Below are 72,089 nucleotides of genomic sequence, written 5' to 3'. Positions count from 1 at the left end.
AGGAAACATTAGGGGTGAGATTATGAAAAAAATACTCAGCAATTTTATCCTGGAGAAATACTGAGAAGGAGGGATCTTCTAGTAATGCCAAATTGAACTGCAATATTTGTTCCTCCTCAGTGGGAGAAGTTTGTGTAATTTGTACAGAAATGGCAGCATGATCGTAAACTAAAATAGGGTGAATGGTAGCAGATTGAATATATGGCACCAGGGACCCCAAAACCAAAAAATAGTCAATACAGGAATAAGTAGAGTGGGGGGAGGAGAAAAAGGTATAATCTTTATCAGTGGGATACAATAACCTCCACAGATCTGCCAGAACAGAATTGTCAATGAAATTGTATAGAACCTTATGGGTCTTGGTATAAGAAATTCTAGTGGTGGATTGTTTATCTAAGAGGGAGTCTAGGGGTTGATTTGAAATTACCACCTCTGGCCATGGTTGCGTGTGTCGGCCCTACAGAGGCCTCTGGCCATGCCCATGCCCCACCCAAGACCACCCAATCCCCGCCCATTTTTTCAAGCCTCGGGACATACGCGCATCCCGGGGCTTGCGCGCGTCGCCAGGCCTATGCAAAATAGGCTCAGCGCGCGTAACCCCCCTGCGCGCGTAAATCCAGCTGGATATATAAGCGCAGGGCTTTTAAAATCTGGCCCATAAAGTGTTGAAATAGTTAAGTAATGATATTACTAGAATATGCAGTTTTAAAGTCAGTCAGATCAAAAAGGGCATAGCCTGCACAAAACCTGGAGCTCATAAAATGCACTCTTAAATACCTTGCTCACTTGTGGACAAAGTGGTAAAATTGTGTCCATGATTACTCCTAAGTTATGCACTTGTCTGGTTTTACTCTAGTCCACTCTTCAGTGAACCCTCAAGAAGGGTATTGAATTTGTTAAGCATTTCTGCATTTTTTTTTGTCATCTTTCAAACATTCCACATTTTCCCCTCTCAGTCACAAATCTCTATTCTAGGGATGTATTTTCCTTTGAAATATATGTGTAAAATGGGACAAACAAGCCCATATTTGTTTCATTTGAAATGAAACACAAATGAGAAAAATGCAAAATGTTTTGTATTTTCAGCAAATAGTGCACATTATTTGAAAACAGCACAAGCTGAAAAAATTGTGGTAGCAGAGTATGATGGCAGATACTCTCTACATCTTTCTGCATCATTCCTTGCATTTCCTTTCAATTTGTTGTCAGCAATTACATTTGGTAAAGAGAAAGGGCCTCCACTCTGGGGCCACTGGAGTACTATACCTGCAGAGGGACTCTACAGCCTGAAGACTCCATGATTTCACGTTCTGAGGGAGTTGCAAGGAATGATTTGCTGCTGCTGCCCCTCATGGTATTGAACCTCACTCAGTCTGGAGGATAGAAGGATACCAGTGGATCTGGCCCGGGAAATTCCTAGAGGTTTGCCCTGAGATCGGTCTCTATCCTTGGCTGATAACCACCTCCCTCAATGAGTCATGGGGAATCGGGATGTAAGGAATACCATCAATAGCATCTGGAAGCCCTGCTGAGCTGAGGGTTGAGACACTGGTGGCTGCCCTTGAGGGAGGATAGAAAGTCAGCCTTAATCAAGGCATGATCTTGCAGCATGTTCTAGTACCATCCATCTGAGAAGCACCTCCTAAAATGAATCCTGGATTTCTCAACTTCTGACTCCTCATATTAGATATTCCAGTCCACAACTGGCAGATTAAGATCTCTTACCAGCAACTCCTCGCTATTCAATGCAATTATGTATATGTCATTAATTATCACTTTCAACTTTCCCAAGGGTTCTGGAGATCTGTAGCTCAATCACTCTAGGACAGATGGAAGTATCATCCCCTTTTTCATGATGACCCCTAGTGTATTTTCCTTTTCCTATAACCCTTATGTTTTATTTTCTTAAAAAAAAATAATATAATGCTCCCCCCCCCCCTCCTTTCTGCTGTCCCAATCCTTCCTGAGCAAATTATAGTTCTACATGACCATCGAAGTCATGGGGCTCATTAATGTTCTCCATGATAACAATATTTATATCTACCTCAACCATCAACATTTGCAAGACTGAAATGTTATCACCCTGACTATAAGCATTTGTGTTCATAGCCTTCCAAATGTCTCTCCTTGTCTCCTCTGTGTAGAATCATACCTCCTGCCCTTGCCTTCCTTGCTCATACAGATAACTTTGTGGGATCTTCACTTTTGTGCTCTCTGCTAACTTTATTTATTTGTCAGAGTGATTGTTGTGCTGGAGGTGGACCCTTGGCCTGGTGCAGGATTGGTATGGCCCTCCGGTCAGACCCAGAGAGCGCCTGCCACCAGGAGGCAGAGCACAGGAGGAGACCAAGGCTAGCTGGAGCTTCACCAATAGCAACCCGGGATTCCCTCAGGTTGAGCCCTTGGTTACCCGGACTGCCTGGTTTTAGGTGGGCCTCGCAGGGTCTCCTAGAGAGGAAGCGCAGGGGAGTGGCCTCTACGAACAAGGGTGTGTGGTCGGTGTTCAGGCACGAGTGTCCAGAGGTCCCAGGAGGCCAGAAGAGAGTGTCCAAGAGGATAGCGAGGATCAAGGCCAGAGTATCAGTCCAGAATGGTCAGCCGAAGCAGAGGTCAGTACCTGTAGTCAGTCTGGGAGTAGTCAGGCCAGGCAGAGGTCAAGTTCCAGGCAGCAATCAGGAGTAGTCAGGCAGAGGTCAGGTCCAGGCAGCATTCAGGAGTAGTCAGAGAACAGGCAGAGGTCAGTACCGTGAGATCAGTCCGAAGGGTTCTACCAGGGATGGAGAGACAAAGGTACAGGAGACGCTGGAACAGGAGACACAGGAACAAGAGACACTGGAACAGGCAAACTAGAGACACCGGAGTATATGACCCGATTGCCAAGGCAAGGAAGTGGTGTCTGACCACTTCCTTATATCTGGGAATCAATCAGGGTGCGCCGTGGAGCTGTGAGCCGCCCTTGGCCCTTTAAAAGGCCGGGCGGTCCACGCGCGCACCTAGGGGTGGGGCCAATGCCACGGAGGACACGAAGCCCTGCCGGGAGGCCTGGTGAGAAATGGAAGGCCCGGTGGAGGCCACCGCGGGATGCAGAGGCCGAGTAGAGCTAGCAGCAGCAGCGGGGGAGGATGACCTGGGACCCGCCAGAGCAGGGACGAAGTGAGCAGGCCCGGGCGTGGGCCGAGCGCGGATGAGACGCGTAACAGTGATAGCCCAATAGAATTTCTTTCCATCTGCTACCCAGCTCAACCAGTTTAAATTGTTGTCTATATACGATTTGAATCTCTCAACTAAGATCTTGGTTCACCTCACAGATATACCAAGGAACATAATACAGTATAGTCTTTGATTGTATCACCAATACATTCAAAACTCATTTTATACTATTTCATGAATAAGTTATTGATGTGACATAAGCTATCTTTACCACTATATCAAACAGGCAGAACTTTAGAAAATACTTCAGTCCTTGCCTGGTGCCTAAGTCCCTCCCCCAATCTCTTGAAATCCTCTTGCACTACACTGATTTCATTTCTAGCCAAATCATTTGTCTCTAGGTAGACTATGACATCAATTTTATATTCACTTCTTACTGCTTCTGTAATATTGATAGTTAGAAAAACATGTTGAAAAGCCTGTGTCCCAAGTCAATAATTCTGTTGAATAAGTCCCACATCAGATGGAGTTGCCTGTGCTTTTGGGATCTTTTGACAGTACATTTGGGTTCCCTTTTAGTTTGGGTGTCTAATAGAATACAAAAGCTGATTAATGAATAGCTTTACTACTATAACATGAAACATCTAAATTAAAAAAAAAGTTAAATTGGGAAATCTTATTTAAAATGTTTACAAAATATGTTTTCCAGATATCTTAAAGTAATGGTTATTTTATAAAAATCATCTGGCCTTAAAGGCAGCATACCAAATATGCTTTCCATAAATATTCAGTTACATTTTTTTTGACTTAACATTTGCAAAATGACTGATCTGCATAAATGATTGTTTATCTCATGATGTTCAGCCCATGGCATTTTTTCTCATGATGTAGAAAAGATATTTGCACTGGCCAGGGGACATTTATTTCTGTACTTTTTTTGCATACCTCAAAACCTATATGAAATCTTTTTAATATGTTAGCACAGAAAAATAAAATATGATTTGCAGGACCATCTTATCTGCCCATTTTTCTCTTCTCACCGTAATACCACAGACCTTAGAGATCCTCTATATTTGTCCCATGCTTCCTTGAATTCTAATATTTTAATCTCAGCCACCTCTCTGGTGGCTGTTCTATGCATTCAGGACCTTTTCTGTGAAGAAATGTTTCTTTATGTTGCTCCTGAGTTCGCTCCTTTCCAGTCACACACCAAGACTCCTTATTCAGGATCTTCCTTTCCACATAATATTTCTGGTAATGCATCATTTATACTGCTGAGATACTTTAATATCTCAGTTATTTCTCCATATTTCTTTTCTCTGCTAGGTACTTAAGTCTCATCATATAGGGCTTATGATACAAGCTGAACACCATTTTGAATCTCTTTCTCTAGATTATCTCTATTCTGTAGAGGAGTAGGCAATTCAGTTCTTCAAAGGCTACATAGATCTAGTTTTCTCAGATAATCAAACTGCATATATTAACCTGGTTAATGGATGAAATGATTCAAATGTGTACAATTAATATTTATTATAAAGATCCTGAAACTTGGTTCAACCCCTAGAGGACTACAATTGTCTATTCAATTCTTTATCCTTCTGGAATTGCAACTTCTAACTAGCAAGCAATCTGGAAAAATATCCTCTAAAGATTTGGAGGCAACATCATCCCTTTCAATTGTTTCTTATCATTTGGTTTCAGAAAACAAATGTGTCCTTTAAGGAGGAACTTGAGTATCAGTGAGACTATGTAAACATGACATTGTAAGTTTTTGGTGATGGTGATACTGAGTTAAGTGCTAGCTCCACACTGTCAAATTGTCTCAAAAGACATTTTCCTCTAATAGCTAGCATGTTTGTTTTGCAATAATGTCTGTTATACACAAAATAACTTTACAGTCTTATCCTACTGACACAGGGACAGTGATTTGTGTCTTTTCTAGAAAGTAATCATTGCGAAAGAAAACTTTCTGAACATAAGAAACCCAAATGCCAATTATATTTCAATTTCATGGTTTTACATTTGCTTCCTAAATCAGTATCAAGTTAGTTGTTCAAAGAGCACCTTTGCCAGCAGGTAGTTGTTTGTCTGCCATGCTAATTAGGAACTGCGTCGTCGGATATCTTTGACTTGCAGCATATGGGGAAATACAGAAGGTTTTTGTTTGCAAATGAGATTAGTTACAGTGAATATGATGGTGAACAATACCGTACATCCTGTGAATGTTTAAAAATGCCTGTAGAATGCTCAGCAGGGTAAACTTTCATACTTCTATCTTGCAGCATAAACTTGAAATATTTAATTGGCTGTAAGACTCTTAAACCTTCTCACAGAAAGAATTAAGGAACCAGCTACTCTTCAGCATCCTGTTTACTTGTGATTAAGTATTCTTAGCACTTCAGAAAATGTTTTTCTTAAACACTAAAAGTATTGAGGGCTCTTTTTAGCAGTTATGCAGTTCAGCTAATTAGTTGGATAACCTTATCCAGCTAACTAGCAGGGTATATTCAGTGACATGGTTGCACTGCTGAATATATTTGACTATCAATGTCATGACCAGAGTTAGCTAGTAGGGATGTGCAGTTGTTAAAAATGAATATTCATTCCAAAATTAATATACTCCTTTTTTTCATTTGTGTCCCCCAAAAATGATTGTGATGCTTCCCATGAATGAAACATATGTTATTCATTTAATTTGTTTTCACTTCCATAGACTTGCATGGCTGCAATGTATAGAATAGAGCCAATATATTCTAATGAAGATGTCTGAGGCTGGTCATGTTGGAGTCTCCATAGCAACAAGCCCTTGACTATGACTCATCTGTGACATCAGAGAATAACTGGGATCTGTTGGCAAGGAAACCAGAATGACAAAGTAAGAAAATATATCAGAGTGAAATATTTTTCTAAATCAGGAAATCACTGCTCTATGTATCCTTACTTCTAGTATGTGCAAACATTTCCAAATTGCATTTGATTTTTTCCTTCGGAAGAGACAGCAAGTGCTTCTTGCTATTGTATTGATCTCTGTGTATCACAGTGTTCATCATCAACAGTGGTCTTCTGGTTTAACCTCAGAAACATTCCATTTCAATCCTTTTGGCTGTTGTGTTCATATGCACAGGGTTTTAAATTTGTATTTTATTTAACATCTCACTGTGTCACTCACACTGACAAAAGTAGGCTTGTGTTTTTGTTTTGTTTTTTATAAAAGCTTGCATCTTGTCCCCTTCGAGGGAGGGACTATAGCTGTAGCTGGCTGCAGTGACTTTGGACTTGTTGCAGTGAACCAGCAGCAGCTGTGCTATGCAATGCCCAAGATAGAGAGGCTTTTTTCTCATTTTGGTCTGTACACGACACCAGTTGTCAGTGCATCTTCAAAGCAGACAGTCACCAGTCACAGGTACATCCACTTTGTGGTTCTTATAGCTGAGTATTAGTGTACTCACACACTAGAGCATTATATATTCATCTGTGCTGTGCGTGTGCAGTGCACTAGTGTGAAGAAGAAATAGTACTGTAGTGCATTGTCTCTGTGTGTTGTTCACCTGCCAATGCAATTAAAACATGCAGAAAGGAGGCGTTGAGTATTCAGCACCTGCTTTCCTAATGCTCCCCCAGGCACCTCTCCTGGGGGCTCCATGTTATATTCTAATTAGGGGTCGTGCTGTCAAAGAGGTGCTAGGGTCAATTGTATGCCCCTAGTATCTCCTTGATAGCATGCGCCCAGGAGAGGCTGGTTGTCCAAGGCCATGCACCAATTAAGAAAATGGATGCTGAATTTATCAGCATCTGTTTTCCTAACCGGCGCAGAGCCACAAATTCTGAAAATGGATGCTGGTTAATTGAGCATCTATTTCTCAAACCTGACCACTGGCACTTTTTTAAAAACTTTTTTTTAAAAGAAAAGGTTTAGGCAGGCATTAATTTCTGAGCGCAAAATTGTGCTTATTGGATGCACATTTTTTTTAAAATTTCAGATAAGTAATTATTAGCCTCATCAATATGCATTTGCATGTGATGAGCACTATTAGTTTCAATGTGCGTTGGACATGCATTGTGGAGGCGCTAATCCCTTTTTGCATAAGGGGATGTCAACGCGCCTACTCAACCAAAATCCAACTGTGGGTTAAACAGTGTGCTTGGCTGAGTGCACTGTATTGTATCTGCCCCAAAGTGTTCACCTCTGTCAGTGTCAGTACTACACAGTATACACATTCACTTCACTGAAAATAATAAAGATTAAAACCTCTATTTTCAGTAAGCAGACACTGCACCTGATAAAATCCCATCATATCTTAGGCAAAGGTAGAAGAGGCTGTGGTAAGCCTGTAGTTTGTAGAGGATTTTTTTATAAGACAACAGTGAGTCCCCCACCAAAATAAAGAGGGATTTTTTTTTTTCAAATCCAAAATGTCAGGAGAGGCAGGCATGTCATATCACAAGATGCTGAAATTTGGGGAGGATATGCCACTACCAACTGTGTCTCTGCTAGACCCTGTTGTGTTAGAGGAGAGGGAAAGGGCAGGTACTAGTAGCAGGACCCCATCACCAGTGCCATTGGAAGTAAAAGAGCAAGTGCTAAAACTTAAAGCATTAGCAGTGCAATCCATTAGTGTAGAAAAGCAGTTTTCCCCTGAATCTGAGTCAGAATAATTAGGGACTCTCAATTCAGCCTTCAGAAATTCATCTCCTCCACCGTCAAGGATTGCTACCATAAACTACATACTCTCAAAAAACTCAAGCCAATCCTACACACTAGCGAATTTAGAACAGTCCTACAAGCCCTCATCCTATCTAAACTAGACTATTCAAATGTGCTCCTCTTAGGTCTACCTAAGAACACCACAGCCCCATTACAGCTGCTACAAAACGCAGCTGCGCACATATTAACAGGCACACGCAGAAAGGAACACATCACACCCATTCTCAAACAACTCCACTGGCTCCCCATCACCTCAAGAATACAATTTAAGACTCTTACACTCATACACAAAGCCATCCACAACCCAAACATGCTCTGGTTCACAGACACCCTACATATCCATCCCACCACTCGCCCCACCAGAACGCCATATCTAGCAACTATTCATACGCCCTCTCCCAAACTCTTTCATCTCACAGCCACCAAGCAACACTCCCTATCATTAGCTGGACCCTCCCTTTGGAACACAATGACTACCCAGCTACGCCTTGAGACTTGCCCAAAGAAATTCAGACAGAAACTTAAAACTTGGCTATTCACACATGCCTACGCATGATACCTACACTGCCCCATATCCTCACCCCTCACCATCTCCCTCCTCTCCCCTCCCCTACTTCCCCCCTCATATTTGTATATAATGCTCTGCCTTTCCCTCACCCTTATATATCCCCCTCCGCTGCCTCCTCTGCCTCTGTTTAATGCCCCCTTCCTCTCCTGACAGCTACCCCTACCCTCCTACCTCTTCAGCCCTTAGCCTCACCGCCCTTCCCCCTACCCCTTTCCACTACTCCTTGTATTTTAATTGTATATAATTTTGCTTTTATGTATCTAATTTTGTTTTGCATTTATTGATTGTTCACCAAAGCCTCTGTTTACCCTCCCCCCTCGCTTCCCTTTGCCTCCCCCTAGTTCTTTTATCAGTTACACTGTAAAGCCTCATTGGCTGATTTCTCGTTGTATGAAACCGATGTGATGTCTTCTTAATGAATGTCAGTATATAAAAAACTTTAAATAAATAAAATAAATGTGCATTCGTTTGCAACAAAATAGGAAATAAAAATTATATTTCCTATTTCATTGCATTTCTGGAAGCTGACAAAATGAAAGGAAAACCCACAAAATGTCATGTGGTTTTCCTATTGTTTTTTTGGGGGAGAGAAAGTGCACATTAAAAAAACCAAACAAACCCCAAACCCACCCCAACCCTTCAAATTATTATCTATAATTCCCCCACTCTCCCGACCACCCCAAGACTTACTGAAAGTCCCTGGTAGGTCCAGCGGGGGTCCCGGGAGGGATCTTCCCCTCTCAGGCCATCGGCTGCCAGTAATCAAAATGGCGCCGGTGGCCCTTTGCCCTTACCATGTGACAGGGGCTACCGGTGCTATCTTAGCATGGTAGCCATCCATTGCTCCTACCATGTGACAGGGGCCAACCAATGGTAGTCCCCTAAGGCATCATGATTGGTCAGTCATGAGACAACCTGTGAAAATCCTGAAGCTGCTTAAGGATACTACAGAGAAGCTGAATGATAGAAGTGCCACCTTGGGAAATGACATTACCATCGTAAATATCCTGTTGAAAAAGTTGGAGGGATTTTAACAGGAAGCGAGAATGAGAACTGAGGTGCTGCACTGACTGGTATCTTGGAAAATCAAGTGACAGAGAGACTAGGACCTCTGATCAGAAACCCCACATACATGCTCACTACATTATGTGATCCATGTATGAAAGGGAGACTCGCCTTGCAGGTCTACAATATGACTCGTATGAAAAGCATGCTGACAGAAGCACTCTGTCAACTAGAGTGCCAGAGGCCAGACCACCAGGGACTTTCGGCAAGGTTTGGGGGGGTCAGGAGGGTGGGGGGTTGTAATTAATTAAATTTGAAGGGTTGGGGCGGGTTTGGGATTTTCGTTTCAGGGCAGCCGGAAAAAAATCAGTCCAAACTGCGGGAAAACAAAATTTCCTCAGCGAAACACAGGAGGAAACAACATCATTATCCAGGTCAGACAGTAGTGCAAATCAGAGCAGCACACTGCCATTGAAACCTAACTCTCCTGCCTCCACCTTTAAACATCAAAGCAAGGTTACCCTGAAACAATCCGCAGTTCTGTACCAGGATATCATGAATGCAGCTGGGAAGAAAGACACCAATCCAACACAAGAAAAGGAAACAGCAGCTAAAATCTCTGTGACACGCTATCTCGCAGAGACTTCTACTCCCTTGGGATTCTGCCAGGTACTTGTAACCTGGATTGGCCACTGTTGGAGACAGATTACTGGGCTTGATGGATCTTTGGTCTGACCCAGTATGGCAAGTCTTATGTTCTTATAAGAACATGGATATTAGAGATGTAATTTGGCTGAACCTTTTGGTTTGGCCTTCGTTATCGGCCCACTGCAGGAAATTTTGTTTTCCCGTGGTTCGGACTGATTTTTTTCCGGCTGCCCTGAAATGAAAATCCCAAACCCACCCCAACCCTTCAAATTTAATTAATTACAACCCCCCCACTCTCCCGACTCCCCAAACCTTGCCGAAAGTCCCTGGTGGTCCCTGGTAGTCCATCTTAAAAAATGGCGTGGACCATCCATTGCTTCTACCATGTGACAGGGGCCGGCCAATGGAACCGGTAGCCCCTGTTACATGGTACAGGCAAAGAGCCATGGCACCATTTTGATTAATGGCAGCCGACGGCCTGAGAGGGTGAGATCGCTCCCGGGACCCCGCTGGACCAGCAGGGACTTTTGGCAAGTCAGGGGGGGGGGGTTCGGGCAAGTCTTGGGGGGTCTGGAGGGTGGGGGGTTGCAATTAATTACATTTGAAGGGTTGGGGTGGGTTTGGTTTTTTTTTATGTGCCCTTTCTCCCCCCCCCCAAAAAAAAACCGATAAGAAAACCAGACAAAATTTTGTGGGTTTTCCTATTGTTTTGTTGGCCCCCGAACTGCAACGAAATTGGAAATATCATCTCTATGTCCTATTTTATTGCAAATGAATGCACATCCCTAATAGATATAGATGTGATAGCAAATTGGTCCCATAAGTCTAGTGTCTGGCAAGACCTAGCGAGAGTAGCTTAGCACTATCTGTCTTTCTCACCAACAGGTATGCCCAGTGAAAGAGTATTTTTGATGACAGGATACATTGTGAGCCCTCATCATTCAAGGCTCTCACCACACTTGATGGAAATGCTAGTGTTCCTGAAAATTAATCTGTCTTTGCTTGGGTTTCTAGATTTGCCATGTGAATGACATGATGCATGAAAGCAATTTAAAGGTCTTGTAGCTGCTCTGCCTGTCTGCCTGCCATTAGGGATGTGAATCGTTTTAGGACGATTAAAATTATCGTCCGATAATTTTAATATTGTCTTAAACCGTTATGGAACACAATACAATAGAGATTCTAACGATTTATCGTTATAAATCGTTAGAATCGTGAGCCGGCACACTAAAACCCCCTAAAACCCACCCCCGACCCTTTAAATTAAATCCCCCACCCTCCCGAACCCCCCCCCCAATGACTTAAATAACCTGCGGGTCCAGCGGCGGTCCGGAACGGCAGCGGTCCGGAACGGGCTCCTGCTCCTGAATCTTGTTGTCTTCAGCCGGCGCCATTTTCCAAAATGGCGCCGAAAAATGGCGGCGGCCATAGACGAACACGATTGGACGGCAGGAGGTCCTTCTGGACCCCCGCTGGACTTTTGGCAAGTCTCGTGGGGGTCAGGAGGCCCCCCACAAGCTGGCCAAAAGTTCCTGGAGGTCCAGCGGGGGTCAGGGAGCGATTTCCCGCCGCGAATCGTTTTCGTACGGAAAATGGCGCCGGCCATACGCGTATGGCTGGCGCCATTTTCCGTATGGAAAATGGCGCCGGCAGGAGATCGACTGCAGGAGGTTGTTCAGCGAGGCGCCGGAACCCTCGCTGAACGATCTCCTGCAGCGTATGGCCGGCGCCATTTTCCGTACGAAAACGATTCGCGGCGGGAAATCGCTCCCTGACCCCCGCTGGACCTCCAGGAACTTTTGGCCAGCTTGTGGGGGGCCTCCTGACCCCCACGAGACTTGCCAAAAGTCCAGCGGGGGTCCGGAAGGACCTCCTGCCGTCCAATCGTGTTCGTCTATGGCCGCCGCCATTTTTCGGCGCCATTTTGGAAAATGGCGCCGGCTGAAGACAACAAGATTGAGGAGCAGGAGCCCGTTCCGGACCGCTGCCGTTCCGGACCGCCGCTGGACCCGCAGGTTATTTAAGTCATTTGGGGGGGGGGTTCGGGAGGGTGGGGGATTTAATTTAAAGGGTCGGGGGTGGGTTTTAGGGGGTTTTAATGTGCCGGTTTTGCGATTTTTAGATTTTTAGATTTTTCACGATTTTTCACGATTTTTCACGATATTTTACCCCCCCAAACGGCAACAATACGATTCCCTCCCCCTCCCAGCCGAAATCGATCGTTAAGATGATCGAGGACACGATTCACATCCCTACCTGCCATGCCTCAAATATCAACAATGGGGTTTACATCCAACATCCAGAAACTGACTGCATCTGACTGCTGTGTTCCCAACACTTATGCTAACACATTGCTGTTGCCTCCCAGGACCCAAATGCCATTGAAAGACTACAACATACCAAATGCTAAGTTCTGTTGTGTCCCCAATACCGCCATTTGGGCCACACTTCCACAGAAACACAGATGCTGCCTCCCATACCTGAGATGACTTTTGAAGGTCCACAACACACTGAATACTGAGTACTGCTGTGTCCCCAACATCGCTAGTTGGCCTAACTGCTGCTGACTTCCAGGCCCAAGATTCCAGTCCAAGAGCCAGTACACACCCAATGCTGAGTCCTTTTGTGTCTCCAACACCATCATTTGGGCCACACTTCTGCAAACATATTGCTGCTGCCTCCCAGGCTCCAGTTGCCAATCTGAGGGCCACTACACACTGAATGATAAAGCCTGATGTGTCTGCAACAATACCAGTTGTGCCATGTTTCTGCTAACACACTGATTCTGTCTCACAGGTCCCAGATGCCATTTGGAGGGCCAGAACACCTCCCATGCTGAATCCTGCAGCGTCCCCAATAATACCAATTGAGCCACACTTCCTCTAACACACTGCTGCTGCCTCCCAGGCCCCAGATCCCATTCCATGGGCCACAGCATATCAAATGCTGAGTCATTCTGTGTCCCCTAGCACCATCAGTTGGGCCACACTGTTGCTGCCTCCTAGGCCCAATATGCCAGTCAAAGGACCAGAACACTTACCAATGCATCTGGGTCCTGCCTCTGCTACCCTGCGCTGCCCTCCATCAACCCAAGTGTGGGACTGGTCTCCTCTGCCAAGGACACCTGGACTGCTCCTACTGAGTTACCTTCACTGCTGTCCAACCCGGGCAGTACCATCAAGCTGTATAATAAATACATATTCTCTGTGTCCGTGTGTAAAGAGTCTAGCCTAGTACTGCGGTTCCTCACAGGGCTCCTCCCCGTGGGAGTGGCCATCACCGCAGTACCCAAGAATCCACTTCAACACCTCAAAGCAATAACACCTCCTGCTTCCTCCTGACACATCAACAGCAACACTGGAGATTGACCCTACAGGGTCTGACAGTACATCCAGAAGCAGCCTTCTACTGCCATACCCCTATGCCAACAGCACAGGGATCTGAATGTAATCCAGCAGCAGCATCCTGCCACACCCCAACACTAACAGCACAGGGGTCTGCCAGCATATCCAGCAGCAACTTGCCATTGCCACTGCCATATCCCAATGCCTACACCACAGGGATCTGAAAGCACATCCAGCAGCAGCCTTCTACTGCCATACCCCAACACCAATAGCACAGAGGTCTAACAGCACATCCAGCAGCAGTCTGCCACTGCCATTCTCCAACACCATCAGCACAGGGGTCTGACAGCATATCTGGTCGTAGCCTGCCACTGCCATGACCCTAACACTACCACAGAGATCTGACACATCCTGATTCTACCTGCCATGTTCCAAGCACCACAATGGGGCATAACTCTATTGATTTCCTCTGCCTCCTTTTCCCCAAACATCACTGCAGGGTAATCACTACACTGAGTTCCTCTGCCTGCTTAGCCTCAAGCACCATTGCAAGGTCATGATCCTCTGCCTGTCTTTCCACACTTACCACTGCAGGGTCATGACTCCACTTTCATCTGCCTACTTAGCCCCAACACCATGCCGCTGCAGGGTCATGACTCCCCCAAAATCCTCTGCTTGCCTTTCCACAAACAGTACAGCAGGATCATGATGAAATTGACTTCCTCTGCCTGCTTAGCCCCAATTACACCACTATTGACTGGGTAAGTGTAACATCAGGACATGCTAGAAAGATAAAGTTCCTGGATGGAATAAAAGACAATTTTATGGAGTAAATGGTTCAGTAACCAGTGAGAGAGGGAGCAATTTTAGATCTAATTCTCAGAGGAGCACAGGATTGGTGAGAGAGGTAACAGTGGTGGGGCCACTTAGCAATAGTGATCATAATATAATAAAATTTGAATTAATGACTGGAAGGGGCAGTGAGTAAATCCACAGCTCTAGCAAAAGGGAAACGTTGATAAAATGAGAAACATAGTAAAAACAAAAAAACCTGAAAGGTGCTGCTACAAAGATAAAGAGTATGCAAAAGGCATGGGCATTGTTAAAAAAATACCATCTTAGAAGCACAGTCCAGATGTATTCCATACATTAAAAAAAGGTGGAAGGTGGCTAAAATGTGGCTAAATGTGGCTAAAATGTGAAGTGAAAGAGGCTATTTAGCCAAAAGATCTTCATTCAAAAATTGGAAGAAGGATCCATCAGAAGAAAATAAGGTAAGCATAAGACAGGCTAAGAGAGAATTTGGAAAGACGTTGTCTGTGGAGGCAGAAACTCACAATAAAAGATTAAACAACTAAATTCTTTGCTTTGGTGTTTATTGAAGAGGATGTTGGGGAGATACCCATTTTGGAGAAGGTTTTCAAGGGTGATTATTCAGATGAACTAAACCAAATCACAGTGAACCTGGAAGATGTGCTAGGCCAGACTGACAAACTGAAATATCATCCATTGTACCAGAAGACTGGAGGGTGGCTAATGTAACCCCAATATTTAAAAAGGGCTCTGGGAACGATTTGGGAAACTATAGACCAGTGAGCCTGACTTGCAGTGCTGGGAAAAATAGTGGAAACTATTGTAAAGATCAAAATCAGGGCATACAGAAAGACATGGTTTAATGGGACACAGCCAACTTGGATTTACCCAAGGGAAGTCTTGCCTCACAAATCAGCATCATTTTTTTAAGGGGTTAATAAACACGTGGATAAAGGTGAACCGGTAGATGTAGTGTATTTGGATTTTCAGAAGGCGTTTGACAAAGTCCCTCATGAGAGGCTTCTAAGAAAACTAAAAAGTCATGGGATAGGAGGCAATGTCCTTTCGTGGATTACAAACTCGTTAAAAGACAGGAAAAAGAGAGTAGGATTAAATGGTCAATTTTCTCAGTGGAAAAGGATAAACAGTGGAGTGCCTCAGGGATCTGGCTTGGACCGGTGCTTTTCAATATATTTATAAATGACCTGGAAAGGAATACGACGAGTAAGTATGCAGATGATACAAAATTATTCAGAGTAGTTAAATAACAAGTGAATTGTGATACATTACAGGAGGACCTTGCGAGACTGAAAGATTGGGCATCCAAATGGCAGATGAAATTTAATGTGGAAAAGTGCAAGGTGTTATATATAGGGAAAAATAACCCTTGCTGTAGTTACTTGATGTTAGGTTCCATATTAGGAGCTACCACCCAGGAAAAAGATCTTGGCATCATAGTGGATATTACATTGAAATCATCAGCTCAGTGTGCTGCAGCAGTCAAAAAAGCAAACAGAATTTTAGAAATTATTAGGTAGGGAATGGTTAATAAAACGGAAAATGTCATATTGCTTCTATATCGCTCCATGGTAAGACCACATCTTGAGTACTGTGTACAGTTCTGGTCACCAAATCTCAAAAAAGAAATAGTTGCACTGGAGAAGATGCAGAGAAGGGTGACCAAAATGATAAAGGGGATGGAACAGCACCCCCTATGATGAAAGTCTTAAGAGGTTAGGGCTGTTCAGCTTGGAGAAGAGAAGGCTGAGGGGGGATATGATAGAGGTCTTTAAAATCATGAGAGGTCTTGAATGAGTAGATGTGAATCAGTTATTTACACTTTTGGATAATAGAAGCACTAGGGGGCACTCCATGAAGTTTGCAAGTAGCACATTTAAGACTAATCGTAGAAAATTCTTTCACTCAACACACAATTAAGCTCTGGAATTTGTTGCCAGAGGATGTGGTTAGTGCAGTTAGTGTAGCTGTGTTTAAAAAAAGGTTTGATAAGGAGAAGTCCATTAACTGCTATTAATCAAGTTGACTTAGGGAATGGCCTCTGCTATTACTGGCATCAGTAGCATGGAATCTTTTTAGTGTTTGGGTACTTGCCAGGTTCTTGTAGTCTGGTTTGGCTTCTGTTGGAAACAGGATGTCTGACTCAGTATGGCATATCTTATGTTCTTATTTTCTTTTACATTTGCAGGGTGAGATTCTCAGCCTACTTTTCCTCAATCGCCACCACTGGGCATGAATCAAATGAGTTCCTTTGCCTCTTTTTGCCCAAATACCACCACTGAGGCAAAACTCTGACATCCCCTGCCTGCTTCACCTTAACTACTGTTTGGAATAAAGAAAGCAGGGAAAGTCCGTGGAATCATGCCTCAGTGGCAGTGTCAGTTTTTGTGGCAAAGCAGGCAAAGGAAGTCATTACAATCATGCCTCAAATATCAGAGTGAGCCAGATAACATATTCAGCTAATTCTGCTCCTCCTCAGAAATCCTCATGCCTGACTCCAGAATGCCTCCGACTTATCTTTCCAAAGTACTTAACCAGCTAGAATTTAGCTGGAGAAGTGCCTGAAGATGCAGTTTTTGCCATTTAGATGGTAACTTTTAAAATCCATGGCTTTTGAATATGGATCTCACCTTGTCTTAAGCCTCTACTATTTTGTTCTCTTGGGAAAGGACTCATACAAACCACCAATAGTATGTGTACTACATATTAATATCTAAAGTCGCAACTGAGAATTGGATTGATAGGTAGGATAAAATGATTTTGGTAAAAGGAAATTTGGGAGACAATTTTCAGCAGGCTGTGGAAATCCAAGATCTATTGTACTTCTCTACCTGTGGACCTTGTTGTTAATAATACTACCCAAGTAGTTGCCTCTTGAAAATTGCCTACATGGTACTTAGGTACCTGAGCAGTTTGCAGCTGATATTTCTGTGAGTGGCAGATTGGGGGACAAAATAATCACCGATTTGAATATCAAATATTTGTATATTTTTTTCCCTAACCTAAATACATTTCTGGGAAAACCATTTTTTACTGTGGCTAAAGGTCTATGTGTTGTGAAACCTGCAGTGAGGGTGACAATATTCACATAGAGCAATATAAGAACATAAGAACATAAGACAATGCCATACTGGGTCAGACCAAGGGTCCATCAAGCCCAGCATCCTGTTTCCAACAGTGGCCAATCCAGGCCATAAGAACCTGGCAAGTACCCAAACACTAAGTCTATTCTATGTTACCATTGTTAATGGCAGTGGCTATTCTCTAAGTGAACTTAATAGCAGGTAATGGACTTCTCCTCCAAGAACTTATCCAATCCTTTTTTAAACACAGCTGTACTAACTGCACAAACCACATCCTCTGGCAACAAATTCCAGAGTTTAATTGTGTGTTGAGTAAAGAAGAACTTTCTCCGATTAGTTTTAAATGTGCCCCATGCTAACTTCATGGAGTGCCCCTAGTCCTTCTACTATCCGAAAGAGTAAATAACCGATTCACATCTACCCGTTCTAGACCTGTCATGATTTTAAACACCTCTATCATATCCCCCCTGCATAGATACCTTTTTACCTGGTATGTCACTATGAAAATTGTCTTTTTGGGGGGCAATTTTCAAACTGTCCACCTAGTTCAAAATCTGTGGGTGCAAAGTATCCAAGGACCTTGTACCTAATTTTCAAAGTGAAAATACATATGTTCTTTCTCTTTAAAAATTGACATAAAAACATAAGAAATGCCATACTGGGTTTGACCAAGGGTCCATTAAGCCCAGTATCCTGTTTCCAGCAGAGGCCATTCTAAGTCACAAGAACCTGGCAAGTACCCAAACATTAGATAGATTACAAGCTACTATTGCTTATTAATTACTAGGGATGTGCATTTCTTTGCGACAAAATAGGAAATAGAGACGAAATTTCCTATTTTGTCGCATTTCAGGAGGGCAACAAAATGATAAGAAAACCCACAAAATTTCAGTGGGGGGGGGGGGAGAAAGGGCACATAAAAAAAAAAAACTAAACCCACCCCAACCCTTCAAATTTAATTGCAACCCACCACCCTCCCGACCCTCCCGACTCCCCAAGACTTGCCCAACCCCCCCAAGACTTACTGAAAGTCCCTGGTGGTCCAGCGGGGTCTCGGGAGCGATTTCCCCGTCTCAGGCCGTCGGCTGCCACTAATCAAAATGGTGCAGATGGCCCTTTCCCCTACCATGTGACGGGCTATCGTGCCATTGGTCGGCCCCTGTCACATGGTAGGAGCAATGGATGGCCCGGCGCGCAGAAATGTACGCCCAATTTTATAACATGCGTGCATAGCCGCATGCATGTTATAAAATCAGGGGTCGGCACGCGCAAGGGGGTGCACACTAGTGCACCTTGCACGAGCCGAGCCCTCGGAGAGACCAGCTGCTTTCCCCATTCCCTCCAAAGGCACTCCAAAATCGGAGCGGCCTCAGAACTTTCCTTCCCTCCACCTTCCCCTCTTTTCCCTTACCTGTCCCGTCCCCCCCCCCCCCCCCCCCCCCCCCCCGTTCCTTTATCTCACAAGTACCTGACATGTACCCAACTGCCAGCGCACAATCCCCTGGCACAGAGGCCATGTGGAGGCCTCTGGCCACGCCCCCTCCCCACCCATGCCCCGGCCCCTTTTTGCAAGCCCCGGGCCTTACACACGTCCCGGGGCTTTATGCGCATCGACGGGCCTTTTGACCTGAATTTACACAAGTAAGCCTTTTAAAATCTGCCCCTTTATGAATATTAGTGTTGCGTTCGTGCCTGTTCTTGCCCTTGCTCCACCCTCTCTACCTCTGAGGCGGCTTTCTTTGGGTCTGATGGACAGATGCTGTCATGGCTTCTCCTCGCCGTTTCTTCCCGGAGTCCCCAGGCTGGCCTGACGCTGCAGATCCTCTATGTTCCAGATAACGTAGGGCGCACGCGCGCGCTCCGAAGTTTGTACCAGCAAGGGGGCGAACCACGGGGGCATCCCCCCCGTAGTGACGTCATCTACTTCCAACATAAAAGGTCTTTGCTTATGCTTACGTAGCGAGTTAGCAAGGGGTTTGATTGCGGGGATCTTTCCGACCCGCTTCATCTTCCGCTGCTCTGCCTCTTCGAACTTACCAGGGGTACCCGCTCCTCGGGGACCCCATTCTTTCCTCTGTTTTCAGATTGCTAAGAAGGGATCCGGTACTCACGCCTCGAGGGCCTACGTCCCTGAATGCTCAGAAGACTCCCTACTGCCTGGAAGTGATCGCAGACATGAACATTGTGAGTTTCCTTTCCAGTCGCATATAGGAACTGGTACTCGCTCCTCGAGGGTCCATGTTCCTAGAACTGAAGACTCTCTTCTGTCTAAGACGCTATCATTGGTACGGAGATTGTGAGCTATTACAGATTGCAGATAGGAACTGGTACTCGCTCCTCGAGGGCCTATATTCCTAAAACCTTACGAAGACTCACTTCTATTTCAGAAGCTATTTCATATACAGATATTGTGAGTTCTTATTACAGTCTGTCTAGAAACCATTACAGAGATAATTAACTGTGAGTTACCATCGCTCTCTCAGAGCTGTTCCTGGAACCAGGTACTCGCTCCTAGGGATGTGCAGAGCAAAAGTTTAAGTTCATATGTCCATAAGTCGAAAGGGGGTCCCATTTGCGGTCAATATGGACATATGGAGAATTCCATAAGTTGAGTCTATGTCCATATGTGCAAATAAAAATTTAAACCCCTCACCCTCCTTAATCCCCCCCCCCCCCAAGACTTACCAAAACTCCCTGGTGGTCCAGTGGGGTCAGGACACCATTTCTGACCAACTTTGCAAGGAGCACGTGACGTCGGCGTCACGTGATTCCCCGCGGGGTCGCTTCCGAGATCCTCGTTCGGCCCAAAAGGAACTTTTGGCCAGCTTGGGGGTGTCAGGAGGCTTGGGGGTGTCAGATCAGCACAGAATTGTAACATGTGTGGATTTGGTGGGGCAGAAGGAAAGCCCCATGAAAGGACACCTTCCTCAACCTGGCTGATTGTGTGGTTGGGCAGATTGATAATGTTGGTGCAGTTTGGGGTATCCATTGTGAGTCAAATTTGCATAGTTGAATTAAATAAGAGATGCTTACATGAAGTAGGGCTACCTACTGTTATGAGTGATTCCCCGCGGGGAATCACGTGACGTCGGCGCCACGTCGGAGTGATGCGGCGTCACGTGATTCCCCGCGGGTTCCCTCCGGCACCCTCGCTCGACCCAAAAGGAACTTTTGGCCAGCTTGGGGGGGCCTCCTGACACCCCCAAGCTGGCCAAAAGTTCCTTTTGGGCCGAACGAGGATCCCGGAAGCGACCCCGCGGGGAATCACGTGACGTCGGCGCCACGTCGGAGTGACGCGGCGTCACGTGATTCCCCGCGGGTTCCCTCCGGTACCCTCGTTCGGCCCAAAAGGAACTTTTGGCCAGCTTGGGGGTGTCAGGAGGCCCCCCCAAGCTGGCCAAAAGTTTCTTTTGGGCCGAACGAGGATCCCGGAAGTGACCCCGTGGGGAATCACGTGACGTCGGCGCCACGTCGGAGTGACGCGGCGTCACGTGATTTCCCGCGGGTTCCCTCCGGCACCCTCGTTCGGCCCAAAAGGAACTTTTGGCCAGCTTGGGGGGGCCTCCTGACACCCCCAAGCTGGCCAAAAGTTCCTTTTGGGCCGAACGAGGGTGCCGGAGGGTACCCTCGGGGAATCACGTGACGCCGCGTCACTCCGACGTGGCGCCGACGTCACGTGCTCCTCGCAAAGGAGTTCGGAAATGGCGTCCTGACTCCTCGCTGGATCACCAGGGAGTTGTGGTAAGTCTTGGGGGGGGGGGATTAAGGAAGGTGAGGGGTTTAAATTTTTATTTTGGATCAACAATCGCGATTTCCAACGTATTCAACATAGCTATGTTGAATAAGTTGGAAATCCGATCGTTTACGCCTCATCACTTTTTTAAGTTAAAAAAAAAAAAGTAGCGTTTTACATTTAAGTTCAAAACGAATGCACACCCCTACTCGCTCCTCGAGGGCCCTACTCTCTCCAGCTACTGAGCTTTATTATAATCTATGTGAAAGTATCATCTACTTCTGGTTATGTATCCAGCATACCCTGTCTACTCACTATCTATGAGTCTCTCTCTACAGCTCAGCTAACCCGGAGATTGCAGTTCCAGGATCTGAGGGACTTCAGCCCTGCCGGGCACATCAGCTCACTACTGCCACCTCTGATGGTTCTACTACCTGTCTAATAAAGAACTATCTGTGTCTGTCTCCATACTCCAGCCTAGTCTGTGGTCCCTCTCTTGATATCCTCTTGAGGGCGCTGTCATCTGCCATCGACCCAAGGATTCACTATTCTACATTAGAGTGCTCATCTCTCATACTTCAAGAGCTGAATACAACAAACTGCTACCTTACAGTCTATCCTCAACTGTGGCTAACATCTTCTTCCTCAGGAACTGTATCATAACCATTTGCTACTTCTTAGCAGGAACCATAAAGAGGGCCTACACCTCCCTCCAGGGAGACTCTCGTATATCAGGTTGCCACTCTGTACGGAGATTCATAACAGATACTATTTCCTCATCTCTGGAAGAACAGATCTTGATGGTTGCTGATATCTCCTCTCTGGGGAGCAACTCCATAGCAGCTCCTATTACAGATTGCTACGCAGCAGTCCTAACCTATAACAGACTGTTAACTCTTAGCAGACACTCTAACAGATTGATCATTCCGCCTCCTGGCTGGGTAAGCCATAATAGACTGCTAACCCCTCTCTTCTACAGGAGTCAGATTACAACAGATTGCTACTCCGCCCTCCTGGCAGGGAAAATCGCTAACAGATTGCTAACTCCGCCCTCCTGGTGGGGTGATCGATAACAATTAGTGTACATAGCTTTACAGATGTTGCCCTTTTTTCTCTATTACTCTATAAGGGGATAATTTTCAAAAGGATTTATATACATAAAATTGGGTTTTAAATATGAAAAATGCAATTTACCCATGTAAGTGGGCTTTTGAAAATTGCTACAAAATGTGCCATTGAGTTGTCCATAGGTTTTATGCATGCAAACACAGTTTATATGCAAAAATGGCTTTTTTTTTTTAATTGCTACAATAGAATGATACATTTACATGTCTAACTCCTTTTAAGAAATGGCCTATATTGTAGCAATTTTCAAATGCCCACATATGGGAAAAGTGCATTTTCCCATGTAAAACCCAATTTTACATGTGTAAATGTCGCTTTAAATTCAGACCCCTAGGGCCTGATTTTCAAAAGTATTTCCACTCTAAAAAATGGGTTTTACAAGTGTAGCTGTGCTTTACTCTAGGCAGCTGGAAACATTGATTGCTGATTGGTATTCTTTAGTGGTAGAGAGTTTGAAAAGTAAGGGGTTCAGAAAGGAGAGATGAGAAGGGATAAATGTCTGTTCTCCTTGGTTTTCAGAAGAATTAGGAAAATATAAAAGAGATTTAAAGAATTCAGAACATCGTTGGAGCAAAGCGGGATTGGGAGATGATTGGATGGCTTGGCATAAAGCAGCTAATGTATTTTTGGTATTGATTGTGAAACCTAAAACGGATTTTTACTGTAGAAAAATTGATAAGTTGGATAATAACCCTAACATACTTTTTAAGGTGGTGAGATTATTGTTGGGGGATGGGTCAGATGAATCTTTGTGTTATGAATATATTCCAGTTTGTGAGACATTGGCATTTTTCTTTCAAGAAAAATTATATAATTTAAGGTAACTAGTTCAAGAAATAGGTGGTGGTGCTGAGGATGGGAAGCTTAGAGAGACTGGCCTTTGTAAGGATGGTTCATCAAAACCTTTGGAATTTGAACAACATTCAATGTTGGAATTTAGGTGGTATTTGGATCAAGTGAAGCCATGATATTATCTGTTTGACCCATGTCCTGCATATCTGATTAAGGGATTATACAATAGAGTATAGCAAGGCCTTTTGAATCCAGTAAATGCTTCACTAAGAGCAGGAATTTTTCTAATTTCAAAAAGGCAGTTATGACTCCAGATCTGAAAAATAAAGTGTTAGATTCAACACTGTGCAATAATTACCACCCAGTTTCCAATTTAGAATTTCTGGCAAAAATATTGGACAAAGTCGGAACTAAACAAGTTGAGGATTTTGTGGAGGATTCTGAAGTATTCAATATAGCACAAGCTGGTTTTCACAGAAATTGTATTTCAAGACAGTGATAGTTTCTATAATAGATGAAGTCTTACCAAGATTGGATAAGAGTTAATCAGTGTTGCTGATGACTTAGGATCTGAATATCGCTTTTAATTTAGCAGATCGTTCTAGACTGATCACTTGTTGTTCAGAATTGGGGCTGGGAGGAGTAGTATTAAAGTAGGTTACTGCGCTTTTGAAAGGTAGACCACAGGTACTAGTGCAACAGGAAAAGGTTTCATCTTGCATGGAAGTAACGCGGGGGGGGGGGGGGGGGGTGTGCTGCAAGGTTCATCTCTATCACTTATCATCTTTAATTTGTTTTTGGTTCCTATTCAGGCTCTAATTAGATCTTTTGGATTCACCCCCATTTCTTTATGTGGATGATATCCAACTTCTTGTTCCATTAGGAAATTAGAGAAGAGGAAAGAGTGGTTAAATTAAATGAGTGTTGTCTGTGGCATTATAGTTACACAGGAATGGGCTAGTTCTTAATTCCAGAAAACTGAATTGTTAAGACTGGGGTTAGGGGAATGATTATTTAATCCTCAGTTACAGGGCATGATGTTGACTCCAGCAGAGGAGGTTAAGTTAGACTCAGGATTATCATTGGAAAAACATGTTACATCAGTGGCGAGAGCAACATTTCAAAGACTGAAATTAGGTCAGACAAGTGAAACAGTTTCTGGATTCAGGGGCATTAAAAAAGGTGACCTCTGTTCTCGTGCTGTCACCTTTGACTTACTGCAATGTCTTATTTTTGGGTTTGCCAGGTAGGAAGAAGCAAATGATCCAGAATGCGGCAGCACAGGTAATAATATGTTGCCCACGGAGTGTTTCACCTGCATGATTGCTTTTGAAATTGCATTGGTTGCCTATAGTTCAATGGTGTAAGTTTAAATGCTTATTATTGGCCTTTAAAATGTTATGTGGAATTGGTTTGTCACAATTAAGAGGCCATATTAAGTGGTATGAAAATAAGTGGGTGTTAAGAACAAATTTGAAACCACAGGTTCAACTGCCTGTAGAAAAATGTTTAAACAAGTTCACTTCAGAACAGAGCCTTTTCTTCAGCAATTCCGAAATTGTGGAATGAACTTCCAAGTTCTTTAAGAAAAGAGAGAGATTTGTTAAAATTTAGGAAAGGGCTGAAAACATGGCTCATGACCATAGAGGTTTAAAGCAGGGCCAGAAGAGGATTGACAAGGAAGGTACAAGAGATGTGCATTTGTTTGCAACAAAATAGGAAATAAAGACAATATTTCCTATTTCGTTGCATTTCGGGAAGGGAAAAAAATGAAAGGAAAACCCACAAAATTTCATGTGGTTTTCTTTGAGTATTTTGTTTTCCAAAAATTGCACACCTAGAAAATAAAAACATATAAAAACCTGCCCCCAACCCTTCAGATTTAATTAAATGCAATGCCCCCCACTCGCCCCTCCCCCCAAAAAAACTAACTGGAAGTCCCTGGTGGTCCAGCGGGGGGCCTGGGAGTGATCTCTTGCTTTCGGCTGGTCAGCTGCCAGTAACCAAAATGGCACAGGCGGCCGTTTGCCCTTACCAAGTGACAGGGGCTACCATTGGTCGGCCTCTGTCACATGATAGGAGCCATGGATGACCCGTGCCATTTTGGTTACTGGCAGCTGACTGACCAAGAGCAGGAGAACACTCCCTGGCCCCCTGCTGGACCACCAGGGACTTTCGGTTAGTCTTTGGGGGGTCACGCGGGTGGGGGGCATTGCATTTAATGAAATCTGAAGGGTTGGGGCGGATTTGTTTGTTGGGTTTTTTTTAATGAAAGTATACACCAAAAAAAACAAATTTTGATTTTGGGGGGGGGGGGGGACGGGGACGGACGACCGAAATGGCCCGCCCACAAAACAAAAAACAAAATGGCATGAAAAAAAACCATATGCACATCCTTAGAAGGTACCAGCGGATCTAAATGTGTTTGTGCATTATGTTGTTTGAAAATAGTGCTTTAATATTGTTTTATTATGATGTTTTATTTTGTATTTATGATTTTATTTGATGATCGTATATTGCTTCAAGTGATTTTTAATCTGGAGGAGTGATTAAGAAATGTGTGTTAAATAAATAAACAAACAAATAAATAAATAGGTTTACCTAATTAGTTTTCCTTACCTGATGGCTTTGTACACCCATCCCTGACAATCCTAGTTTAAAGTCTTTTTATATAGATTTACTGAGCTGTTTTAGAATACACTCTGGCCCTTTTATCAAGCATACTTTTGCTATATGACGCATACCTTTATTAAGTGAGGGCAACTTTTTAGATGAATGAATGAAGGAATGAATTTATTAAATCTCCTCACACTAAAAAGCCAAAGTGATATACAAATTAAAACAAACATAAAATAGTAATTTAGCCCACTAAATCAAAGGACTTTTGCAGCCATATTTCTGGTGAGTATACTCCCAATGCAAGTGGTAGATGCCAAAATAAAGAGCTTGGAATTTTGTCTGTGCTCATGCTTGCTGGTATTTTGAATTTTAAGATGAAAATTTCTAAAATAAAGCATCAAACAGTTCATTTCTAATAAGTTATTTTAATGGTAGATGATTACAGTTTGTGTTATTATGCTGGAAATATATGTATGGAATATGTATGGAAATATATTCACATATATGATACCATTGTATTTAGATTTCTGCATGATATTTAGTTTTTGTTTAATGTTACTAACTGATCGCACTAGTTATATTTGCTTGAACAATAATGGTATGGGACTCTACATGCCTCTCTCCTGTTTGTCTTCAATTTGTGCCAAAATTTCCATATTGAACAAAGAGCAATAGAATTAATATAAAAGTAGCATCTCAAGAATGTGTTTCAAGTCTAATTTTATTGGTGTAACTTTAATATATTTATGACCAACATTTGAGAATCATACTTCATTCCTCAGGTCAGTGCAACTAATGAAGGCAGTATAACTCTCAAAAGCTATTTACAAACGTATTAGGTTTGACCAAAAAAAAAAAAAGACCTGTAATTTGTTGACTTTTTCCTATATATTTAAATGGACTAACCACTTTTGAAATCAGAATAACCAGACACTGCAGAAATCTTTGACAATATCTACTTTATGCAGTAGAATGAGGAAGATGCCATGGTCATATGGAAGCTGTTTTATTACTGCCAAGATGGTTGTACCTGAAGAGGCTGTCGGTGCTTGTACAATTCATTTGCAGATTCAGTAAACTAAGGAAATTCCCTCCAGGCTAAAAACTATTTTACTAAAGTACAAACAGTTCTGTCTAAAGTTCTTAACCACAAAATATTACAGGTTGGGCATGAAAAGAAAATGAAGGTTTGCATTATCGAGAACCCATGCTATTGTTCCAGGGAGAAGGGGAGGGAAGAATAAAGGTTGCACTGAGTCTAAAAATGCAAATTTAGCATTTTTATTTTAACCTTTGATTTAACACTGATTATTCAAAGATACAAATGTAGTAATAATGCATTAACAGAGGGAATGTTAAAGATTTTTTTTTAAACCTCTGAAGAAAATAAAGACTAAAATGAAATTATGTAATGTGCACTTTGATGCAGCTGAAAGCAAAACTTAAAAAATATCATTTTAATGAAGCATTGTATAAAATCAGGTTGGATTTTCATCTGCAATATATTTACCATTGGTTTTCTATTTCAAGGATATCTTCTATCCTTTCCAGGTTTCTTAGGAAAAGATCCATTGTCTAAAATTGATATTGCTTCGAAGCCATAATTACTTTGGACTAAAGCCCAGTTACTACTCAGTGACTCATGTTCCTCAATTTGAAAATCACAATTTGGCAACATTTCAGAGCACTCCTCTGATCACAGAGTTCACAATTGGCAAATCAATAAATATTTGTAAATAGGTTTTGGCTGGCATAATTTTGTGCTGCGGGAGTGAGTAATTTCACTTTATAATATTTTTTGCTACATAGATAGCATTTCCAGGTGCAGCATTTGCTCCTGTAGGAATTTGCAGTTGTACCATTCTCTTAACCTGATGCACAATTGCACATCAGGGAGCTTCATATGAAAGATTGATTATTCTAATTTATAGGAATCGCTGAAAAGCTGGCAAATTCAAACACTGCTCAGAAGGAGCATCTCTATCATTGACGTCTGGTACAGGAGAGAGCTAAATGACTTACCTGGGGATTAAACTAGACCCCTTCCTGCCCTATACTTTGTCAACTGAGTTACTAGGCTGTCCTGACTATCTCAACAACATTCCTTTAAGCAATCAACCTCTCGGTTCCATAAATATTTAGATCATACAGCTCATATTAAAAAAGTCTTTACTATCAAAACTATTTTGTATTTTAATTTTTGACTTTCTATATCCTGTTCTGTGGCCTCTTTTATATATAAATGCACATTGTGCTCCATAAATGACAGAAGAACTTAACCTGTTTTAGTGGCATTTTTACTAGTTATTGGTACAATAAGACAGTTCTTAAGCCAGTCTTTGGGGACTGTCCAGTCAATCCGGTTGTCAGGATATCCACAGTAAACATGCATGAGATATATTTAAATGCATTCCCAACATTGTATACAAACAGATCTCAAACATATTCACATTGTGGATGTCCTAAAATACAAACTGATCATAAGGACTAAGTTGAGAACCATTTATTATTTTATTGTATTACAGTGATACATTACTCATTGTCTTGGGGTAATCAGAATGAGGTATAGTATTACAAAGTGGATTACATCCACAAAGCAGAGAGGATACAGCAGATAATGTGGTACTGTATATAGGGAATGAAGAGAGAGAGGTATGGATAATAAGCCAAATAAACATTACAAAACATAAAATAGATGAGAGGTTTTCATCAGAATGGACAATATAAGTATTTAGGTGGTATAATATAGAGGGGATAGATAAAGGTGTGAGAGGCTTAGTGAAAGGCCCAGGTTTTCTGTATGGCAAAATGACAGAATATTGGTAGCTAGTATGGCTTCTGTTGGGAGAAAGTGCATTTATGGATGTGGGCCAGCCTAGAGAGCCCCTGTCTAGCATCTTAGCTGTCATGGAAGTTTGTAGAGATAGGCAGACTCTCAGATCAGTTGGATCTTGCTCTTTCAATGATCAGAAGACAATGCATAGGTCTTTAAATTGGGCCTGGTAGGGAACTGGTAACCAGTGTAGGTCCATGAGAATTGGGGTGTTGTGCAGCTGCAGCCAGACAACATCCATGCAGTAGCATTCTATACTAGAGATGTGAATCGTGTGCCAGATCATCTTAACGATCAGATTTGGCTTGGGGGGGGGGGGGGGGGGGAAATCTGATCGTTAAGATATGTGAATTGGAATCATTTCCGATTCCAATTCACATCGCTAATTTTTTTTTTCGGGAGGCCCGCACCATTAAAAAAAAAAAAAACCACCGACCCTTTAAATCGACCCCCCCTCCCGACCCCTGCAAACCTTTTAAAATTACCTGGTGGTCCAGGGGGCCTCGGGGGGCCTCGGGGAGAGATCCAGGGGGACCTCGGGGAGAGGAGCGAACCAGGGGGGCCTCGGGGAAAGATGTCCCGTTCCCAGGCATCAGCTGTTCTAAAACAAAAATGGAGCCGATGCCCCTTTGCCCTTACCATGTGACAGGGCATCCATGCCATTGGCCGGCCCCTGTCACATGGTAGGAGTACTGGATGGCCGGCGCCATCTTTAAAGATGGCACCTGCCATCTTTACTCATCAGCCCTATTATACTATACACTATAATAGGAGCTGATGAGTAAAGATGGCCGGCGCCATCTTTAAAGATGGCGCCGGCCATCCAGTGCTCCTACCATGTGACAGGGGCTGGCCAATGGCATGGATACCCTGTCACATGGTAAGGGCACAGGGGTATTGGCGCCATTTTTTTTTTAGAACAGCTGATGCCTGGGAATGGGAAATCTGTCCCCAAGGCCCACCTGGATCTCTCCTCTCCCCGAGGCCCCCCTGGATCTCTCCCCGAGGCCTCCCGAGGCCCCCCTGGACCACCAGGTAATTTTAAAAGGTTTTGGGGGGGTCGGGAGGGGGGGTCGATTTAAAGGGTCGGGTGGGGTTTTTTTTTAGCGGCGCGGGCCTCCCTAAAAAAAAAGGGTCGGGAGGGTGGGGGAGGCTAAGGGGGTTGATTTAAAGGGTCGGGTATGGTTTTTTTTTTTATCGTGCCATCGGTGCCATTTTAATTAGTGGCAGCCAAAATGGCGCCGATGGCCCGAGAGCGGGAGATCGCGCCGGGACCCCCCCACTGGACCACCAGGTAACTTAACATTTTGGGGGGGTTCAGGAGGGTGGGGGAGGGTAAGGAATTGGTTTTAAAGGGTCGGGGTGGGTTTAGGGGTTGTTTTGGTGTGCCGGTTTTCCCGCTCTCCCCCAAATAATTCCCGTGCCCTATTTAACGATACAATACAAATGCCCCTGATGATAAATCGGGGGCATTTGTATTGTATCGTGCACTCTAACGATTTAGGACGATTTTAAAATTATCTGACGATAATTTTAATCGTTCAAAAACGATTCACATCCCTATTCTATACTGGTTGTAGATGGTATAGGAGTTTTTGTAGAAGGCCCTGCAGATACAGTACTCCAACCAGGATAGGAAATATGATCAGGGTAGTCAAGTTGCCTTTCTCTCGATACGTTTTTTTCTGCTTCAGTTGTCTAAGGTGATAGAAGGCATTCTTAGGCCTGGATTTATCAAAATGAACTAAATATCGCATGCGATAGGAAAAGGGGTGCTTCGCATAGGTATTAGCGCAAATTGTGATAACATTTTTGCACTTTGTGATAAGTGCCAGAATTGTATTTCCTACCTACAACCGAGAGAGAGAGAGAGAGCACCTAGCTATAAGGCCCTCATAGTAGTTAGGTATTTATACCTCTATATGAGGCTCACCTAGTTATTTGAGGTGAGGTTTAGGTAGGAGTGAGGGGTTAGGGGCTACTTTGATATTCGAAGTGAGATGTATGAACAGAACAGTGCTCTCTTGTGAAGATTTGATGACCTTCGGAGTGAGGAAACTCAAAGATGAGATTTGTGCAATGTTCTCTCAACCTAGCTTGGTGGACTCTCTACCTGATGAATGATCCTATAAGAGAGAATTTAAAAAGAAGGTGACCGTAGAGTCAAAAACTCGTAATAACATTTTTTAAAAATATATCCAAAGCAGAAAGCCTGCAAGGGAATCGGTTGGACTCTCAGATAATCGAGGGGTTAAAGGGACACTTAGGGAAGATAAGGCCATCGTGGAAAGACTAGGGATGTAAATCATTTTTTGACGATTTAAAATATTGTCCGATATTTTTTAAATCATCATTAATCATTAGAGTGTGATACAATAGAAATTCCACCGATTTATCGTGAAAAAATCGTTAATCGGGTTAGTGCACAGTAACAGGAGTTAGGACACAACCTAAAAACCTACCCTGACCCTTTAAAACCGCTCCCTTAGCCTTCACCACCCTCCCGTTCCCCAAAAAAACATTTAAAAATTACCTGGTGGTCCAGCGGGGGACCCGGGAACATTCTCTCGCACTCAGGCTGTCGGCCAATAAACAAAAAACCCACCATGACCCTTTAAATCTGCTCCCTTAGCCTCCACCACCCTCCTGACCCCCCCAAAAACATTTTAAAATTACCTGGTGGTCCAGTGGGCCCCGGGAGCGATCTCCTGCTCTCGGGCCATCAGCTGCCACTAATAAAAATGGCGCCGATGGCCCTTTGCCCTTACCATGTAACAGGGTAACCATGCCATTGGCTGGCCCCTGTCACATGGTAGGAGCACTGGACGGCCGGCGCCATTTTTAAAGATGGCGCCGGCCGTCCACTGGATGCTGTGTGCAATTCTGTGTGCAATTCTGGTTTCTGCATCTCAAAAAAGATATAGTTGCACTGGAGAAACTGCAGAAAAGGGTGAACAAAATGATAAAGGGCATGGAATGGCTCCCTTATGAGGAAAGGTTAAAGAGGTTAGGGCTTTAGAATGAAGACCACTGGTCATTTTAACTGCCACCCTCTGGACTGACCCCCATCTTGTTTATATCCTTTTGAAGGTGTGGCCTCCAGAACTGTACACATTATTTGTTGTGTCCCGCGGCTGTGGCAGGCCACAACTGCGGTCCCCTACCTCGGCCGCAGTGGTGACCTGCTGCGGCAGCCTCTGGGGAAACCCCTGACCGGGTGCGCGGTGCCCCGGCGCGGGTCCTCGTCCTGACCATCGCGGGGAGAACCGTCCCTGTTCTGCCCCGTGCCGTTCTGCAGTCATTTCCTCTGCGGAGGAAATCAAAGATGGCCGCCGGCATCTTTAGGCGCAAGGCTGCACCCCCTTCATCAATTTAAAGGGACCTGATCCCTTTAACAACCTCACCTGTCCTGGGTCAGCCTGAGCAGAGGAAGTCTTTAAGGGAGCTTCCTCTGCTCATTCTCTGACTTGGCAACGTCCTCCAGCGTTATCTTGTCTGCTTACCTTGGTGAGTTCTTGAGCTTGGATCCCTGTTCCTGTTTTGGCTTGGTCTTCCCGGTTCCTGACTTTGGATTGGCTTCGGTACTTCTCTGGTGTGCGACTCGGATTGGATAGCAGTTATTCTCTGGTGTGACCTCTGACTGGCAAGTGTTGATCCCTCGGTGTGTGACCTCGGCCTGGTAAGCGACGACTCTCTGGCTCCTGATCTTGGACCCCTCCTCGACTCCGTCTCCAAGGGCCGCCTAAGTCCCAGCAGTCTGGGTCCCTACGGGCTCCTCCTGGGGGGATCGCAGACTTCCAGGGTGAAGCTCCAGTCAGCCCTTGCACTGATACAGTGACTCCTCGGGGTCCACCTAAGTCCCAGCGGTCTGGGTCCCTACGGGCTCCTCCTGGGGGGACCGAAGTCTTCCAGGGGTGAAGATTCAGCTCCTCTTCTAGGCTCTTCATCTGTCTACAGTCGTCTCTGCCTCCAGAGCTGAGGGTCAACTGCGCTCCTCTTCTGTTCTGCCTCGCCACCCGACGAGAGAACCTACAGGACCTCCGCAAGGTATTCCATCCTCTCATCAGCCCAAGGGTCCACAAACCTGAGCTTAACATTATTTGAAGTGAGGTCTTACCGGAACCTATATAAGCACGTCTTACCGGAACCTATATAAGCAGTTTTAGCTTCTCGCTCATAGCTTAAGCTGATATCACATTGGAATACGTTCAGTGAGCTTCCTCTGCCCTATTCCAGATTTTGACGACATCAGGAGGATAACTACATTTCAGGAAAGTTATAATGAGGCTTATCCATTTCACAATAAAGATGATATTATATTATTTGATGGAAAGCATGTTATATTATTTGATGGAAAGCATTTTCATATCCCATGTAAAGGGATATGAAAATGAAACATAGTCAAGCACCCAGAATGGCACAGTGTTTATTGGGGAAATACAACTTTAAGTAGATTCTCAGGGTTTGAATCCACCTAACAAAAAACTAGCTCCATCAGAGAACAACCTAATCTTCTTCATGGTCCCTACATACAACTAGGTAGGGGATATCCTTGGAAACAGTAGACAGCAGTCATTTCACCACCTCTGGTTAACCCAGAGATGGGGCAGATATTCTCATCAGCCTGGCCTCAGCTGGCTTACAAAAAGTCCTTTAGGTAGCTTGTTCTTGGTTTATAATTTTTCAGTCTTGCTTGGAATGATATTTCTGCCATCCCCCATCATCAAGGAGTCAAAAGATAGCTATTTTTTTAAATTACTTTTTCATCTTTTCACTGCTTTCTGGAGTATGTGTGGATTGAATCTTGTACCAACTTCATCATAGAATTTGAGGGCTCTTTTCTTTCTTAATTTAGCTTCTCATGTCTTTCTCACTTTCTCCCTTCGGAGTTTCTAAGGTTCAACCCCTGGTGTCCTAGCTGTCTCTCCTCAATTGTTTCATCCTATGTGGAATATAGACTCCAAGATAATGGATTTTATTTAATGTTCCTGAGGCATGTGATCTCTGAGACACAATTTTTAGCTTAGATTGTGACTATTTTATTGTTTGAGATCTACAAGTATTTTTTTTGTTAGAAGTGTTTCCTAAGTCCTGGCTTTGGGTGCATTGAGCTAAAGGTGCCAATTTACAGTATTGTGCCCAGCCCTTGATTTAGTTTAGCTGTCTAGATTTATATAATTTTTCAGCCACCACCTAGTTGCTAGATGGTAGTTAAGAATGTTCCTAAATTAACTTTGCTGGTTATTATGAGGTCCAAATTCAGCTGCTATGCAGCTGAGCTAGTTAGCTACCTCAGTCTGGATATTCAGCAGCTTTGCTGCACCACTGAATATACCCAATTATCTAAAATTTAAGCAGATAGCTCTATCCAGCAAACTTAAGGACAGGTCTATGACCTGACCAGAGTTAGTTGAATCAGGTATTCGGCTAACTCTGGAATTAGCCAGATATCTAGTTAACTTGACTCCTCCCAGTTATGCCTCACCCACCACTTAGCTGGATATTTAGACAGATAAGTAGTTATCCAGCTAAGTGGTAGTCACTGATCCCAGACAGATATCTGGTTCAGTGGTGCTGAATATCTGGACACCCTACTGAAAATTTACTAGGCTCTGGATGTTTAAACATTGATAGAAAACCCAAACACAATGGAGCTGTGATCACTTGAAGGGAGCCCTCCCTGCCTCCCCCTCCCCCCTGCCTTTTCTGGAGAGCTGCAATCACTGAAGTGGTATTCTTTCAGTGATCATAGTTCTAGGGTGGGAGTGGGTGGTTTCTTCAGTGATTGCTATTCTTGTGGTTGGTATTCCTTTTGTGATTGACTTTTGATGGTGGGGGGGGGGGGGGGAGAGGGAGTTATTCCATGTAGGGATGTGCATTTGTTTCATTCATTTAATTCGTTTCATATGTTTCCCATTACATGTCAATTAGATGTGCATTTGTTTCTTTGTTTCATACGTTTCATATTACATGCTTGTATAAGAAACATATGAAAAGTATGAAATGAATGCACATCCCTAAATGCTCATTCAAGTGATCTCCAGATTTAGGAAGAGTTACTCCTCAGTATGGGACTGCATGAGTGGGAGGCTGGTTATTGATAGGTTTGAAGAGAACATTATTTTCCATTATGGGGCTTCCAGAGTGGAAAGATGGACATCATACAGTTTAGAGTAGTGGAGTAGGATTACATAATAACATAGGGGTATATTTACTAAGCTGCAATAAATGTATAATGCGTGAAAAACAGCCTTTATCATATGATATACCTTTATCGTGGCAGTATTTTAGCCAAAAACCTGCCCAGTATTGAAATGCTCTGCATGTATAAAATTTTCAGATACATGCAAAACAACTCATTATTAGCTAATTCTGTGGAAATAAACAACATGGCTTGCCAGAGTCACGTTATTTCCCAGAAAGTTAACTACAATTCAGGAGTCATTGCTACCTTTCTGCAGGAGCACCGGGATGGTAACACATGCCCCAATAATCCCCCCCACCCTGAAAATTAAAGGGCCAGAAGACATCTTTCTCAATGTGTAAAATCCCCCATGGAGATCTAGGTAGTCTACCACCTACCCTCCGCACTGCCTGTAGAGGCAGATCAGCAGGGAAGAAATGTAAATAGTATTCAGAAGTCATGTGTGGTAAACCCAACCCCCTCCCAAACCCCACCCTTGTCAAGAAAAGTTATCACCCATGTCCAACTCCACCATTCATACCCCATGATCCAACCCCATCAAGTAAAAGTATTCCCCCTGATCCTCCCCACCCTAGGTCATCCTCCAGACTCCCCATACCTTATAACATGTCTCTGGTAGTCTAGTAGTCTCTCTGTAAAATATTCAGTGCATGTTTAGAATGGATATGGTAGTGGGCGAGCCAGTCGCCACCATTTTCTAAAATAGCATGACCAGCCTTGCCCTTGTCATGTAATGGGGTGAAGGCCAGTTGGTACCATTTTTCAGGTTGGCAGCAACTAGCCTGCAGCCTAGAGGTGCTGTGGACCCCACTAGAGTGGACGAGTATCCTAATGGTTAGAGCAGTGGGCTACAAACCAGGGAAGCCAAGGCTCAAATCCCACCGCTACTACTTATGTTTATGGGCAAGTCATGTCATCCTCCATTGCTTGTGGTACAAACTAACAGGATCATTTTTAAAATCGCATTAGGGTGATGATGCATGCATTAATTTGTGTGATACGTATGCAAATTTTGAAAAATTTAGTCAAAGGAGAGGAGTTTGAGCAGGGTTTATGAACATGAGGGGTGTTTAATGGGCTTGGGTCCAGGCTGAGGCCCTGGCATAAAAACCAGGCCTCTGGGCCAGGTCATGGTGGTGGGCCTCAGTCCAGGTTCTGCCTAGGCCAAGGCCCAGCCTTACTACCACATACTCAATGGAGCAGGGAAGACCTTTTTTGGGTCCTGGCTGAGGCCTGGCATTGACTGGACCTAGGCTGAGACACCAGCATCATGCTTGGGCCTAGGCCTCCGCCCCTACTATGGCGAGGACCTGGCTTCTGGCCTAGGCTTAGGCCCGGTGCATTTTTTTCAAACAAATGCAACGAATAAGGTTTGTTTCATTCGAGGGGGCCCCTGATTCATTTTGGGCCCCCAAATGAAAAAAAAATTGTCCTTAATTGTCGCATTTTTTAATTTTGTTTGAAACAAATGCACATCCCTTTTAACAGAGCTGGAGAGGAAATTAGAGATTAAAGGATGAAGGAGATAGGCTCAATATTGTAGAATAAAGACTGAGCTAGCAGAGAAGGTGATTGACATAGAAGGGATTGAGCTGATGAGAGAATGAGAGGCAGAAGAAATCAGATGGGCTGCAGATGGGATGAATACAGAGGTTAGAAATGGGGAAATTGGGGGATAGGGACTGAGTAAAAGAGCAAGAAACAGGAGATGTGAAGCTGGGAGAATAGGGAAATGGGGAAGAGGTGACAGAGAGGAGAAAAAAGACTAAGAAGGGATGAGGTTAGGAGATAGAAAGCTGGTAGGCAGGCAAAAGATGAAAATAAGATTATGAGGATTGGGAAGTACAATGGGGTAAGATAGATATGATGGCGAAAAGTAAGGTAGGGTACAAAACAGCAAAATTTGTGGAAACATGCATGGAGAGGCAAAGAGATGGGAAAACTTGAAGGGGGATGATTGGGGATGGTGGGAGATGAGAGATTCAGCTTGGGGATGGTGGGAGATGAGAGATTCAGAAAGGAGGCAGCAGTTGGGAGATAAAGACAGAACCAGATATCTGAAGATTGTTGAGAGGAAGATGGAGGGCTGAGAGGAGGCAATGAAATGAAAAGTCAGTGCAGCAAGAATGAAGGATAAGAAAAGGGTGAAATATAGCTATGAGTGAACAGAAAGGCAGAGAATTTAGATGAAAGGAAAAGATCAATGTTAGAGACTGATGAAGGGGAAGATGTGAAGCAAACAGGAGAAATGGAAAATGAAAAGGAGATTACAGAAAAGGAAAATGGAGAAGAGGAAGGCACTGAAAGCAGGATTAATCTGATTAGAAAAAAAATGCCCAGACAACAAAGGTAATAAACATATTTTTTTAAAGTTTAGTGATTTCAATATGTCAGTGTTGGAAAATGTGAATCTCTGATGTCTTTGCATTTTGCACAGTTCAGGATGAAGTATATTTATTTATTTAAACAATTTATAACCCGCTGATCTACAAATTGCAATGGGCAACTGAGGATACATACATAAATAAAATCAATACAGAAAGCACAAGACTAATACATATATACTAATACATGTTATCCTCTATCCTTCTCTGTCTCCGCCTATCGATATATACATATATTTATATATTTAGTTTTCTCTTAGCCCAGTTACCCCACCCTTGTTTTTTGTAATTTCTACCTGCAGTTTGATGTAAACCGATATGATGTTCACACTAATATTGGTATAGAAAAGTGACTAAATAAATAAAATAAAATAAATATAACATATACTAATAAACTAAAGTAATAGTCAAAACAAAACAGTTTTACTGAAAGGCCTGACTCGGGTATCAGTTAATGACACTTCTTTCTTTTTCTTCGATGTTGCTTTATATGCAAAGTTTGGCTTCTTGGGGTTTCCTGACCAGCTTTTATCTATATTTTTCTATTTCTAATTTGTGGTCCTATGCTGTATATTAGGTGATGGTCTGTTTTTGTTCTGTATGTGTGACAAATTATTTCACTAGTGTTTAGTTTCTACGAAGTGATCTGTAACAGTCTGACTTATTCTGTTTTCCCAGTCAGAACTGAATTGATTTTTCTAAGGCCCTCTTATAATATTTACAGTGCTGCATTTCATAGGTGGGATTTTCAATGCTTGAGTCCTGGGAGTTAGTGCTGATTTGGTATGGCAGATTTGCTATATAGGTATGGAATGTGTTATTTAAAAAGTGCCTGGTAGTAGAGAGTTTTTGTTTTTTTTACTGTTATGACTCTAGAATTTGTAAATGATGTCCATTGAGAGAATGCCTGGAGGGAGGAGAGAGAAGTAAAGACAAGGAGAGTATGTCTGGTGGTTTGGTATGAGAAGGGGGAGAGATTATCGGGAGGGAGGGAGAAAGAGAGAGAATGCTTGGAAGGAAGAGAAACAAGGAGGAAAGAAAGCCTGGAGTTAGGGAGGAAAGAATGCCTAGAAGGAAGGAAAGTTAAGAAAAAAGAGATAAAGTGCCTACAGTGAGGAGCCTCATGGAAAGCATGAATGGAAGGAGAAAGCGAGAAGAATGTAAGAATACCTGAAAGGAAAGAGAATGCTGGGAAGAATGGAGAAAGGGGACATAATGGATGTAGAGAGTGAGACGAGGGGAGAATGCTTGAAAGGAGAGGGAGAAGAGGAAGAATGAATGGAAGCAGGGAGCGAGAAGTGGGGAGAATGCATGGAGGAGGTAGAGGCACCATCAATCGTTTTCAACCAAGGCATTATTTGCCCTAGAGCTGGCTTGGTGGTGCAAATCTAGCTACCCTAGTGAAACTTGATGACTATATTTAGCCATTCAGCAGAGGTACATTTTCACCTCCACCACTCCTTAACTGACCTGATGCTTTTGGATATCAGCCCCAAAGTATTTGAACTACTGTAAGCAACATACTTCCTAGTTCAAAGTTACACTCACATGTTTCTGTCTGCCGGGCCCTGATATATTTAGCCAACTTATTTATAAATGATATGTATTTTACAGTAAGTGCAATGCTAAATTGTTTGTTTCCTACATTATATGGCTAAAGTAGTGTGGTTTCCTACATTCTATGGAAAACAAACACCACATGTGGTTGTATACATGTCAAGTAATCATGATAGGAGTCTGAACAGTAGCAGCCTCAGCAATAATATTCTGAATCATTTCTTCAAAGAAAGAATCTACCCAGGTAAAAATATGGCCTCTTTAACCCTCTAAACTCATGCACTTAAAATTGCAAGCTGCACAAATTTAGCCTGCTAAAAAAAAGAGGCTGGATCAGAGCTGTTCCTGGGTTGGGTTTTTTAATTTAGCTGGCGAAATGTAGCTGTGTAACTTCTGCTGCACAAATAGCAGACCTAAATCTATCCGCCCAAATTTTGACCAGATAGATTTTAGTTGGATGTTCAGCTGCAAGATTAGGTGGGTAAATGTGGCTTAATATGCATTCAGAAATAACCAGGTAAATGTATCCTGTTATCTTACCCACTTTGCGTTTTTCTAAAAATTGGCCCTATGTGGTTACAAGAATTTTCACAAAGCACCATCTCATAATTTTCCATAGTTCTTTCATACTACATGAAAAAAGAAGGTGTATTTTTGGAAGGGGGATGCAAGCAGATAACAGGAACAGTGGATTTGTGGGTAATTGGTCATGATTCTTTTAATTGCTTGCACTATGCATTACATAGGATGTGCTTTTGAATTGTGGAAGAGATATTTTCATCTCTTCTGCCACTCTACACAAGCAGAGGGAAAGAAAAGAAAGTTGTGAACTTCCAGAGCCATCTAGTTATCACAGTATGGTCATGGCAGAGAGAGCAGAATCAACAAGAGACAAATACTCCACTTACAAAAAGTAAAAAAAAAAAAATAAATGTTTGCAACCTCATGTTTCTGTTCCTAGTTTTAGGCTGAGGGCGGAAGATGGGTGTGGAGAACATATTGTGGTTGCTTTGACCATGCCCAGCTGGGGGTGAAATAGTTTGCAGTGTGGCAGTCAGCCAGTGGTGCCTACCCAGTATTTAATTTGGAATGACTAAAGCTTAGCATTTGGAGGGCACATAGCATATAAACAGGCACAGAAAAAAAAATTGCTAAGCTGAACATTTCGCTTTTAAGATTTGAAACTCTGTAAATCACATTCATAAGAAATAGCACATTCGGTTCAAGAGTAGACCATTTAAAAATGAATGCAGTATCCCAGCAGTATAGCTCTTATTCAGAGTACTAAAATGTGAAACATTGATCAGCATGGCTGATAGATTTGCTCAGCAGAACCAAACAAATTACATACCTGATTCTCATGAGGTCAACAGAAATGTTTCTAGAAACGTCATATTTTGAAGAGAAATTAGTTCACATATCAGTCCAAAACAAACTGCCTTATGTTCTGCATTACACAAAACTGATACTTTGGATATCCCTAGCCGAATAGAAGAATTTTAGCGAATCAGAGACTGAAAGGCTACCTCATTTCACTAAAAGTAGGTAAGTGTATCGAAAAGATAAACTGAAGTGTATATTTACAAGCCGTGTTAGGCGTTTATTGCACAGTAATTACTTTGCCGTACCGATAACACACAGTATTTTAATATAATACATTATTTAATGCCAAATATCACAAAAATGATAATGAGCTGCTTTACATGCAAATGTCTTGCAAATGCATGCAAAGGAGATCATTATTAGTACATTTTATGGTAATAAAACCATGCTGCTTGTCTCAAGTAAACCATATTAGTTGCCTGAAAGTTGGCTATAACTCAGAAATTGTAGTTAACTTTCCCAGGGAGCATCGGGGCATAATATGTATTGTGTCCGATGCCATTTTAATTTCAGATGGCACCATGCCTGAAGCCTAGGGTGTGCTGTGGGCCCCCTTAGGCCTGCAGGCCTTAAAGGTATGCCTAGGGGATAGGCTAGTATGTACTGGAGAGGAAGAAGGATTCTAAAGCAGGGGATTGGAGCCAGTATGGGTGAATGAAATGTATTTTATGTAAAAGGGGTGTTGGGAAGGGGTAGCAATAGGGACATTCACCTCGTAAAATTTAACTTTTTAAAATTGTTTTTTACTAGAAGTTCATGCATATTCTTTAGGGATATCCTGAAAACCTGACCTTTTGGTGACCCTCGAGAGCTGAGAGTGAATACCACTTGTTTAGGTTATGATTTTAAGGTTATGTTTACTTTTTCACTTGTACAGTATTTTTATTGAGTTTCATTAATAATGAAATGATTTTAAAAGTTAAATTATGCTTACCTGATAATTTTCTTTCCTTGAGATTGCTAGACCAGTCAATAACAATAGGGAATTCTCTGCTCCTTAGCTGCAGGAGACAGAGAGCACACCCCCTTGAAGATTTCCTTCTTGTTCATAAAAGAGGGAGTGGTTGTAGGCTATGCTAGTAGCCTGCTGTCAAAACGACCAGACAAGAAGCCTACTCTGTGCCCTTCGTATATTGTATTAATGCCATATCTATCCATCTATTGGTCCCTCGAGGACATTCCCCCCTTTGGAGGATAGGATAGAGGAAGGGAAAGATATATAGGGAGAGCATGAGTGCATGAGAGCATCTTCTCACCAATTTCCATTAGCCTCTGTCTTTCTGGGTGGGGTTTGGACTGGTCTACCAGTCTCAAGGAAAGAAAATTATCATGTAAACATAATTTAACCGTCCTTTTTCTCTGCTATATCAGTCCATAACAATAGGGAGATACAAGAGCAATCCCCTAAACAGGATAGGACGAAGACAGGACTGCTTTGAGACCTTATGACCTGAAGGCCATTTCCTTCTTTGCCTGGATATCTAATCTGTACTGCTTAGCAAATGAGGGCAGGGATGACCAGTGGTGGCCCTGCAGATTTTCCCTGGGGAGACCAAAGATTCTTCAGTCCAGGAGTATGCCTGACCTCTCGAGGAGTGAGCACAGATGATTGCCATTGAGAATATATGGTGAATGGATAACCTCCTTAATCCACTTTGCTATCATGGCCTTAAAGGCAATTCTCTCTTTCCAGAGTCCTCCAAAGAGCACAAATAGCCTGTCAAATTTCTTGAAGGTGAAAACTCCTGTCCTTCCCCTTTCATTCCTCCTTCTCAAATGCTGGCAGAATCACTGCACGGTTCACATGGAAAGAGGATGCAACTTTCGGAATAAATGAAGATACTGGTTTAAAAGTAACTGCCTATGGACATATAACTAAGTAGGGCTCTCTACAAGAAAGTGACTGCAACTCGGAGGTGTGTCTAGCAGTGTATATTGCTACCAGAAAGGCAGTTTTAATGAAAAGTTCTTAACCAATGCTTGCTAATTCTTTCAACACCAAGTTAATGTCCTATTTGGGAAAAATCAGCTTGAAAAGTGGATGGATCTTCTTTGCCACTGTAGGAAATCCACATCTAAATGGACAGTCACCTGGACATCTTTGATATGCCCTCTATAGCATGAAATGGCTGCAGCCTGCACCTTTAGGGAACTAAAGGCTAGACCTTAATCTATACCTGCCTGAAGAAATTCTAATATCTGAGGAATCTTTGCTTTTTTACAGGAAAATCCCCTTCTCCTGGCAATAAACCTCAAAGAGTCTCCAAGCCCTGACGCAAGCCACCGAGGTTGACATCTTCTGGGCCTACAGCATTGTGGCACCTACCGCATGTGAGTATCCTCTGCTTTACAGTCACATCCTCTCAAGATCCAAGCTGTAAGACAGAATGGAGTTGGGTACTTCATTGGTACCGGACATTGTCTAAGCAGCCAGACGTCCCATAAGGGAGCTTCTACCAGCAGCCTGATTAGATCCGCATACAGAGGCCTCCTTGGTCAATCCAGAGCTACCAAAATTACCTTAGAGGGCTACTTCTCCACCCTCTTTATCACCTTGTCTATTAGTGCCAAGTAGAAATAAATATAGAAGCCTGTCCTTGGCACAGGGAGGGCCAGGGCATTTATACCCACAGAAACATTTTCCTTGAACAAACTAAAGAAACAACTTGCCTTGGCATTGGCTTGTTTTGCCATTAGATCCAGTGCAGGGCATCCCTAGTGCACCATTATCAAGTGAAATACTTCTAGGCTGAGCTCCCATTCCCCTAGATCCAGCCTGTTCCTGCTGAGAAAATGTGCTTGGAAATTTTCTCTCTCTGCGATGTGTGCTACTACTAGATGGACATGTTTCTTTCTGCCCACCCTCATATCAATCTGAGACTGTGAGTGCCCCACTGTTTGTTCACATAAGTCATCACCATGGCATTGACTATTTGGATTGCTTTCCCTTCCTCCAGCCAGTGGAAGGCCTGCAAATCCATGCTAAGCATTCTTAATTCCAGCCTGTTGATTGACCAGAGAGCATCCTTCTTTGAACAGGTCTCTTGGGCTACCTGTCCCTGGCAGTGAGTTCTCCAACGGTTCAAGCTGGCATCTGGACTCAGTATGACCCAATATGGAGGGTCCAAGTCTACCCCTCTTGTAAGATTGCCTGGGACTGTCTGCAAGTCAGATTCTCTGCTACCTCCAGTAAGTTATAAGTGACCCTCGTGCTCATAAGAGGCCGGACCAGTGGCTCTGAGAGGGTTTCCATTCTTGCTTTTTTTTTCCCCCAGCTGTTCATCACTCTTGTCCACAGCTGTCAGAAACCGATATCTACTGGCATGGCTTATGACCACTCCTCCTTTTATGACCAAAAAGGAAGTTATCAAGGGGGCATGCCCTCTGTCTCTGACAGTTGAGATGTAGGGAACTCTCTATTGTTATAGACTGGTCCAGCAGATGAAAAAGGAAATTGTTTTTATTATATGTGGTTCCTTACTTCAAATACATTGTTACAACAGAATTTGAACCCTCTCTTCCCTGCCTTGTAGTCTACTGATCTAACCACTAGCCTATTCCTCCAATCATTTTCATAATCCCTGAAGCCCTTTAAGGATGCCATAAATGGTCTCAGTTCCTCAAGAGTTACTCTGAATGAGGTAATCCCAATAACAACATGTTTCAGAATATATGAGAGTGTTTCCAGAATGAACAGTTTCTGGCTGGAGATGTGTTTTTTTGTGGACTCCTTGTAGTAGCAGGCTCACGATAAACGTTTCACACAAAAGGATATTTATGTGCTAGCCGCACTCTGTGACCCACAGGTTAAAGAGAGTATCATCCTCCAGCTGACTCTCTAATTCAGTGGAAGAAGATACTTTTGCACGTGCAGGGACAAGAATATAAGAGGTGGAGGGAGAGTGGGGATACAGTAGAAGAAAACTGATAACCCCACACAGCTGTGTCAGCCAGAGAAGCACTCTGTTACTACCACTTCATTCCCCCTTCCACCCTCTCAGCCATGTCAGAACATTCTTTCTTGAAACAGGCCATAGTTACAGTAGCTGGAAGCAGAGATTATCCTCCCCACCAAAGGAGATGCTATACAAATATCACACATTTTTTGCTTGGCAAATTCCGTAGGGGATGAGGCCACAGATTTGTTGGCATATTGGGCACACAAGGCTCTGATCTGACCAGAACTTACCAATGTTGCCCACAATTTTCAGTTCTGACCACCAACCAGTCTGCCTAGTGAATGGGTATTCTCAATGGTGAGAGACATCATGAGGCTACATGGTTCACGACTGGTGCCAAAGATGGTTGAAAAGTTGTTGTCTTTTAAAAATAAACTTTCCTATGTTGGGTTTCCCATAATTTTCATGTGAGTGGCAGTAGAATACAGCATACAGCTACAGAGATCAAATGCCCAAATATTGGCCTCAGCAACTTACTGTATTGTTTCCAGGTTCCTTTCTTTTTGCTGCTGCTATGCTGGCCTGCCCACTACTTATGCTTCTGGACCTTATTGGTTTTCTTATACCACTTTCAGGATCCAGTCTAGTTCTCCCATCCTGCTTCTCTGTTGGTTAAGCTGGGATGTAGTGTCCCCAAAAAGAAAAAAGTAAAAACGTAAACAATTGCATGTTTCCCTTCCCACCTCACCATTTTCCTGATTCTGTGCTTTGCTGTATTAGTAGTATAGCCTGACCTAGCTGTCTCATGATGCCTTGGAGAACTCCTGCCACTTCTGGGGCTGTTTTTTTCCTTTATGGGGGTATTCATGCCAATGTTGGCACCCTTTGCCTCTCTCATGATGCCTTGGAGTTTTGATGCCATTGTGCTGTTTTCCCCTGCCCCACACTTTTCATCTTATAGGTTTTAATGCCACTGTATTGTTTGCCATACCCTGTAATATATGTCTTGTGGGTTCTCATGCCACTGAGCTATTTTCCATATCCCACATTCTAAACCTTTGGGATTTTGATGCCACTGTGCTGTTTGTCATATCTATCACTCTATTCAAAGAAAAGGGAGATAAAACTGAATGAAAGAAAAGGGAAATAAATCTGAGTGACTAAAATACAATAAGGGGCGGATTTTAAAAGCCCTGCTCGCGTAAATCCGCCCGGATTTACGTGAGCAGGGCCATGCGCGCCGGCGCGCCTATTTTCCATAGGCCGCCGGCGCGCGCAGAACCCCGGGACGCACGTAGGTCCCGGGGTTTTTGGAAGGGGGTGTGTCGGGGGCGTATCGGGGCGGGGCCGAACGACGTGGGGTTTTGTGGGTGGGACACGGCGTTTCGGGGGCGGGCCCAGGGGCGTGGTTTCGGGCCGGGGCGTTCTGGGGGCGTGGCCTCGCCCTCCGGAACCGCCCCTGGGTCGGGTCTCGGCGCGCCAGCAGCCCGCTGGCGCGCGTGGATTTACGTCTCCCTCCGGGAGGCGTAAATCCGTGGATAAAGGTAGGGGGGGGATTTAGATAGGGCTGGATGGGGGGGTTAGGTAGGGGAAGGGAGGGGAATGTGAGGGGAGGGCGAAAGAAAGTTCCCTCCGAGGCCTCTCCGATTTCGGAGCGGCCTCGGAGGGAACGGAGGCAGGCTGCGCGGTTCGGCGCGCGCCAGCTGCCCAAAATCAGCAGCCTTGCACGCGCCGATCCAGGATTTTATAAGATACGCGCATATCTTATAAAATCAAGCGTACTTTTGTTGGCGCCTGGTGCGCCAACAAAAGTACGCGATCGCGCTTTCTTTTAAAATTTACCCCTAAATGAGAAAAAGCACTCAGTAACTTATGCTCAACCACACTGGTAATTATTCAGATTGGAGGAAAAAACGTCTGATGCCTGATCTTGGCAATGATTGCTTATAATCAGGAGACTAAGGCACTATCATTAATTAAAAATCCTCCAAAATGATTTTTGCTACTGTTTTTTTTTAAATGATTTTAAACCAAATCAAAAACTTCTTATAAAAAAGCATATTCTTGCTATATCAATACTGTTCCTTCTTAAACATATAGAGCCTCCAATTATATGTGAAAAAATAGTCTATGTCTTTTTATTTGAAACCTCCAATTGTGAAGTAAAGTGAACCTGAATGAGTTCAATGTGATACAGTCTTATTCTAAAAATAAAATTTGAAAACTTAACTTGGTCTTCCTGATGAAATTTCGCAAGACAAACTTCGAGCTACAAGTTGATAAGAACTTCAAAACCAGACAAATGTTACCACATTACGATGCTGACTGTGTTTTGTTTTCCAAGGGCTGCATCAGGGAAACAGTGCAGATTAAGCACAATTTATCTGAAAAAAGAAAAAAAACACAGGGGTAGATTTTTAAAGGTACGCTTCCCAGTGCGCACACATGGTTGTGCCAATTTTTTAACATGTGTGCACTGGGGCACGCATGTTATAAAATCAGGTGGCCGCGTGCACAAGTGGGGTGTACTTTTGCAAGTCCACATGGCGATGCAATAGGCACTTCTCCACGTTCCCTCAAGTCCACTCCAATTAAGGAGCGGACTTGGGGGGAACTTCCCTAATCCCCCTGCCTAACCTTCCTTCCCCTCTCCTCACTGCCCTCTAAATCTACCCTACCTTACCTTTTTTTTTTTTTTTTTAAATTACTGCTCCTCTGGAGCAGTAGCAACTTGCATCTGCCGACCTGGCACAGCGGAAAATGGCTGCTGTACCAGCTACCTCCAACCCCACCTTTCCCTCCCCCCAGACTGCCCCTTTATCTGGGCCCAGCACTTCAGCACATAACAGGGGTTATGCATGGCCGGGCCCCTTTGAAGATGTGCGTGGCGCACGCAAGCCCCGGCCACACGGATAACCCCCGTTTTTAACATGTGCATGGGATTTAAAATTCGGCTATTAGAATTTTCAAAACAATTTTCAAAAGAAAAAAAGATTATGGCCACTTGTCACACAGTGCATACTTACTAAATCAGAGTCTTTAGACTGTGAAGTCTACAGGTTTCAAAGAGATTGGCTGCGGCCAGTACACTTCCTTCTGGCTTTTTTTAAAGATTTTTTTTTTGACCTGTCACAATGATGATTGCAATAAAAGAAATAAAAGCAAAATTTGAATTGATATAGATGAGACATCTGATGAAGACCCTCCACCTTTCTGGTCGCCCTTTTCTGTACCGCTTCCATCTTATCTCTGTCTCTTTGTAGATACGGTCTCCAGAACTGAACACAGTACTCCAGGTGAGGCCTCACCAAGGACCTGTACAAGGGGATAATCACTTCCCTTTTCTTACTCGATATTCCTCTCTCTATGCAGCCCAGCATTCTTCTGGCTTTTGCTATCGCCTTGTCGCATTGTTTTGCAGACTTCATATCATTAGACACTATAACCCCTAGGTCTCTCTCATGCTCCGTGCACATCAGCCTTTTCCCCCCCCATCGAATACAGTTCATTAGGATTTCCACTCCCCATATGCATGACTTTGCACTTCTTGGCATTGAATCTCAGCTGCCATATCTTCGACCACGCTTCCAGTTTCCTTAAATCCCGTCTCATTCTCTCCACTCCTTTCGGCGTGTCCACTCTGTTGCAGATCTTAGTGTCGTCCGCAAAAAGACAAATCTTACCTTCTATCCCATCCACAATGTCGCTCACAAAGATATTGAACAGGACCGGTCCCAACACCGATCCTTGTGGTACACCACTTAAAACCACTCTCTCTTCAGAGAAATTTCCATTTACCATCACACCGATGGTAAATGGTAAATGGAGACCTAGGGGTTATAGTGTCTAGGGATGTGCAGAGCAAAATTTTATGTTCATATTTCTTATGTCCGAAAGGGGGTCCTACTTGCGGTCAATATGGACATAAAAAAAATTCAATGAGTTGGGTATATGTACATATGTCGCCCATTAAAGTCAATGGGGGAAGGATTTCCAGCCTATTTTTGGCTGCAGAATTGTGGTTTTCTTATCAATTGGCCCAGGAGAGAGTTCCCTTTCCTTTGTGCAGGGAAGTACTCCCTGGAAAGGGTCCACCCCTAGAGTTGTGTGTACCCGGTGTTTACATTGGCGTCCAGTGAATATCGTTGGCGTCTAGTGAATTCCGTTGGCGTCTAGTGAATTCAGACGGTACTTACGCACTTCAGCAGATGACAAAGGAATTGGAGGATCTCTCAGAAATAAGAATACGTGTGGGAACACAAGGTCTGGATGAACAGGCAGGCACAACAATGGAGTTAAAACAGCAGTAGGAACACAAGGCCTGGATGAACAGGCACTTCATTCGAGGACAGAGGTCAATCCCAGCTAGGGACACAAGGCCTGCATGAACAGGCACAGGAACTAGGTTAAAACACTGGTAGCTCGCCAGCATCTTTCTGATGCATGCTAGAATATTGGCAGTGGTATGGGCATGGTCCGTCAGGTGGGTGTGCAGTAAAGCCCACCTCCACCCTCATGGTTGTTCAGGGAAGGACTCCCTGGAATGGGTCCACCCCTAGAGTTGTGTGTACCCGGTGTTTACATTGGCGTCCAGTGAATATCGTTGGCGTCTAGTGAATTCCGTTGGCGTCTAGTGAATTCAGACTGTACTTACGCACTTCAGCTGATGACAAACGAATTGGAGCCTAGGATCTCTCACAAATAAGAATACGTGTGGGAACACAAGGCCTGGATGAACAGGTACATCATTCGAGGACAGAGGTCAATTCCAGCTAGGGACACAAGGCCTGCATGAACAGGCACAGCAACCAGGTTAAAACACTTGTGGGAACACAAGGCCTGGATGAACAGGCACAGCCACTGAGTTAAAACACCTGTGGGAACACAAGGCCTGGATGAACAGGCACCGCCACTGAGTTAAAACACCTGTGGGAACACAAGGCCCGGAAGAATGGGCACAGCAACTGAGTTAAAACACCTGTGGGAACACAAGGCCTGGATGAACACGGATACTCGGATAGTAATTATGTGTTTTTTTAATGTATTTATATTCTTATTCGAAAACGTTTCTAGCACTTCATACTTGATTACACTCAGGTACTGTAGGTATTTCCCTATCCCCAGAGGAACACAAGGCCTGGATGAACAGGCACCGCCACTGAGTTAAAACACCTGTGGGAACACAAGGCCTGGATGAACACGGATACTCGGATAGTAATTATTTGTTTTTTTAATGTATTTATATTCTTATTCGAAAACGTTTCTAGCACGTCAGACTTGATTACACTCAGGTACTGTAGGTATTTCCCTATCCCCAGAGGAACACAAGGCCTGGATGAACAGGCACCGCCAATGAGTTAAAACACCTGTGGGAACACAAGGCCTGGATGAACAGGCAGGCACAGCAATGGAGTTAAAACACCAGTAGGAACATGGATGAACACTGATACTCGGATAGTACAATTTTTTTTTTATGGATTTATATTCTTTTTTTAAAAAGTTTATAGCACTTCATTTATTTTTATATTTATTTGTCATTTTTATATACTGACATTCTTGTATTCAATGCAAATCATACTTGCTTACACTCAGTTACTGTATGTATTTCCCTATCCCCAGAGGAACACAAGGCCTGCAGGAACGGGCACAGCAACGGAGTTAAAACACTTGTGGGAACACAAGGCCGGGATGAAGAGGCGCAGCAGTCGAGCACAGAGGTCGATCCCAGCTAGGGACACAAGGCCTGGATGAAGAGGCACATCATTCGAGGACAGAGTTCAATCACAGCTAGGGACACAAGCCGCGGAGGAAAAGACACTAACCAGGATCCTCCAAGCCCTCATTTTCTCCAAATTAGACTACTGCAACTCTACATTTCTTGGACTCCCTTCCTCATACACAAAACCACTCCAAATGGTTCAAAACGCAGCAGCCCGTCTACTAACAAACACTAGGAAAAGAGACCACATTTCCCCAGTCCTAAAAGACCTCCACTGGTTACCAATTCAGTTCAGAGTCATTTACAAATCCATCACCTTGATATACAAAATCTTTCACCAACACACCATAATCGACCTACAAATTCCTCTCCGTTTATACAAATGCACAAGACCGACCAGGGAAGCCTACAGAGGATGCCTCTTTGTTCCACCCTCCAAAACCACTTATCACAGCACCTTTAGAGATTGAGCCCTTTCCACAGCAGGTCCACCGTTATGGAACTCCATCCCCCCAGATCTCAGAAATGAGCCTTGCCTCCTAACCTTTCGGAAAAGACTCAAGACATGGCTTTTCAGGCAAGCCTTCCCGAACTGCACCTAACACACACCATCAATAAATTCTCAGCTCAGAAGCTGTATATATTGGACGCCATATTTGTAATGTACTCTTGTATATTTTTATATTCTACACATGTATATAATTAACCTCCTCTATCCCTCTTTATTTCTTACACTCCCAGTTCATAGCCCCAGTTAATTGTAACTGCATCTCTTCACCACGTGTATTTATGTTATAGGTTGTTTTCTTTGCACCCCTGTTTTCTGTAAAGCGACATCATGTGAACGATTTCATGAATGCCGGTATAAAAAAACCTTAAATAAATAAAATAAATAAGTAAGTACCGCAAGGGAAAGTTGAAAACAACTTTGAAGAGGGAGTTCAAGAGGGCGTGAAATTGTAAAGAGGTAAATGGGTGGGGTCCGTGCAGTCCGCCCGCAGGATTCAACCCGGCGGGTTCGGTCGGACCGGGGTTTCGGCGGATCCCCCACCCCCACCCCTTTCGCGGGGGGTGGGGGAGGGGCGGGGAACGCCTCCCGGACGGCCCCGGCCCCCGCAGGGCGCATTTCCTCCGCGGCGGTGCGCCGCGACCGGCTACGGGTCGGCTGGGAAGGCCCAGGGGGGGCAGGTGGGCCGCTGCTCCGGCGGCGCGTGTTATAGCCCCCCCTCCCGGCGTTTCCTCCTTCCCCTTTGGCAACTGTTAACTTGTCTTAACCTCATTCACTACATCTATGCAGACGATGTTCAGATTCTTATTCCCATAACAGAATCTATTAACAAACTTGGCTATTCTTACAAGCCTTCCCTGATCCTTCAAACTTTCACTAGATAAGTACAGCTACTCAGCTTTGAATATGGAACTTCGCCCCTCCAATATTCTCCTCATTTAGCTACCCTACTTATGCACTTCAGAAAATGACAAAGGAATTGGAAGATCTCTCAGAAATAATAATACGTGTGGGAACACAAGGTCTGGATGAACAGGCAGGCACAGCAATGGACTTAAAACACCAGTAGGAACACTAGGCCTGGATGAAGAGGCACATCATTCTAGGACAGAGGTCAATCCCACCTATGGACACAAGCCGCGGAGGAAAAGAAACTAACCAGGATTCCATCCGTAACGGCGAGTGAAGAGGGAAGAGCCCAGCGCCAAATCCCCACTCGTCCGGCGGGCGTGGGAAATGTGGCGTACGGAAGATCGCCTCTCTGGCGCCGCTCGGGGGCCCAAGTCCTTCTCATCAAGCCTCAGCCCGCGGACGGTGTTAGGCCGGTAGCGGCCCCCGGCGCGCCGGGACCGGGTTTTCTCGTAGTCTGTTTGTTTGGGAATGCAGGCCAAAGTGGGTGGTAAACTCCATCTAAGGGTAAATACCGGCTCCAGCGCGTGTTATTGCCCCCCCCCCCCCGGCAGCAGCTTCGCCGTTTCCCCCGGACAAGGGTCCACCTCCAAGTTCAACAATTTCTTACTCTTTACTTTGTCTGTCGAGGCTTGACGTCTCTAAAAGGGTTTGACCTGGAATGCTGTGCATGTCCATCCAATATCGCATACAATATAAAGTGGCATGTTTAATTCAAAATGTTGTACACGGGGAGATCTCAGAAATGAACCTCGCCTCCTAACCTTTCTGGAAAGACTCAAGACATGGCTTTTCAGGCAAGCCTTCCCGAACTCCACCTAACACGCACCATCAATAAATTCTCTGCTCAGAAGCTGTATATATTGTATATACAGGTGGCCCGCCGCTCCGGCGGCGCGTGTTATAGCCCCCCCTGGCAGCAGCTTTGCCGTTTCCCCCGCCGTTTCCTCCTTCCCCTTTGCCAACTGTTAACTAGTCTTAACCTCATTCACTACATCTATGCAGACGATGTTCAGATTCTTATTCCCATAACAGAATCTATTAACAAAGCCATCGCACTTTGGAACAACAGCTTACAAGCCACCACTAATCTCCTCAACAGTCTAAACCTGGTCCTCAATGCCTCTAAAACTAAACTCCTCTTCATTTCCTACAAGCAAGAAAACTTCCCATCTCAGATCCATCACAAACACCTTCTCACCCACAACCATGTGAGAGACCTGGGAGTAATTATAGACAACCGTCTTCACCTAAAGAATATGATCCAAACCACAACTATAAGATATAATATTATATCTTAATGGGCCTCGACAAAGGAAACTCTTTCCTATTGATCTTGTTAGACCTTTCCGCAGCGTTCGACACGGTCAACCACGCCATCCTCCTAAACCAGCTTTCGTCCATAGGAATCAGCGGCACCGTCCTATCCTGGTTCAAAACGTTTCTCAATTACAGAGGTTACAAAGTTAAACTCCAAAACAAGGAATCCTCAAGATTTGACTCTGTCATAGGAGTCCCTCAAGGTTCTTCATTGTCTCCGACCCTATTTAATATCTATCTTCTTCCTCTCTGCCAACTTCTTACCGACCTCAATCTAAAGTACTTCCTTTACGCAGATGATATTGAAATCATCATCCCTATCAAAGACACATACTGTAAAACTCTTGAGTACTGGGAAACATGCCACCAGAAAATCAAACAAGTAGTAAACAACCTACACCTCATCTTAAACTCATCCAAGACAGAAATCCTACTCATCTCTCCTGAAAACAATATCTCCAACACTACTCTTCCCACCAACCTACCTACCACACAAGTTAGAGACTTAGGAGTGATAATAGACAACCGGCTAAACTTCAAGGCACAAATCAACAAAACAACCAAAGACTGCTTCTATAAACTCCAGGTTCGGAAGAGGATAAGACCTCTTTTCCATGCTCAAGACTTCAGAACGATCATCGAAGCAGTCATTTTTGCGAAATTAGACTACTGCAGTTCCCTATTGCTAGGTCTGCCCTCATCCTATTCCAAACCACTACAGATGGTTCAAAATTCAGCAGCCCGATTACTAACAGGCGCAAGAAAGCGAGACCACATATCTCCCATTCTGAAAGAGTTACATTGGCTACCCGTCCACTTCCGTATCATCTATAAAGCCATATGTGTCATCTTCAAAACTATTCATCAACGCATCTTATGCACTTTAGCTGATGACAAAGGAATCGGAAAATCTCTCAGAAATAAGAATACGCGTGGGAACACAAGGTCTGGATGAACAGGCACATCATTTGAGGACAGAGGTCAATCCCAGCTAGGGACACAAGCCGCGTAGGAAAAGAAACTAACCAGGATTCCCTCAGTAACGGCGAGTGAAGAGGGAAGAGCCCAGCGCCGAATCTCCGCCACTCCGGGTTCGGGGATCTGAACCCGACTCCCTTTCGATCAGCCGAGGACGACGGAGGCCATCGCCCGTCCCTTCCGAACGGCGCTCGCCTATCTCTTAGGACCGGCTGACCCATGTGGAACTGCTGTTCACATGGAACCCTTCTCCACTTCGGCCTTGAAGAAGAATGCTCAGTCTGTTTAAAATAAGAAAATGAACGGACCCACTCTGAAGGACCATGCTCAGTCTGTTTAAAATAGCAATATCAACAGACCCACTCTGAAGGACAATGCTCAGTCTGTTTAAAAGAACAAAATGGAACAGACCCGCTCAAGAAGATTGCTCAGTCTGTTTAAAATAACAAAATGGAACTGCCCAGCTAGGGACACAAGGCCTGGAGGAACAGGCACATCATTGGAGGACAGAGGTCAATCCCGGCTAGGGACACAAGGCCGGGAGGGACAGGCAGGCACAGCAATGGAGTTAAAACACCAGTAGGAACACAATGCCTGGAGGTACAGGCAGGAACAGCAACGGAGTTAAAACACTTGTGGGAACACAAGGGCTGCACAGTAGATGCCGGTCAGGCACAGCGATTCATGTCAAGAACATGTGCTGCAGTGCTTACATTATCTTGAGCATAGGAGGCAATTGGAACTGCTGCAAGGCTCCTTTCAATAGCTTTTATTCATCTTGCCATTCACAAGGAAAATCGGGAAAGCCAAGCAATGGCAGGTTTACTTTCAAAAACACTAGCATTTCCATCAAGACCGGTGACAGCCTTGAGCGGTGAGGGCTCATGATATCCCCTGTCATTGAAAAAACACGTTCACTGGGCACACTGGTTGGTGGACATGACAGATATCCTTCAGCCACTTTGGCTAGGTGTGGCCAGACAGTGGACTTGTGTGCCCAATATGCCAGCGGATCTGTCTGCGTGTTCTCTATCGGCTCTGAGAGATACCGTGTCACTGACAGCTCTGCTGCTGTCTCCTCCTGTGCTTGGGAGGGCTGAGAGTCACTCAATCCAGTTACTTTCTCTCTCGCCCGTTGCACAACTGATGTATCTTTATGGCCAACATGCCTTGGGCGTTCTGACGTTGAGGTGGACGCACTAATAATAGTATCTGTCACTGACACAGTCCTTCTCCTGCCAGGGCTAGCAGCAGCACAACTCTGTGACGTGCCTGCTGTTTCCACCTGTGCTTCAAGCCTAATCTGTCTCCGCCTATGGTGCTCCTGTTCACGGACCTGTGCTAACAACAGCTCCTTCACAAATGACAGACAATTGGTCTGTAGGGCGAGTTTACCTTTCACATGGGGATCACAGACAGAGGCGAGCATGTATGTGCTGTCCTCTGTTAAAGGCCTTAATCTGTCTTTCACCTGCTGCTGCAAAACGTCCACACACTGCAGCACCTCAGCAGTCATTCCCTCTTGCCGTTTAATGCCTTCCAAATGGTCATCCAGGAATTTCACAATAGGGATGATGTCAGCCAAGGTGGAACTTCTGGAACTCAGCTCCTCCGTGACGTCCTTGTAGGGCTGCAGGATTTTTAACAGCTGACTCATGACTAACCAATCGTGATGCCCTAGGGGATTCTGTACACCTATGTCTATTGTACCAGAAAGTTCATGAAGGGGTGTCTGCAGTTCCAATAACCTCTCCAGCATCATAAAGGTGGAATTCCACTGGGTGGGAACGTCTTGAATGAGACGCTTCTCAGGCATATCCAAATCAGTCTGCTTTTCTCGGAGAACCTGCCCCGCCCTGACACTTCTGTGGAAGTGTGCTGCTATGTTCCTGCACTTGTGTATTAACCGACGCAGGTATTCAGTCTCCTTGTCCTTGGACTCCAAGCCCAAACCTGACTTCACTACCAGATGCAGAGTGTGTGCAAAACATCGGATGTTCTTAAACCGCCCATCGCTTATTGCCTTAACCATGTTTGCACCGTTGTCTGTGACAAAAAAGCCTGCCCGCGTTTTCCTGTCTCGCTGGTGTACTTTCCAGCTCGCCAGCATCTTTCTGATGCATGCTAGAATATTGGCAGCGGTATGGGAATGGTCCGTCAGGTGGGTGTTCAGTAAAGCCCACCTCCACCCTGATGCTTGTTCAGTAATAGAGCTGCTGGCTGCCCCTGCCTCTGCCATGTCCCACCAGTGTGCTGTCAGAGAGAGGTAAGAGTGTGCAGCATTCATGGCGGTCCAGATATCGCAGGTGAAATGCACTCTTCCGTCTGCCTTACCTAGCAGTGCTTGCACGCGACTGACACAGTGCTTGTACAGGCTGGGGATGACCTTTCTACTAAATGTGGTTCTGGAGGGGACTTTGTAATTTGGAAGTACGACCTTCAAGAAACGTTTGAAACCCACATTCTCCACTAACTGCAGGGGCTGGTCATCAAGGGCAATCATTTCCCCAATGCTCCTGGTTACTACTTTTGCGGCTGCCTGCCTCCTACCCCGGGATAGCGTTACCGCACTCCACCCCATTTCCTCCATGGTGCATTGTCGCTTCTGCCACATGTCAGTGGGTTTCTGGCCTGCCGCCTGACTGCTAGAAGGGTATGAGGGCATGGGCTGACTCTGCTGCTTTCCTACCACTGCACCCTGGTTGGAAGGGGAAGGGGTCCCCTGACGGAAAATGCTACCATCCCCAGATGGCAGTAATCTTGTTGGGTGTTGCCTCTTAATATGATACTCCATGCCAAAATTTGACAGATGTCCCAGTTGCTTGCCTCTGCTAATATCCCTGGCACAGTAATTACACCGAGCATAACGCGGGTCTTCTGTCACTTTAAAATGTGCCCAGATCGCAGATTTCTTTTGTGATCCTCTTCTCTTTCCCGCCCTGGGGGTGGATGGTGGCACTGGAGTTGAGGTACTACTGGGTGTGGGTGGTGCACCCACTGCACCCGGCGAAGCAATGCCAGCGGGGGCAACAGTCACCCTCTGTCTCCCTTCTGACAGCTCTTCCTCCTCCTCGATATCAGTGGAATGTCTCCCCTGCCGCAGAATTCTGGAGGTGGAGGCTAAAACAGGACTAACTGACAATTCTACCGAAGATTGCTCAGGTATTACATCTTCCGTTTCTGATGAGAATCCCATCCAAGAAGATTCTTCTTCTGAATCAGAAGCTAACAGTGCCAGCGCTACCTTGTCACCGCGAAGTTTTGCAGGACACTTCTGTCCCCTGGCTGCTCTTGGGTGTGTAACTTTTGTCTGGCTAGACTCTGCCTCCTCTTCACTCTCCTCCAAAACTACAGTGCCAGAAACACGTGGTGGCGATTGCAAAGTTTCATGGTCTGATTTCTTTTTTTTTGCCATGGAACTGCCATCCCCTACAAAGACGTTTGATTGCGACAGTTGCCTTTTTACCTGTACTGGTGGTGTTGCGCTGGTGTCTTTTGCGGTGCCTCCGCTGCCATTCCCACTAAGTCGCTTGCATCTCCCTTTCCCTGACATTATGTATTTAATGTCAATGAGTACTAGTGGTAACACTGCCCACTGTCCCACAATAATAATGTTCGGTCAGTTTAAAATAACTAAATTAACAGACCCACTCAAGAAGAATGCTCAGTCTGTTTAAAATAACAAAATGAACGGACCCACTCAAGGACAATGCGGTTAAGTCTGTTTAGAAATAGCAAATTTAACAGACTCGCTGAAGGGCAATCTTCACTCTGTTTACAATGCCCACTGCCTCACTGCCTGCCTGGCAATGCACAGATTGTGTCTGTCTGTGTGTGTGCAGTGAGTGCACAGAGAACCAGCTTCCTTTTCAGTAGATATGAGGCAGAGTACTGCCAGTGCCAGCCCTGGCACTGCCCACCCAGCACTGAACCAGTCAAGGACAATGCGGTTAAGTCTGTTTAGAAATAGCAAATTTAACAGACTCGCTGAAGGCCAATCTTCACTCTGTTTACAATGCCCACTGCCTCACTGCCTGCCTGGCAATGCACGGATTGTGTCTGTCTGTGTGTGTGCAGTGAGTGCACAGAGAACCAGCTTCCTTTTCAGTAGATATGAGGCAGAGTACTGCCAGTGCCAGCCCTGGCACTGCCCACCCAGCACTGAACCAGTCAAGGACAATGCGGTTAAGTCTGTTTAAAAATAGCAGATTGAACAGACTCGCTGAAGGCCAATCTTCACTCTGTTTATGCCCACTGCCTCACTGCCTGCCTGGCAATGCACGGATTGTGTCTGTCTGTGTGTGTGCAGTGAGTGCACAGAGAACCAGCTTCCTTTTCAGTAGATATGAGGCAGAGTACTGCCAGTGCCAGCCCTGGCACTGCCCACCCAGCACTGAACCAGTCAAGGACAATGCGGTTAAGTCTGTTTAGAAATAGCAAATTTAACAGACTCGCTGAAGGGCAATCTTCACTCTGTTTACAATGCCCACTGCCTCACTGCCTGCCTGGCAATGCACGGATTGTGTCTGTCTGTGTGTGTGCAGTGAGTGCACAGAGAACCAGCTTCCTTTTCAGTAGATATGAGGCAGAGTACTGCCAGTGCCAGCCCTGGCACTGCCCACCCAGCACTGAACCAGTCAAGGACAATGCGGTTAAGTCTGTTTAGAAATAGCAAATTTAACAGACTCACTGAAGGGCAATCTTCACTCTGTTTACAATGCCCACTGCCTCACTGCCTGCCTGGCAATGCACGGATTGTGTCTGTCTGTGTGTGTGCAGTGAGTGCACAGAGAACCAGCTTCCTTTTCAGTAGATATGAGGCAGAGTACTGCCAGTGCCAGCCCTGGCACTGCCCACCCAGCACTGAACCAGTCAAGGACAATGCGGTTAAGTCTGTTTAGAAATAGCAAATTTAACAGACTCGCTGAAGGGCAATCTTCACTCTGTTTACAATGCCCACTGCCTCACTGCCTGCCTGCCAATGCACGGAATGTGTCTGTCTGTGTGCACTGCAGTGCACATAGAACTAAAGTAGATATGAGGCAGAGTACTCCCAGCCCTGGAACTGCTGCCCAGTGCCCACCCAGCACTGAACCACTCAAGGAGAATGCTTTTAAGTCTGTTTAAAAATAGCAAATATGAGGCAGAGTACTGCCAGCCCTGCCTGGCACTGCCCAGGATAAAATGTACAGAGTCACTCAATAACAATGTTCTTTTTTTTTTTTTCCCTAACAAAGAATCTGTTCTGTGTTGTCTATCAAATCTGGTTCCGTTCTGTGTTGTCTATCAAATCTGGTTCTGCTATCTTCTCTGCCTCAGCCTGCCTAAGCCCACCCTGCACGATCCCGATCCCACCTCCCCACTGAATCGCTGACAATGTCCGTCAGTCCTCGTGCTGCTGCTGCTTTTATAGTGCTGGCTCGTCAGGAAATCCTCAGAGAAGCACGGAATGACAGCGCGATTCGCTGCATTCAGTGCTTCTCTGAAAAGGTGAACGCAGATTCGCTGCGTTCCGGTATCCATGCCGACCTGTCCCACCCTTTCCTGTAAGTCACTGAGACTCACAGGACAGGGTCAGACAGATTGGCATGGTTACCGCAGGGGCGCCGCCATTTTCAGGTAATCCGGGGCTCCGAGCTCGAGTCGCAGGTAATGGCGGCGAGAAAGCGCGCGCATGGCGATTCGCCGTATCCGACATATCTATGTTCAATATGTCGGAAATCTGCTCGTTTACGCCTCATTTTTTTTTCAAGTTAAAAAAAAAATATGAGTTGCATTTTACATATGCGGTCAATCCGAATGCACATGCCTAATAGTGTCTAATGATATGAAGTCTGCGAAACAATGCGACAAGGCGATACCTAAAGCCAGAAGAATGCTGGGCTGCATAGAGAGAGGAATATTGAGTAAGAAAAGGGAAGTGATTATCCCCTTGTACAGGTCCTTGGTGAGGCCTCACCTGGAGTACTGTGTTCAGTTCTGGAGACTGTATCTATAAAGAGACAGAGACAAGATGGAAGCGGTACAGAGAAGGGCGACCAGAAAGGTGGAGGGTCTTCATCGGATGTCATACGAGGAGAGATTGAAGAATCTAAATATGTACACCCTGGAGGAAAGGAGGAGCAGGGGTGATATGATTCAGACCTTCAGATACTTGAAAAACTTTAACGATCCAAAGACAACAACAACAAACCTTTTCCGTCAGAAAAAAATCAGCAGAACCAGAGGTCACGAGCTGAGGCTCCAGGGAGGAAGACTAAGAACCAATGTCAGGAAATATTTCTTCACGGAGAGAGTGGTGGATGCCTGGAATGCCCTTCCAGAGGAAGTGGTGAAGTCCAAAACTGTGAAGGACTTCAAAGGGGCGTGGGATAAACACTGTGGATTCATCAGGTCTAGAGGACGTGTATAAAGAGGAGGCAGCAAAACACTGCACAGAGCGGCAGTAGCCACAGAGGCATTCACGGAGTGGGATGCCAGTGGCCAGTGGTTGGTGTTCCACCTTCACGGAGTGGAAGGATGGAGGGCTGCCATCTCCAAATTAAAAAAAACAAACAAACAAACAAAAAAAACAGGGGTGGGTAAGAGTATGTAAAATTAACGGAGAGTTCATAGGCTATAGGTATTACCAATTATTAGGCTTATTCAATATTTGTTGATAGTTAATGTGGCTTTCAATGCATACTTCACTTTCAATGCATATCCAGCATAGCTCTCTGCGTCAACAGCAGGGGAGAAGATAAACTAATACTTCACGCATATCCAGCATAGCTCTCTGCTTCAACGGCAAGGGAGAAGAAAAACTGATACTTCACACATATCCAGCATAGCTCTCTGCTTCAACGGCAGGGAAGAAGAAAAACTGATACTTCACGCATATCCAGCATAGCTCTCTGCTTCAACGGCAGGGGAGAAGAAAAACAACCAATAAGGGCTGAACAACATAGTCTGGGTAAACAAATAAGTATGGGTGTAGCTTGCTTGTTGCGGCAGTTACTACCCCTAACTAATCAAGCTTGATATTTCACTTGGATGCAGCTCCATCACTGCTCTCTGCATTAATGGTGGGGGTGAAAGGGAAATAGAACCAAGGGTTGCTAAGAGCCAAGAGAAACAGATAAGTATGAAAGGAAAGAAGTGTGAAGCTTGCTGGACAGACTGGATGGGCCGATTGGTCTTCTTCTGCCGTCATTTCTATGTTTCTATATTTCTATGTTTATCAGTTCAAATTTTGCTTTTATTTCTTTTATTGCAATCATATATATATGGGATGTGCTATTGATGAGATCACAATTGAGACTTGCAAAAAATGTTTTATTCTTGTGATTATGGTCAAATTGAAACGTTCTAACAGAACAACTGTGATACAAAACTCCACAGTTGTTTTTTAAAAAATAAATGCAAAATTGTTACTGCATAAACAGAGAATCGTACCAGTGACATCTTTCTTGCAAAAATCTAGTGTAACCAAAAAGCTCTCCTTTACCTCCTGTACAGATTGCACCGCAGGATAAATTAGGATCAGAACTCACAAAAAAGAATTTTAAATAACATCAATAAATGGGAATTCGTACCCAGTGGTGTCCTTCTGACATAGATCCTATAAAACCAAAAAATCTCCTTTGGCACTTCTGTGGGATACGCCACAGATGAAGTTGAGATTGAGCCTCACAAAGGAGTTTTATACTTACACTTATAGCTCTAATAAATTGGTCTAATGGTATAAATGTAATGCAGAAGTCCACTGTTGTTGTTTCAAAAACTGGCCCGTTCTATGCCCAAATTTAATCCATGCGGAGCAAGACTTCTCAACCTGAATATCCATTTCTGTTCTTGTCGGATTAAAATCTTATCACAATCTCTCCCCGTGGATGTGATACCATGGCATCAATTGCAAAAAGCTTGCATTCTTCAAACTTGTGGGAAGCCTTTAAGGAGCATGCCATGAGTGGTGCTTCAGTACCTCCTGTTTCAAACAATGATTTTGCTCTGAGATACACAGTCTTAAACTTCTTTTAGTTTTACCTACATAAATCATTTGACATGGACACATTGCAACATAAACAATGTAAGTGTATGCACAATTAATAAATTGTCGAATAGGGTATTGCTTTGAAGTGATTAAATACACAAAGCTCTTGGCATTCTCAGTGACCACACAGGATTGGCATAAACTACATTTGTAATGTCCCATTGGTTTATTGACCACCTTCTTGATGTCGACTGGTAAAAAGTCTGGACTCAGCCTCTCCTTCAGATTCTTACCCCTCCCTGGTTTATGCAGTCCTTAAATTACTTTTTGCAAATGCCTGATGTACTATCAGAATATCCCAATTATCTTTAAGAATTTTTGATATCTCCTTGGTATCTGCCATATGTTTTAACATACATGTAAAAATCTCTTCTTGAACAGGTGCATTTGTAGCAACTTGAAGTAATTCTTCTCAGGGATAATATAAGGCTCTTTTAAAAGCTTTGCACACTATGTTAACCAGATATCCTCATGCTAAAACATTCCTAAATATCACCTTTGATTGAAATCTGTATGCCCGAATAGTTGAACAAATTGTTTTAATTCTCAAAAATTGACTATATGGTAAATTGTCATGAAGTGATCTCAGATGAGCACTAGTATAATGTAGAAATGTATTCCACTCTGTACTCTTTTTATATACACTGGTGGTGAACTGATATTTTTCATCTAAGTTGACCAACACATCTAAAAAACAAATTTCAGACCAACTATAATTTAAAGAAAATTGCAACTCATATTCACAAGTGTTCAACCATTTGTGAAAGAGAAGAACGTTTTCTATAGTCCCATCCCACAACACAAAGATATCGTCAATATATCTCTTTCAGGTAATGCTTTTATTTTTAAAAGGAGATTGTTCAATCCAGTGTTTTTCAAATTTGGTCATAAAAAGATTGGCCAAAGAAGGTGCCATGGATGCCCCCATGGCTGTACCACTGATTTGAAGATAAAGTTGACCCTGAAATAGAAAAAAATTATTTTAAAGCTATAGATGCTAGACCCAAAATAAATGAAGATGATGCTTGGTGGGGACAAATATGAGTTTTTAGATAGGAAGAGATGACACGCAAAGCTTTATCTTATGGTATGCTGGTATACAACAAATTAACATCAAGCATCACCATTAACGGCCTATGTGTAAAACTAGTAACATTACACTCCTGCAAAACATTCAGAAAAATGCCTGGTATCTTGAATGAAAGAAGGCATTTGAGAGACAAAGGGTTTCAAAAAATATCCACATAATAAGATAAAGGTTCCAAAATTGAATCATTGGCCGACACAATTGACCTACCAGGAGGATGTTCTAATGATTTATGAATTTTTGGAAGAAAATAGATCATGGCCAAATGGGGATGTGCTGTATTGAGTTAATCATATTCCTTCTTAGTAAGAAAGCATGCTTTTATGGCATAATTAGAAAATCTTTTGATTTTGGATTGTCACGGTTTAGTGGGATCCATGGATAACTTTCTGTAACACTGAGCATCATTCAACTGCCTTCTAGCTTCTTTGATGTAATTGTTATGATTTAATACCATAATGACCCCTACTTCTTAGTCAGCCTGTTTGATGACAATTGTAACATCTCTTTGTAAATCTCTCAGTGCTGTATTTTCATTTTTAGACAAATTTTGCTTAGTATGTGGTAATATCCCTTCAATCAATGCAGTCAAACACAGGTGAAAAAGGTCATCGCCCATGTGGAAAATGATAATGTGTGCTAATATACTGACAACAAGTTTTTGAAATGATCCTGTGTCAGGCACTAGATTCAATCTTTATAGTTCTACTGATTGCACTTCTAAAAATGTAATTTATGCAATTAAATGCCTTTCTAAGCTTTTATATTTAGGGAAAACAAAACAAATGATAAAAACAAGGCGGATTGAGCACAAAAGTTGTTTTGGGACTTGTAAGCAGAACGCACCACTAGTTTCTCATTGTATTGCTTTTTCACATACTTTTTTTGATCTGAAATGGTGGGTTATTGAACAAATTCAGTTATCTCCAAGAGATGAAGATTGACATTACAAACTTATATACCATGAACAATAGTGGATTTTTAAACTGGATACTGTTATTCCAAATGGATTAAATGTGGAGATAGAATGGTATACACTAATCTAAATGAATCCAGTGACCACTTTATGGATACTCATGACATCAGCCTAATGTGATTTTTAAATTGGTGACATTTACTTCTGATGATGATGACAAAATATTTAAATGGATGAAGTTTTTGGCATCTTCCAGTGGTGGGAGTTCATTGGGATGCCAGGATGGACTCTCCTTTGAGTGGTGTGAGTAGCGCTGTTGTTTGAGTTATATGCTGTTTTTCTGTTCTATTCTAATATTATGTTCTTCTTTATAGCAATGAAAATATGAAAAGAAACATAAGAAGGATACCCCTGATGCAGATTGGGGTTCAAAAGATGCGTGTTGGTTTTGTTTAAAACAAAGGAGAAAATGAACTCCCAAACAAGATAAATAATTAATAAGATGTTTTTATTTGCATATTGAAAAATTATACAAAAATATGGACTGATCATAATTCAGTCAAAATGGACTGACCGATGATTAATTAACAAACTATGAAGGTGACATATTATGGTCTGCTAATCTTGGAGCATATCTGATTAATAGAATACTAATTGTTAAATTTCATGGTTAAGCCATAAGTTCTTTGACATCCTTCTCTACATTGATTGTGGTTTTTGATGCCACTGCTCCTGCAACTCCAAGTGTCTCTTGATGCAATCTAGTGCTTTGTGTTTCTGCCTCTGCTCCTTTATACCTTCAAAGTTCTTTTCATATTACCTTTCAATACTTGCTGGTTTATTGGTCTTGCCATTTCAACTTAATGGTTTACACAGACCTTATCCTATTACCTATAACGATTTCAAGCTCTCTTGGGCTTTTTCTTCAAACTTTCTTCCCTTAATGTTCTTACTAACTATTGGTTTCATCCGGTATTTAGCCACAGAAAAGGGTAAGGCCAGCCCCCAGCCCCTTCCCCATATGATGCTATAGGGAAACTGCATCAGGCCTCTTCCAGAGATTTCTTCTGGCTTCTCCCTGCCCAGGGGTAAAGTTCACCATCTTCCAGCTTTTAGATCTTTAGATTAGTCTTTTGTCCTACATTTACACAGGTCTGAGGTCTGATTTGCTTATAAAGTCTACTACAGATCTCTTCCAGAGATTTCCTCTGGCTTCTCTCTGTCCATCTTCTGGCATCGTTCAAATAGGCTTTCACCTATACGTACACACATGGGGCTGAAGTATACTTTGCACTGCTATAAAACTTGTCCAGAGATTTTTCTGGCTTCAGGTTATGGTTTGAAATGATTTTCCCCTCTTATTGTGATTTGGAGGTCCTATCAGGGGAGCACAAGTATTCATATAACTTTGATCAAAGAGAGGCACTTCTTCATAGGAGAGGGTCATTTTTTTTTCATAAGCATACAGCTTCCAGAAACACAAGAATGGATCAATAAGGGAGAAAAATGACTTAGCCCACCCATTCAGACATCCAGTCAGATCAGTTGAATCAATCTTACTGATCAATAGGGAGACAGGAGTCAGAGATAGAATGCTTTCACAACCCTCACAGGATGCCTGTCATGCCTCAGGGAAGTGAGCCCTTGGGACACTATCAGATTGATAGTTTGGCTTAATCATGGACCATACTTTCACAGGTGGCAGCTAAGGTATTGCAGGCTGTGATTGGGGCAGACAGAGACAAGGCTGAGATGAAGAATGGGCCAAGGTTGGGGCTGGTGGAGTTCAGGCAGAGCAATGTCAAAGGTCAGGCTGGTTAAGCCAACGCCCCTGGGCACCAGGCTGTAGGGGGTGCCCAGAGGCCTTTATTTGCCAGCAGAATTGGTAACCCATGGCCATCGGGGACCCTAAGCTGCGCATGTGCACTGCCAGTGCCAGAAACATTATGCCCCCACCCTCTTCAGTTTAATAAGAATGGTGGAGCCATGGTGAAGCTCATCCCACCAAGGTCAAAGGAGAATAGGGACCCGTGGCTGCTGGGGGATCCCATCCTGCCTCATGCCCCAAATGGAGGAGGCCCCATGCTGCCAGGGGTTTGCATCCTGCTGTCAGCCAAAATGGAGGAGGCACTGCAGCTGCCAAAGGATCGCGTCTTGCCCGTCTGCTAGAGAGGGAGTGTGTGTGTGTGTGTGTGTGTGTGTAACTGTAAGCATGTGTGATAGAGAGGGAGCATGTGTGTGGGTGTGTAAATATGTGTGCCTGACAGAGAGGGAGTGTGTGTGTATATGTGTAAGCATGTGTGCCTGACAGGAGGGAGCGTGTGTGTGTGTGTGTGTGTGTGTAAGGAAGTATATCTGCATGAGAGAGTGGGAGTAAGTGTGTGTATGTGCAAGCGTATTGGACTGAGAGAGAAGTGGCATGTGTGTGTGTTTATGATTGAAGAAAACGTTTGCCCTTTCCCCTTCCCCTCCCACTAATCCATGACAATCTTACAGTGACCGGAAGTCTAAAGTTCCCAGGTATGGAGAGTGAGCAATTTTTTTTTATCCTTATTGATTTAATTAATCTGGTATTAATTGATTTGCCTTCTGTTTTGAAATATTTTATTGATGTTTAGGAAATTAAAAAAAATATGTTCAGGAGTTTTTAGTTATTGGAATTTATTCTATTCATCAGCTATGTTTAAATATATATTTTTAGTAGTATAGCTTTACAGTGCAGATTGATTTATATTTCTTGATTGTATTGTTTTGAGGAACAGTGATCTGCTTTTCCTTTGTTGCACAGTACACAGAGTCTGGTTTGTTGTGGTTTCCAGTTCATTTTCTGTCTGCATTTTTACATTTATACGTTATAGTCACTTTATTTGTTTTTGGTGGGGTTCTATCTTTGTTCTTCATGTGTGAGTGAGGTTAAGTATTCTGCTAACATGTTTCTATGTAGGGATCTATAGCAGCTTGATTTGTTCTATTTTCCTAATAAAAGTTGTATTGGAGTTTTAGAGCCTTGTGTAATATTTGCAGTTAGTGCTGTTTTGGAATGGGAGGTTTATTATATTGAAATTGAAATTTAATTTGCTCATTGATTTCTGAGGACCAAGCCCACACCTAACATGCGTTAAAATAAGCCTAATGTGTTCCAAATGTCTTTTTAGCTTTTATGCAGGGTTTTCTGGTTGACACTACACAGTGCATGTTAATTTAATATATTCATACTGTTGTGATATATATACTTTAAAAAAACGTACTTTAAGTGTCCTTTTTCATGTAAAATATTTTAGTATAAATGCAGAATTTTAAATTGTGTGTACAGAAGGCTGTGGTAGGGAGGAAGATCAGGCCCTGATTGGAAAAAGAAAAAAAAAATGAAGCATTAAAAAAAACAAAACAAAACAAAACAGAATGAGGAAGGGCCAGAAGAGTATTTGTTTGTATAGGGAAGCAAAAAAGCTGCGTGTGTGGGTGTGTGTGTCTATGTATGTTTTCCCCACTCCCCCAACCCACGACAATCTCAGGGTGACTGCAAATCAAATGTTCTCAGGTATGGAGAAGGGGAAATTTGTTATCCTTATTATTGTATTGTATTACCTTTTATCCTTATTTCCTGTATTGAAATATTTTATTGATATTTTAGAAATGTTTAAAGTTTATTTTTTGTTATCCTTGTTCTTATTAGATGTTCTATTTGTTACCTGTTTTCAAATACTGCTTTTATTATTATGGTTTACTATTATACAAGTATTTATTTATTTTAAAGCTTTTTTTATACCGACATTTGTTTGCACATCACATCGGTTTGCATAAAACAGGAATAATAACAACATATGAGATTTACATGGAACTGGTAGAACAATAACAATTAGAGATGTGAATCGTGTGATCGATCGTCTTAACGATGTGCATGGGGAGTTGGTTTAAGAGGACTGCATCTGTTTCTTTTAGCCATGTTTTGGTTATAGCACAGATGTCGGAATTGCAATCCAGTATGGAAGACTTTTTAACAATGGATTGTGAGTTGAAGAGTATGAGGAAGAAAGCTGTGAGGCCAAGAAACTGTGTGAGAGGGGATAACATGATTAGCAACAAGGATCTTGGGTGAGAGGTAGGAGGAATTAAGAGGGGTTTTCTGAATTTGGTAGTGTAATGTTTGAGTATAAGAATAGGGCGTGCCAGCATGTTTGGCTGTTGGGGAGTGTAGACTGAGAAGGGCTGTTGGCAGTGGGAATATAGCGAGGTTGAAGCGGGTGGTGGGGGGAAGGTAGATGAGGGTGGGGAATGAGATGCAAAGCATGAAGGATGGGGCGGGGGAGAGGCAATTAGGCGATGAGGGAGGGAACCACATTATTAAAAGGTAAAAGTTTAGAGCAATTACTAACAGAAGGAGGAGGTGTTTGAGGGTGAGGGAAGGGTGGCGAGATAGGTTGTGTAGCTTCAAGGGTAGTGATAAGGGTCGGCGCAAAGGGACGCACCAAGGGCCTTGCTCCTTTGTCGTGCTCCTTCGGCGCGCAATGCCTGTGGTGGGTGCCGTGCTTTAAGGGCCATCCGGTTGCAGGTGGTGACGTCATGAGGTGGGCGGGCATCTGATACGGTCGCGGAGGGGACAAGCGATGTGGTTGCTGCAGCTCCTGACCCCGACGGGTCTACGCCGATCGTGTGGAGCGGTTGGCGGGCTCTGGCTGCGAGGCAGGTAAAAATGTTTATCTTTCTTGATTTTGTTTAATGAGGAATGGTGATGTTACTATTTTTGCATTATTGCATGGCTGGGAGATCTGGGAAGGGAGGGGGATGGGGCAATAAGACTGCTATGTACTGGGAAGTGAGAGGGAACAAGACTGCTGGGGACTGGGAAAGTAGGAAAGTGAGACTTCAATTGTTTCTGTTTCTCTGAAATGGGAAGTGGGAAGAATGTGATTTTCTCTGTTATTTTTGGGCAATGTGCATCTGAATGTTTTTCTTTTTTTTTTTTTTTTTAAGTAAAGGGAAAAAGCAATTTGTATTTATTTCTCTGGTATTTTACTGCAGGTAGTCTGACTTTTTGGAGTCTCCAGTTCAGGCTTTGTCTCCAAGTTTCTCTTTCAAATTTGTAGTCAGTTATTCAGTATTTAGTGAGGGGATGGGCAGTGTGCTGTAATGAGACTGCAGTGAATTGTGCAGGTTTGAAAAAAAGAACACATTTGGAATGTTTTTTCCATTTTTTTCCTGAATTTTGGAAGAATTTACAAATTTTACAACACAGTCCTTGATTCTCAGTCTCATTCTTTACCAAAGGCTGTTTTTGGTTGCTTGCAGTACCACAGAGGGAAGGGGCAAAGGAAACTCAATTGGCAGCCTGTCTGGCAGGGAAGCGTTTGACCCATAGGCAATTCACAACAATCTGTTAGTTCATTTCTTTAAGCATAAGACTTGCCATATTGGGTCAGATCAAAGATCCATCAAAACCAGCATCCTGTTTCCAACAGTGGCTTTTCTGGGGTTTATACTAGTGTGACTTTCTGTGACCGCAAGTATTTCTACAAAGAGGATGATGGTAAGAGGCAGTGCGGGAAGGTACACAAATGTATTGGCCCCTGGGCACTGGAGACGCTTGGCACGCTTCTGCAGATGAGACAGGAGTCAGGATCAGGAGCAAAGACAACACTTGGGCAGAGGTAGCCAGAAAGACCTATTGCTGAGGCACTGGCTCACTGCACTGAGCTCACTTATAACCAGGGAGAATGGTGATGTCAACATTCAGCATCCAGAAAGTCCTGAATACAGGACTTATAAAGGCTTAGGCATTACAGTCTGCTTTCTAATGACAGCCACTAAATACAACATGGTGCTGGGAGTTATGTCATAGAAGCTTGAGGTTAGGAGCCACCACTGGAGAAGTAAATGATATTACAGTAACCCCCCCCCCTATAAAAGGATGGATTCTAGATGCCTCTGAGTGCCTCCTCAATGATGCATATAGGGAAAAATAACCCATGCTATAGTTACACAATGTTAGCTTCCATATAAGGAGCTACCACCCAAGAAAGAGATCTGGGCGTCATAGTGGATAACACATTGAAATCATTGGTTCAGTGTGCTGTGGCAGTCAAAAAAGCAAAATGTTGGAAATTATTACAAAAGGAATGGTGAATAAAATGGAAAATGTCATAATGCCTCTGTATCGCTCCATGGTGAGACCGCACCTTGAATACTGTGTACAATTCTGGTTGCCGCATCTCAAAAAAAGATATAGTTGCAATGGAGAAGGTACAGAGAAGGGTGACAAAAATGAGGAAAGAGTAATGACATTAGGACTTTTCAGCTTGGAGAAGAGATGGCTGAGGGGGGATATGATAGAGGTGTTTAAAATCATGAGAGGTCTAGAATGGGGTAATGTGAAACAGGGGGCACCCCATGAAGTTAGCATGTGGCACATTTAAAACTAATCTGAGAAAGTTCTTTTTCACTCAACGCACAATTAAACTCTAGAATTTGCTGCCAGAGGATGTCGTTAGTGTAGTTAGTGTAGCTGTGTTTAAAAAGGGATTGGATAAGTTCTTGGAGGAGAATTCATTACCTACTATTAATTAAGGTGACTTAGAAAATAGCCACTGCTATTACTAGCAATAGTAGCATGGAATAGACTTAGTTTTTAGGTACTTGCCAGGTTCTTATGGCCTGGATTGGCCACTAGGGATGTGAATCGTTTTTTGACGATTTAAAATATCGTCCGATATATTTTAAATCATCAAAAATCGTTAGGGCCACAATACAATACCAATTCCCCCGATTTATCGTCAAAAAATCGTAAATCGGGGGAAGGGGGAGGGCAGGAAAACCGGCACACTAAAAACCCCTAAAACCCACCCCCGACCCTTTAAATTAAATCCCCCACCCCCCCAAATGCCTTAAATTTGGACCGCCCTGGGGTCCAGCGGCGGTCCATAGCTAAATCGGGGGAAGGGGGAGGGCAGGAAAACCGGCACACTAAATCCCCCTAAAACCCACCCCCAACCCTTTAAATTAAATCGGGGGAAGGGGGAGGGCAGGAAAACCGGCACACTAAATCCCCCTAAAACCCACCCCCGACCCTTTAAATTAAATCCCCCCCCAAATGCCTTAAAGTACCCTGGGGTCCAGCGGCGGTCCGAAACGGGCTCCTGCTGTTGAAGCGTGTTGTCTTCAGCCGGTGCCATTTTGCAAAATGGCCGCCGCAAAATGGCGGCGGCCATAGACCAACACGATTCGACCGCAGGAGGTCGCTTCCGGACCCCCGCTGGACTTTTGGCAAGTCTTGTGGGGGTCAGGAGGCCCCCCCAAGCTGGCCAAAAGTCTCTGGGGGTCCAGCGGGCGTCCGGGAGCGATCTCCTGCCGCGAATCGTTTTCCGTACGGATAATGGCGCCGGCCATACGCGTATGGCCGGCGTCATTTTCCGTACGGAAAATGGCGCCGGCAGGAGATCGACTGCAGGAGGTCATTCAGCGAGGGAACGACCTCCTGCAGTCGATCTCCTGCCAGCGCCATTTTCCGTACGGAAAATGGCGCCGGCCATACGCGTATGGCCGGCGCCATTATCCGTACGGAAAACGATTCGCGGCAGGAGATCGCTCCCGGACGCCCGCTGGACCCCCAGAGACTTTTGGCCAGCTTGGGGGGGCCTCCTGACCCCCACAAGACTTGCCAAAAGTCCAGCGGGGGTCCGGAAGCGACCTCCTGCGGTCGAATCGTGTTGGTCTATGGCCGCCGCCATTTTGCGGCGGCCATTTTGCAAAATGGCGCCGGCTGAAGACAACACGCTTCAAGAGCAGGAGCCCGTTTCGGACCGCCGCTGGACCCCAGGGTACTTTAAGGCATTTGGGGGGGGTTCGGGAGGGGGGGATTTAATTTAAAGGGTGGGGGGGGGTTTAGGGGGATTTAGTGTGCTGGTTTTCCTGCCCTCCCCCTTCCCCTGATTTAGCTATGGACCGCCGCTGGATCCCAGGGTAATTTAAGGCATTTGGGGGTGGGGGATTTAATTTAAAGGGTCGGGGTGGGTTTTAGGGGGTTTTAGTGTGCCGGTTCATGATTTTAACGATTTTCACGATATTCTAAACACCCAAACGGCAACGATACGATTCCCTCCCCCTCCCAGCCGAAATTGATCGTTAAGACGATCGAGGACACGATTCACATCTCTATTGGCCACTGTTGGAAACAGGATGCTGGGCTTGATGGACCCTTGGTCTGACCCAGTATGGCAAGTTCTTATGTTCTTATGTCCTCCTCCTGCAAGGGAGGATTAGGGTGCTGGAGTAAGCCTTGGAACTGGTCAGAGTTCAGCTGGGATGGAGCTCCTGGATCAAAGTCCACCTGGGATGGAGTCATGGCAGGAACTGGCTCTGCTTGACATTGCAGAAATGTGGTAGATAAAGCTGACTCAGCCTGGAACAGAGTCATGGCAGGAATCTGCACAGCCTGCTGTGGAGATAGGGCAGGAACTGGCCTCATCCTGTTGAGGAGACATTGCAGAAGCTGCCTCAGTCTGGAACAGAGTCATGGCAGGGACTGATTCAACTTGCTGTGGAAACACGGCAGGAGCTGGCTCAGCCTGCCATGGAGATACAGCAGGAGCTGTACCTGCTGCGGAGTCATGGTAGGAACTGGCTTGGCTTGGAATGGAGTTGAGGCAGGAACTGGTTCAGTCTGCTGTGAAGACATGGCAGGAGCTGGATGGGCCTGCGGTGGAGTCGTGACAGAAAAATCTGGAACCATAAAAGGCATTGTTGACTTCATCAGTGGTTGG

The sequence above is a fragment of the Rhinatrema bivittatum genome, chromosome 1 (assembly GCF_901001135.1).
Source record: "Rhinatrema bivittatum chromosome 1, aRhiBiv1.1, whole genome shotgun sequence".
NCBI lineage: Eukaryota > Metazoa > Chordata > Amphibia > Gymnophiona > Rhinatrematidae > Rhinatrema > Rhinatrema bivittatum.
Note: the sequence above shows the minus strand (reverse complement) of the source record.